The sequence below is a fragment of the Strongylocentrotus purpuratus genome, unplaced genomic scaffold, assembly GCF_000002235.5.
Source record: "Strongylocentrotus purpuratus isolate Spur 01 unplaced genomic scaffold, Spur_5.0 spur5_scaffold_13, whole genome shotgun sequence".
Taxonomy (NCBI): domain Eukaryota; kingdom Metazoa; phylum Echinodermata; class Echinoidea; order Camarodonta; family Strongylocentrotidae; genus Strongylocentrotus; species Strongylocentrotus purpuratus.
Window position 1 is genome coordinate 11,889,649 of NW_022145598.1, and position 72,089 is coordinate 11,961,737.

At 36.5% G+C, this 72,089-nt stretch overlaps 4 protein-coding genes and 1 long non-coding RNA gene across 5 annotated transcripts in view; 3 read left to right on the forward strand and 2 right to left on the reverse strand.

The window, feature by feature from the left end:
- Positions 1–11,043: 11,043 nt before the first annotated feature.
- LOC105441144 lies at positions 11,044–12,911 on the reverse strand. Its single transcript, XM_030983517.1, has 3 exons — positions 12,083–12,911; positions 11,348–11,704; positions 11,044–11,090 (listed from the first exon to the last, which is right to left on the reverse strand). Exons 1-3 carry the CDS (start codon positions 12,576–12,578, stop codon positions 11,044–11,046), a joined length of 900 nt encoding a protein of 299 aa, XP_030839377.1. The 5' UTR covers positions 12,579–12,911.
- An 8,309-nt stretch (positions 12,912–21,220) lies between these two features.
- On the forward strand, positions 21,221–22,099 carry LOC115923312. Its single transcript, XR_004063846.1, has 2 exons — positions 21,221–21,373; positions 21,878–22,099. It is a non-coding gene; the product is annotated as an uncharacterized LOC115923312 (long non-coding RNA).
- Positions 22,100–44,842: 22,743 nt separating this feature from the next.
- Positions 44,843–56,882, reverse strand: LOC100891188 (retinol dehydrogenase 8-like). Its single transcript, XM_011676007.2, has 5 exons — positions 56,800–56,882; positions 54,706–54,979; positions 47,777–47,956; positions 47,335–47,428; positions 44,843–46,472 (listed from the first exon to the last, which is right to left on the reverse strand). Exons 2-5 carry the CDS (start codon positions 54,968–54,970, stop codon positions 46,151–46,153), a joined length of 861 nt encoding a protein of 286 aa, XP_011674309.1. The 5' UTR covers positions 54,971–54,979; positions 56,800–56,882; the 3' UTR covers positions 44,843–46,150.
- Positions 56,883–60,211: 3,329 nt separating this feature from the next.
- Positions 60,212–60,622, forward strand: LOC752481 (muscarinic acetylcholine receptor M1-like). The gene has a single exon (XM_001179251.2). The coding sequence runs from the start codon at positions 60,212–60,214 to the stop codon at positions 60,620–60,622; it is 411 nt and encodes a 136-aa protein (XP_001179251.2).
- A 3,211-nt stretch (positions 60,623–63,833) lies between these two features.
- The window catches only part of LOC100890744 (putative indole-3-acetic acid-amido synthetase GH3.10), a 9,961-nt gene continuing 1,705 nt past the window's right edge, over positions 63,834–72,089 (forward strand). The window contains exons 1-4 of the mRNA XM_003725909.3: positions 63,834–64,158; positions 67,869–68,912; positions 69,786–69,924; positions 70,578–70,742. Coding sequence (XP_003725957.2) covers positions 64,038–64,158; positions 67,869–68,912; positions 69,786–69,924; positions 70,578–70,742 — 1,469 coding nt within the window. The 5' untranslated portion in view covers positions 63,834–64,037. The remainder of the gene's footprint in view (positions 64,159–67,868; positions 68,913–69,785; positions 69,925–70,577; positions 70,743–72,089) is intronic.

Below are 72,089 nucleotides of genomic sequence, written 5' to 3' on the forward strand. Positions count from 1 at the left end.
TTTTCTCACTCTCCTTCTCTCTTTCTCTATCTCTCTATCTCTCTATTTCTCTGATATTACTTCCTAAATAAAAGGGTGACATGTGAATGCATTTTTGAATAATGTTATAGAATTTAACTTTTTTTTAACTAAATCAGATTTAATTGTACAAAATCCTGTTTGACTTTTTAACGATTCCCAAGATGATACACATTATATCGAATATTACAATGGCAACCTTTTACCAATGTTTTTTATGCGAAACTTATCTAATTGTTATGCAATTCTACATGTACCTTTTACTAAATTGGCCCAAATACAAAATGTTCTGCATTTTACCTACAATGTATAATTTGTATAATTTGTTTAAATCTATGGAGCATCTATTTGACTTTATAATTCCTGGATTTGGTTTCTGTTGTTGTCTCTGTTTCTGTTATTGAAGAAAACACCATAACCATACCTTACCCATCTGGCTATGCATTTTCCAACCAAAACATTTAATTATTTTGAATATCAAAAATGCATTACTATTCATTATATTGATTCGTGTGCAACGGTTACAAAATTGGGCAGCCCGATTGATATTTCAGGTTTCTAGGGACCATCCATCCCAGCCTCTCTTGAGATCATTACACTGGCTTCCATTGAAACAAAGAATAATTTTTAAATTACTCTTGTTTGTATTCAAAATATTCAATAATCAAGCTCCACAATATTTACATTCCTGTTAGAATTTGTATACACCTGCCAGGGCATTGAGGTCAGCCAGTGATCCTCTCCGTCTCACATATTCAGTTACCCGCACATTAGCCGGTGATAGAACATTTACTGTATCTGCTTCAAAATGTTGGAATGATTTACCACTTAGAATCAGGCAGTCTCCATCAGTTCTTACCTTCAGAAAGGCCTTAAAAACACATCTTCTTTGCAATTTGTAGTTGTAAGACTTTTTTTTTCTAATTATATGTATTTAAGTAATTTTTATTTTCATTCACTGTAAGTGCTTTGGGCCTTATGGGAAAAGCGCGGTATAAGTAATAGTAATAATAATAGTAATTGTATAAGTTTAATATATAATTTTATTGCAAATATGGTAATACAATTTGAATTTCTGTATATGTACCAAGCGATTTGCCAAGGTCATGCATAATGTTTTACGTGTAATTTTTACTTTGTCACTGATGTATACTTTGTAAAAGAAACTGCAATTCGGCTCTCGGGCCGCGAATGTTTTTTAATGAAATAAACCATTTTAAATAAATAAATAAAAAAATCAAATCAAAATAATTGACGTTATATATATATTTAGCTATAAACCTTCAAAATCCTCACTAAACAGCTAATCTATCGATCTTCATATCAATGAATATACACATACACGTATATTTTGATATAAGTAATACATACTTCTTCAAGTCGAAAAAAAATGTTATCATGTTTTCTCTCATTATTGTATTTAAATACAGTACTTGAGTACAATAATGTGAGATGAAATCTCGTGAGAAGCGGGTAATGAATAATAATAATAATAATAATAATAATAATAATAATGGTGGAGTCTTGTATAGAGATAATATCTGGCACATTGCCACTCCTTCTGCTTTACTCTTATTACTTGTGGTTGGGTAAGAGGTTCTTCAAGGTGAATTCCCTTCAACGTTGTTAATGGCGTTATTTTCATTAACCTAATAAGGAATTAGTTACAGAAAACACTTCATGTTTTGTTCGATACTGAAAATATATATGCCACTTTATCTATGCCACGCCTACTTTGTGAGATAGAGTTTCAATGTTGGTAATAATATAACTAATTATCTTCAACAACAAAAAATATCAATGCTAACAAGATACTTTCGATGCATACAATGTTGGTATTGTTAGGTTTCTAAGAGAGAGTTTGTGTTTGGACGGTCGATGAATCCACTTTTAATACTATTGTATTAAATAGAAGTGTCATTTCCTTGTCAAGCAAGGTGAAGTCTTCACATATCTAGATAGAAGAGGGCAGATTACATTTACCGGTTGCCATTTAATATTTTGTTAACAAACGAGATTCATGTACTATGAGGTTCTAGCTTCCAGCATTTTGGATATCTTTTGTTTACAGCGTTGAAATATTTTGGAACCTGGCTCTGCCGCGGAACTTAAGGCATGACGAAACGTGATTTTCATGATCATTAAATAAATGTTTTTAGACTAACTAATACGAGACCCATCACCACGACGAGTAACAGTTGATCATGACTGAGATTCTTATCGAGGTCACCGTTATATAACGATTCTCACTTCAAATGATCATTGACATCTGGCGGTACGGATCACGCGATGTGAAAAATCTATTCATTTGACATTACATCGGGAATCTAACGCACGAAATTAAAGTGATACTACGCCACCATAGCGACAAAACATGACAGGAAAAAGACATTTCGATGATGCGTCGAGGTGAGGTTTTATTACAACATTTTCAGAACAACAAAAGAAATTCCGTTCTTCAAATCGGACCAATCCTAAGCACGCACTTTACATCAGAACCTGCTTCAAAACGTCATTCTCGTCAAACACCATCGAGTTCACGAACTAAGTCATTGAATACAGACAGTGATTAAACAGTCATTGACATACTTTACCGTCTTTAACAAATCAAAGCTATACTATCAGCTACTAGTTTGACGCCGCGAGAGTAATTTTTTTAATTATTGTTCCGTAACGATGAAAGCGCATCTAATATTGCCTTCTGAGATTTAGATTTTTCATCAATATTCGAAACCTTGGCTCTAAGATGGTACTCGTAAGATCGCAGGTGTTTTGGGGTGTATTTGTTACTGCGTTTTTCGTACTTTTGTGTGTGGATGCATGCAGAGCGGAAGGTGATACAATACAAATGCTAGCTAACATCGGAGATGATATCACTTTAAGCTGCTCTCGACCGGATGGTGGTCATGCTAACTACATATCGTGGTATAGAAATGGAACATTACTTGCCAACTGGGACGGTTTTGTTATCAATGATCCTCGTTTTACACAAGGTAGTAATACCTACGATGGCCGTGCTGATTCTAACAATATATACATTTCTAACATTAGAATGAATGATTCGGCTACCTTCGAATGTATTGGGTTTTATAATGATACCTTTCAGTCGTATCAAGTACGTGTTATCAGATGTTCTAATTGCATTACAGCAAACCCTTCAGATACAAATATAATTGAAGTGATTTGTACCCTGGATAATTATTGGACAAGCGAAATGCTTCATGAATATGTCATGTTAACCGGGAATACACATGCATATCGGAGGGTTAAAATTCAAGGAAACACCTTTTTTTTTTCGATTTATGTGAGAGAACTAAACAGGCTTCATTCAGAATTCCGTCTCCTTATTGAGACCGAATTGTGGATCACATGCATGTTATCAACTCAGCGCACGCCACCCTCCTCTTCTACGACTACGCTTCGAACGACTTCTTTCAAACAAACGACGCAAAATAGACCATCATCAACATCATATGCAGCTTCTAAAAATGTGCCCGTCGGTAGATCTACCACAGTTTCTCAAACAACACATCACACACCAACAAACAAGACTGCGAACTCCGACAAAAGAACGACTACGCTACCAACGACTTCTTTGAAACAAACGACGCAAAATACACCATCAACATTATCATATACAACTTTTAAAACATTGCCCGTCGGTAGCCCTACATCAATTTCTACAACAATACATCACACACCAACAAACAAGACTGCGAACTCTGACAAAAGAACGACTACGCTACCAACGACTTCTTTGAAACAAACGACGCAAAATAGACCTTCGACATTACAATATACAGCTTCAAAGAGATTGCCCGTCGGGAGACTTACATCACCGAATACCAACTCCGACAAAAACAAGAGAGATGGCAACTTAACCATGATTGTCGCCATTCTTGGTTCTGCTTTAATTCTGATATTGATTGTTATCATTATCGTTTTGCGACGTAAGCAACTGAGTGATCCAGAGTATCGTACTTCCATTCAGGAATTGAGGGAATCCAACTTAGATCACCGAAGGGCAGATCATCCAGGAAATGGTGAAATGGCTGATGATATTGTTTACGATTCTGCAGACAAGATTGAAGAAAGTTCCATCACACGAATAAAAGGTCCGCTGGACAACGCACTCTATACCATGCCGGACAAGAGGGCAGCCATCAATCGTGAGCCAAATTCAACATCAAAAGTTACTGATAGATCTTCCAATTTGGATCATCTCTATGGCAACAGCGTCATCATCACTCAACACGAGCAGAGCAGGGATGCCTTTCAGCAGGGAGACCAGTATGAGAATGTCAAGATGTCAGGATCAGGAGATGATGCAAAGGAGATTCCGCTCTATGACATGCCAGATAAAGGACTCATGAGGAATACCTTGAGGGCCACTCCCGAAGCAAGACAGACATTAACCTTGCCTAAGGAATTGAGGGGAACCAGCTTGGATCAGCGAAGGGCAGATCATCCAGACAATGATGAAATGGTTGATGATAGCTCCATCCCACGGATCGAAGGTCCGCTGGACAACGCGCTCTATACCATGCCGGACAAAAGGGCGGCCATCAGTCATAAGCCGAATTCATCATCAAAAGATTCATCTTCAGATTCGGATCATCTTTATTGCAACAGTGTCTTCGCCACTCAACATTGGCAGAACAGGGTTATCCTTCAGCAGGGAGACCAGTATAAGAATGTCAAGATGCCAGGATCAGGGGGTGATGCAGAGGAGATTCCACTCTATGACATGCCAGATAAAGGACTCATGAGGAATACCTTGAAGGCCACTCCAAAAGCACGACAGACATCAACCTTGCCTAAGGATGATGTAGTCAGTGTGGATGCGTTGTATGCCAAGGTTGATAAGACAAAGAAAAAATAAACGAATAAGTAAATGTTTTTTTTAAGATTTTGTTTAAAATTCGAATCTACAAATGGTTCAAAGATACTTTCCTTAAAAGTCTATTTCATCAAATCGATATCTTAGAAAAATTTGAAAAACTAAAGATAATGTCCCTATTGCAGCTACTTTCGAAAAATTGAAGAAAAAAAAAACTCGATTTCAATTTCTTTGTATGAAAGTCACCTGTTAAAACGAGCAAATGATACAAAGACGTATTACGTAAACTGAACATGTTTTGTTATGGGATATAACAAATAAGGTATTGAATTTGCCCCTGAGTTGACTTTTCCAAAATAGTTGCGATCGTGTTTAGTATGTGTTTTCACCTAAAGGCAAGTAAACTATTTCCAAATCTATACTGAAGTTATCATGATTCCATTAGGTAAACAAAAGACCCAAATTTGATTACTAAAGAAGGCACTAATTGTCTGATTATTGACTTCATATTTTGTAGAATGAAAATCTTTCATCCAATATGATGGGGGGGGGGAGAATGAGTTCGGAAAAGGTGTTGAAATCTTGTAACACTATCGTTAGAGTTTTAAGCATATTTTTAAATACTAAAAATTCTCACTTACACCCTAAAGAAGACGGTGGTGTAAAATCGTGCATGACTCATTGCTTGTATTAACACCTTAAAGTTATCTGCTGATGTGACAGCATATTTTAATGGCTCTAAATAATACCATCGTTTGGAGTGTGCAAAAAAAGACTGTTTTCTTAAGTCTTTTTGTGATATGATTTGGTAATTCTAAAGAAAACTTGAACTCAACTATTTATTGAAGTAAGACGGAGAAAAAGATACCATTTTTATTTGAATGCTAATTGCATTTCTTTTTGTAAAGGTGTTATCATGAGCCGATGTCTTAGAATGCCGTGCACTTAAGTTTCTGTTAAAAAAAAAAGGTGTAATCATTTTATTTCTATATTTCTACAAAGTAAATTGACGTGGATTGCCTGTGCTTACTTTTAAAGTCATAGTCATTGATTGATCGCTGGTGAAGTTAGATTTATTTACATGATTGTAGAGACTTGCAAGAGTTGAACTAAAGGGTAATTTCATTAGCTTATCGTTTGCCTACATACACTTTGTTAAAATGATGTTAGATTTCATCCAAATGGTCGCTCGATTAAAATGGTGATGCGCGTGGCTATTGGGACTACTTTCTGTAGATTTGTTCGAGAAAAAAGAGATGACTTGAATATAATTTTTACTCTTATAATCTAGAAGAAAGAAAAAAAAATTCACCGACCGTAATATCAACATAACAATAATATCAATAACTTCTAACAATAATTACGTTAGGACGTAAGATAAGAAGTTATCTTCTCTATCATGTCTATGGTTGTATAGGTGTTCATATTTTCACGCTGTTGTTTATATGGTACATCCTTTGCCTATTACTGTTGACTTCGCAAGAACGTTCTTAAAATTGATATCCAATGAGATTTTTTGCTTTCGAAACAGAATAATATGTATTTGTACGAAGAGCAATAGATTACGTCCTAATTCGTCTTTCACAAGATAAAAATAATGGTTTATATGAGAAACGCAGAATGTTTTAGTATTATTTTTTAAAGAAAATATTATGTTTACTATCTTAAAGTTACTGTCACCGAATACAGGTATTCTTTTAATTATCAACATTTTTACCATGCTTTTTCATCACGTGATCATTTTTTTAACAAGCTATTACTCAGTCTTTTGATCATTAAGATGTTTCAAGTTGTAATAATGATTGTAAACATGTGTGCACTAACTAAAATTTGATTGGTTATTTTGGTTCTTTTGACAGAAACGGAACAAAACCGTCTTTATCCGGATTTTCTAAATCCGTCTATAATCATGACATTTGAAACGATAACCCATTTGTATGGCTTTACGTATTTTGCGACCTTGGATATATGAGGCAAGGGAGAAAATATTCGAGAAGGCATCTATGATTCCTTAGTTCTTATGGGAATCATGAGAATTAGGTTTATGTGCGTATTAGGTTTTTACAGACGTGTATCAATCAGATATGATTATTTACGTCTGGGGACCGAGCTTTAAACGACACCATCCGAAAGACGTGACTCAGTTTCGAACCTGCGTCCTCGGCTGAATCAGTTTCGAACTTCCATTGTTAGCTTGATTACAGGTGCACGTCACAAGGCCTACTTTATTAAAGTAGGGTCTACTTTTATTAGATACTTCATAACAGAAAAGTGAAACTACATAGTTTACAAATATACAATGACACTCGAGGATCTAGCTAATACTATTCGCATCGAAGGAACATCAACTAATGATGTTCCTGAGTTTGCTGAGTTTGCCGATTGTCTCATTTTCGCTCGCGTGAACATTGCCAGCACAAAACACTGACCTTTACCTCCTGGACGGATCATCGCCCATTCCCATTCACTATACGTTACGAACTAAAAGGCTGTATTGTCTGACATGAATATTCATGTTTTTGCTAAACTCGGCAAAATGTTTGCTTTTACTAAATGGACAAAATACGGTGGGGGGTTTGATGAAATGGACATAATGAACATAGCAGAAGTGATAATTGATAATTCATGCTTCTTATCCTTCGTGTGCTTGACCTATAATCTTACAATCACTTGGCAGACTGAGTCCAAAGTTCGACTTGTTTCACATGTGTATTATAGGCAATGGCGAGCTTGCAACCTATTTTGAAAAATTACGGTGGGTGAACTTTCAAAAGTCAATGAGACATGAGGGCTCCAGTGAAAGAGCTAGTGATAACGTATGTCGGGGTGGATATGCTTTTTGTTTAAACAAAAAATGAATTTTAAACGATTAACAAAAAAAAGTCCATAGGCTAACATGTATGGCTGCTGACTCTAACGATAAGGGGCGTTGTGAAATGAGACTAAACGGAACTATATGTGAGTCTTTAAATATTTGTTTTATATTCCTTCCATCTGTATCATTCCTTGTACAATTCTGTTATCAAATGTACCATATTCTCACATTCACATCACAATCAGAAAAGAAATAAAAGAAAAGTGCACGGCTCAAATGATTACTTTGAAAGATGTAAATATGTTTAGCTGGCGCTTAGCCGCCTAAACAGGTACTGCATTAGTGTAGTTCAGTTATCGAACGGCGTAAATTGCATGGCTTGAGCGCCGGGACACCGCGGGAGTTGGCCGTGCGGAGGCATTTGAAATCACGTACGCTCGCTAAATTTTGTGACGTCAGCAATATAAAATTAAGTATTCAAATGTACAGAATAAGTCACAAAAAAGTTTACACCTAGAAAAGTGCTAATTATTTTAAAAATTATCTATAAAAAGTACATTATTATACATCTTATGAAAGAGTGTTTTATCCCAAAGTGGTATGTGTTTACGCTTGAATGAACAAGAGGCATTGTTTGCGAGAGTGGAAAAATTGACTTGCACCAAAGTTGCTTATCTGATGATTAAATAAAACAATTGGGATTTGGTATTAAATCGTTTTCTTGCAGATCCAAATAACATTCCTAACGAAATTAATCATGCCACACATATCAAATATCGAATAACAAATATCAACGAACATTTGTGCGCGTGTATGTGTGTGCGTGTGAGACTTTACTTCTGCAAAAAGCATATGCGATGCATTTCGTTTGGTACATTCAATTAATACTCTCACCCCGCTTATCCCAACATAATATACATGCTGTGGGCATCACTTTGGCGCAAGTCGATTTTTGCACTCTCGCAAACAATGCCACCTGTTCATCTAAGCGTGAACGCATACCACATAAAACTGATACTAAATGTTGTGGGATAAAACACTCTTTCATAAGATGTATACTAATTTACTGTTCAAAGCTGATTTTTACAATAATTAACAATTTTCTAGGTGTAAACTTTTTTTGACTCATACGGTAGTCGGCAGGAAACGTCTTTTATAGTAAAAACTATTCATTTTCTTGTTGTGTACACTACTACTAATAATAATACGAATCTTACGATAAGGTATATAATATCACATGTATCTTCAACATAATATGTGTTTGTTATATGTGTTGATAAAAAACGTGTATTTGCATTTCTAGTCAGATGAATGATATAATAATAATAATAATAATAGCAACATTTATAATGCGCACATATCCACCCCAAGAGATGCTCAAGGCGCCTAACAAGGTAAGTACATTGAACGAAAATAATATGACATAATTAAATAAAATTCAACAACGTTAATTACATCAGATTGTGAAATACACTACGTCTTAAATAAGGAATTCAGACATTAGATAGGTTTTCAATTGTTTTTGGAACACATTTTGATTCGCTGACATTTTGATTGAATGGGGTAGGGAGTTCCATAACCGGGGTGCAGCAGCTGTAAAAGCTCTGTCTCCCCAACTCCTCTTTGTTCTTAATTGTGTTAAATTTGTTGAATTAGAGGAACGAAGACCTGCACGAGAACTTAAAGAGATATTAAGAAGAGAGGAAATATATTCAGGAACTGATCCATTTAGTGAACGGTAGGTGAGTAGTAGAATTTTATATTTGATACGCTGTTCTATTGGAAGCCAGTGAAGGTTCTTGAGTATTTGAGTAGTATGGGTCGAACGTTTAGATTTAGTGACAAGGCGGGCAGCTGCGTTTTGAACCTTTTGTAGTCTGTGAATTTGGTATTTAGGAAGTCCATAAAGGAGAGAGTTACAGTTATCGAGATGAGATGTTACAAAAGCATGAATCAATTGTTGAGTGGTTTGGGGGGTTAAAAATTTCCTTATAGCGCGAAGATTACGAAGATGATAATTGGCAGCTTTCACACATTTTGAAATATGTGCATCAAGAGACATGCTTGTATCGAAAATGACACCAAGATTTCTTGCCTTATCTGAAGGAGCAATGTGCACAGAACCAACACATATATGAGTTATAACAATCTTGGAAAGTTGTTGTCTGGAGCCTAACAAGAGAAATTCTGTTTTATCGTCATTTAGTTTGAGATAGCAATCATTCATCCATTTTCGTACATCATGAATACAACTTTCAAGATCTTCAACACGTTTTTCTACCTGTTCCTGAATAGGAAAACACGAAAAATATAATTGTAGATCGTCTGCATACATATGATAGCTTATATTGTGTTTACTGATTATCTCATGAAGTGGTAAGGTATATACATTAAACAGATGGGGACCTAAAACAGATCCTTGGGGCACAGAAAACAGAAGATTAACAACCGATGAAGTTGTATCATGAAGGTTAACCGCTTGAGATCGATTTGAAAGGTAGGAACGAAACCAATGAAGACATGTTCCACCAATGCCAATCTTTTTTAGTCTGTCGATTAAGATATTGTGGTCAACAGTATCGAAGGCGCAGCTGAGATCTAACAGAACTAATGCAGTAACTTTCCCCTTATCCATATTTATTAAAATGTCATTTTGTACTTTCAATAGTGCCGTCTCCACACTGTGGTTTTCCTTGTAGGCCGATTGAAAGGGGTTTTGAAGGTTTTGGTCATTTATGCTGGACTGAAGACGCGTAGATACTATACGTTCAATTACCTTACCAAGATACTTTAAGTTTGCAACGGGACGATAATTTTAAGCTCTTGTTTATCAAGGCTTGGTTTCTTTAGGTGAGGTTTAATGAGTGCATGTTGCAGACAATCAGGAAAGATGCCAGAACGTAGAGATGAATTTACAATCTTTGTGATGTATGGGGTGAATTCATTAGAAAAATCTTTGATCAAACAGGTTGGAATAGGATCTAGTTCACATGTAGATGGTGGAGAATTCATGATGACTTTTCGAACCTCACTAGTTGTGGCTGGTAAAAAGTCAGACAAATAGGGAATGGCACTTTCTGACACTGACTGATAACCTGTACTATCACGAGCGTCAAGAATTCGACGAATATTGCTAACTTTATTCATAAAGAAATCAGAAAAACGATTTGCTAAGTCTTGATCAGACACATTACTAGGAAGAATTTGATCTTTCTTTCTATTCAAGAGTTTATTTATAATTTGAAACAACCGCTTCTGATCGCCACTGCAGTCTGCTACAGCAGATGTGTAGTGATGTTTTTGCGCCTGGTGAGCGAGATGAGATACTATTTGTCTCTGCTTAATAAATAGAGACCGATCGGATTCAGTTTTAGTGGTTCTCCAGCGACGCTCCAGTCTCCGTCTGAGGCACTTTGCCTCTCGGATATCATCAGTCATCCAAGGACACTTAGGTTTGACAACTATAGTTCTTGTTTTTCTGGGAGCTAGTTGATCCAATAAGGCATTTAGAGAATAATCGTAATTAATACACATAGATGTAACATCATAATCTAAGTCAGGAACAGATAAAGCTACATGGAGACCTTTACAGAACCTTTGTCTATCCAAAGACTTTAAATTCCGGGTTGAGAAACTTTGTCGAATAGGTTTAGGTTTTTCCAATGTAATGTTACACATGATAGCAAAATGATCTGAGAGACCAGGTTGCACTAGTACATTTGATATAACATTTTCATGTTCACGTGTGATCAATAAGTCAAGTGTATGTCCGTGGTCGTGGGTCGGTTCACGGACATGCTGTTTCATCCCATATGTCGATAGTAGGTTCAGAAACTGTCTGGCCTTTGAATCATCCTGGACGTCAACCCATATATTATAGTCACCCACGAGTAAGATCTCTGATGGGTGGAGAAGATAACTGTCCAACATTTCACCAAACTCCTCCATGAAGACACTGAAGGGTAGATGACGCCCATGATCATCAGATTCAGGTCGATATACTACGACTAAACTGATTGAGCGAGAGTTTCCTGAAATTGTAACATGAAGCGATTCAAATGATCTGAATAGAGTTACAAGACTAGTAGTGAGTGAGAGCGAAGATTTGTATAACAGTCCAACCCCTCCTCCGGCCTTCCCTTGACGGGGCCGGTGTTCAAAGTTATATCCGGCAGGAGTAATTTTTCCTATGACAACATCATCACCATCTTTAAGCCAGGTTTCAGTTACTGCTACAATATCTAAGTCATTTTCAGTGACAAAATCATAGAAATCAGTTGTCTTATTCCTTATTGATCGCATATTAAAAGTGCATACTTTGGTAAAACTTTCAATCGGAGGTATAGAGATTAAGTTTGCTCGTTGAATGCATATTGACCTATCAATACCTGAAAAGTATGAATGAATACCTGGTTGAATGCAGATCGGGATAGTAGATGATGATGATGATCTTGACACTTTTGATTGTCGGAGACAGTTTCTTCTGCGGTTGCCGCGCCTACCTCTCCTTGTCTTTCTTCGTTGAATTCCGAAAGAATGGATGACATCACGAACGTCGGACGACAGTCGAAGCTTTGCATATCTCCACTGTAACAGATCCTCTGGAGAGTAGTGAATTCTACGCTGAAGGGGAGGGTCACGATGAATGCAAAAAGATGGTACAGTGCCATCTTGATCCTGATCTGGTCCGGGGTTGGGATGTACATCACCCGCATGTAGTAGCTCTAGTTGAAAAGATGCTGTACTATTGGGGTTGTATGGAATCCTCCTTTTAAGATAGTGTTTTCTGGTGAAGTTTTCATTAATAGAGAGTTTAATGAAAGATTGCTCACTGCAGTACACATTCCTATCCAAATTAGCATACAGGCAGAGTGTGAACAAAAGTCCAAGTTGAAACGGTCCCATTGTGCTTGCTAGTGAATCCAGTGATTCATGTTCGTCCAGGCATACAATACATAATAGGCATACATTACATAATAGAGTACCAGGGTACTTTTACTTACATAGAGATGTACAGTGAAAATGGCTTCTTAGGTACTACTACACATGAATCCAGAAAAAATGTTGTCATCAAAATATGGTGTGAAATCACCTAACTACCGAATGCAATTCGACTAGTGGTATCCAGAAGACATATATAAATTACTGGTAACAACACAAATTGATATAACAAAGTAAATACAGACAAATAAGAAATCTTTTGGAGAGCAAGCAAAAAGCATGTGCAACATGCTTATGCGCTCATTTCAATAATGTAAACGTATAATAAAACCATTATTATCCTTGCGCAATTTGTAGATAAAAACCCAAAGAAAATGATTAAAGTTGCAAATAAATAAGTATAATGCAAGAAATTACGTTGTTTTTGTACTTCTCAATATGGGGAAGGAATTTGGTGATAGCACTTGCCCTCACAGTCCCCATTTGGTACGAGTACATCACCTCCCCCACCCGGAGTGGAGATGGTGCACATTGTGTGCGTGACTGTACCACATGATCGTGGTAAAAATACTCTGTAGAGTGCTAAAAAGATTGAGATTATTATTAATTGTAGTAGTAGTAGTAGTAGTAGTAGTAGTAGTTATTAGTGCCGCTCCTATGGCAACAAATATTATTATTAGCAAATTTTGCTCTCGGTAATTTCCATTGAATGTGGTTGGGTAAGAGGTTCTTGAAAGTGACCTCCCTTTTACATTGTCAATGGCGTTTTTAATTTACCTAATAAGGAATTATTTACAGAAAACACTTCATGTTCTGTGCGATACTGAACATATTTATGCCACACCTACTTTCTGAGAGAAAGTTTCAATGTTGGTAATAACATAACTAATCATCTTTCAAAACACACAATGCTGACAAAATACTTTTGATGCATACAATTTGGGTTTTGTTAGGCTTCTAAGAGATGGTTTTTGTTTTGACGGTCGATTGATCCACTTGTAGTATTATTGTATTGAATACAAATGTCATTTCCTTGTCAAGCAAGGTAAAGTCTCAACATATCTAGATTGATGAGGGCAGATTACATTCACCGGTTGCCATTCAATCTTTTATTAACAAACGAGATACAGGCGCAATGAGATTCTTGATACAAGCATTTTGGGTATCTTTTTTTCAGCATTGAGATCTTTGGGAACCAGGCTCTGCCGCGGAACTTCAGGCATGATGTAACGTGATCGTCATGATCATTAAAGAATGTTTTTAGACTAACAACTACGAGACTCATCACCAGTTGATCACAGTTGATCACGACTTTAATAGATCACAACTACGAGACTCATCACCAGATGATCACAGTTGATCACGACTTTAATAGATTCTTATCGAGGTCATCCTTAGAAATAGATTCGGCATTAAAATATCTGGTCATTGATATCTGAAGGACTGGTACGGATCAAGTAATGTGACAAATGTATTCATTGTACAACATATCGGGAGCCTAACATATGATATCAAAGTAATACTACGCCACGATAGTGAAAAAACATGATGGGAAAATATATTTCGATGATGTGTCGTGGTCAGGTTTTATGACAACATTGTTAGAAAAACAAAAGAAGTTCCCATTTTCAAATAGGTCCTATCATACGCACGCGCTTTTCATCACAACCTGCTTCAAAACGTTATTTTTCGTCATACAGCATCGAGTTCAGGAATAACGTCACTGAATGCAGACAATAATCAAACAGTCATTGTTATACTTCACCGTCTTTAAGAAAGCAAAGCAATACTAGCAGTTATTAATCTTAAATCGTACGTTGTTCCGTAACGATGAAAGCTTATCTAATACTATCTTCTAATATTTGGATTTGTCATCAATATTCGTAAACTTGGCTTAAGATGGTATTAATGCGATCGCAGGTGTGTTGGGGGTGTATTTGTTGTACTTTTGTGTGTGGATCTTGCATGCGGAGGGGAAGGTGATATCATACTAAAACTAGCTAACATCGGAGTTGATATCGCCCTACGCTGCTTTCGACCTGATGGTGTTTATGATAACTTCAAGTTGTGGTATAGAAATGGAATATTAATTGCCAACTGGGAAGGTGTCTTCATCAATGATCCTCGTTATATACAAGGTGTAACCTATGATGGTCGTGCTGATTCTAACAATTTAGTCATTTCTAATATATAGATATATATATATATATACAGATATAGTGAGTCGGCTACCTTCCAATGTTTTGGCTTTCATAATGATACCCTTCAGACGTATGACGTACGTGTCATTACATGTTTTAATTGCATTAAAGCAAGCCATTCAAATCCAGATAAAGTGAGAATGGTTTGTACTCTGGATAATTATTGGACAACACAGACGCTTTCTCGAAATATCACTTTGAACGGAAACATATATCAGAGGGCATTATTTTAAGGAAACACCTTTTCTTTTCCGATTTATGTGAGTGAATTCAACAGGCTTTATTCAGAATTCCGTCTGCAGATTGACACCGAATCGAGGATCACGTGCATGCCTCCAATTCAGCCCACAACACCATTCTCTCCTACGACTGCGCTACCAACGACCTCTTCGAAACAAACGACGCTAAATAGACCATCAACATTTCCATAATCAGCTTCAAGAAAATTTCCCGTCGGTAGACCTACATCAATTTCTACAACAAAACATCAAACGCCAAAAAAAAAAAATTCCAACTCCGACAAAAATTGGAGAGATGGCAATATAACCGTCATTGTCGTAATTCTTGGTTCTGCTTTCATTCTGATTTTGATAGTTATCATTACCTTTGTGAGACGTAAGCAAACGAACGATCGAAAGGAAAATAAACACATTGGCAAAGCGACGATTAAAAAGGAACAACCAGAAGTTAGTTACGAATCAGTTGAAGATGGATCTCCGAATGGTCTAGAGTATGCTACTTCCATTAAAGAATTGAGGGGAACCAGCTTGGATCAACGAAGTGCAGATCATGAAGATACAAGGGGGCATCCTGACGTTTATTACGAATCGGTTGGAGATGGATCTCAGAATGGTCCAGAGTATGCTACTTCCATTAAGGAAATAAGGGGAAACAGCTTGGATCAACGAAGTGCAGATCATGAACATAATAAGGAGCACCCTGAAGTTTGTTAATACGAATCGGTTAAAAATGAATCTCTGAAGGGTCAAGAATATGCTACCTCTATTATGGAACCGAGGTAAACCAACAGTGAGTCAAGATCAACATAAAAGCTGGCTATTGATCAATCTACCAATTCAGTTCATCTCTATGGCAACAGCGTCATCATCACTCAACATGAGCAGAGCAGGGATGCCTTTCAGCAGGGAGACCAGTATAAGAATGTCAAGATGCCAGGATCAGGGGGTGATGCAGAGGAGATTCCGCTCTATGAAATGCCAGATAAAGGACTCATCAGGAATACCTTGAAGGCCACTTCAAAAACAGGACAGACATCAACCTTGTCTAAGGATGATGTAGTCAGTGTAGATGCGTTGTATGCCAAGGTTGATAGGACAAAGAAAAAATAAACTATTAACAATTTTTTCCCCACTTATTTTGTTCATAATTCAAATATACGAATAGTTTAAAAGTCATGTAATTTGCTTTAAATTTTTAATTCATCAAATCGATTTCTTTAAAAAAAAACATTGGGCAGAAAAATGACTTAATGTTGTTTGGTGAAAAATGCACTAATCGTCTGAATATTGACGTCATATTTTGTATAATGAAAATCTTTAATCCAACATGATGGGGGGGGGGGGGGGGAGAATGAGTTCGGAAAATGTGTTGAAATCTTCTTACACCATCGTTAGAGTTTTAAGCATAATTTTGAATCGTAAAGGTTCTCACTTACACCCTAAAGGAGATGGTGGTGTAAAATTGTGCTTGACTCCTTGCGTGCACTAACACCTTAAAGTTATCTGCTGATGGGACACGTTAAAAATGTTTTAATGGCTCTAGATAATACCATCGTTTTGAGTGTACAACAAGTAAGACTGTTCTTTACGGTGATATCAATTGTTGATTCTATAGAAAAATCGTGCTCAACTATTTACTAAAGTAAGAAAGAGAAAAAAAGTACCATTTTTATTTGAATGCAAATTACATTTCTTTTTGCAAAGTGTTATCATGAGCCGATGTCTTGGAATGCCGTGCACTTACATTTCTGTAACAAAGGTGATATGAGATGAAATGTTATTTCCATACGTTTCTGCAAGGTAGAAGGAAGTGGATTGCCTCTGCTTACTTTTAAAGTCTTACCGTGTGAGTCAACACAAATGTTTTCACCTAGAAAATTGCTAAATATTCTGTAAATCATCTATGAACAGTAAATTATTATACATCTTATGAAACAGATTTTTTTTATCCCGAATCTTTTAGTATCATTTTTGTGTGTGATATGTGTCCAGGTTTGGATGAACAGGAGAAATTTTTTTGCGAGACGTACAGACGTCCAACTCCTGGATGAAAATTGTTTTGTTGAGAGCGTCCCCTACGGCAGCTTCCAGATCAGTTTTCTCCGATATTGCTATGACTGTAGCGATGACGATGTTTCGGTGTCGAGAGCGAGACGTTTAACTGTGGCTAAACCGATACCCGATGAGCAGCCGGTCATCAGCCCTATTTGAGGAGACATGTCTTAAACTGGATTTCGTGAAATGACAAGGGGAAACAAAATCAAATTGTTTGTTTTTTATTTCAGTCAACGAATTGGGTTATTCAAAAACAAAAATCATTGTATTAGAAATCGCATTCTTTTTTTGGTATACATAAGTTTTCCGTAATGAAGTCTTTTATTACGAGGACTTAAAAGTAAGAATTCTTGACATTGTTTATGCTGTAGTGACAGAACGTTTTTAACAGGCTTCTCGATCTGAAACCGCGGAATATAGACTACCCAGGATTCTCCGCAACCAACAGTCTCTCAATATCATTTAATTCATAAGCCTATCATGTAATGTCAGAACATGTTCAACTGGCTAAACCGTGGAATATATAAACTAGCGAGAATTCTACGCAACCAAAGACTTCTAAAAGAACTCATTTATTGTCCATTTAATTGTGAATGGAAAATCATATTATAACGTTTGTGTATTAAAGGTAGAAGCGCGGATACTTATTATTATGTCTATTAGATACACAGCGTCCAGTACATGCTGCGGCCAATGGGTTGCCACATGCACATACAGTATGAAATTTCATTATTAACCGTATTTGGTATTGTTTATGTACGGTAATATATAATGTACCTACCTGTTATGATGGAGGGTTTCCTTTTTACTGATCAATCCTACAATTTCTTCCACGTTCAAATAAATAGGTATTACATTACCGTACAGGCCGAATGAACGCAAATACCATTCATCGCGTAGGCTACATGCAATTGACCGGTCTCCGTTAAACAGGTTTTATACATTGATAATGAATAAACATCATACCGTACCCTTATTTTTGACAACAATGCTACCCAAAGCCTTGACCGCTATCGGTCAAAGGGGTGTGTGTCTTGGGGCACTAAATAGGGCATTAAAAAAGTAAGGCATTCGGATTGCAGGCCTTTCCTGGCCGGTTCCTAGTTCACAATAGACCAGTTCACGGTAAGCAAATGGCTGCATTGACCCCGAATATCCACAGATCTTCAAAACATAAAGAGGTCCCACTTTATAGTACATTTTGAAATAATCAATCCTACAGCGATGGAGGTGCTACACAGGCGCGTACACAAGGGGGGGGGGGGGGTGTTTAGGGGGTTAACCCCCCCCCCTTTGACATTTTTTGTGAGTAAACCCCCCTCAATTCCTTAACCCCCCCCCCCCCCCGTTTTGAATTTTTTTAAATTTATTTTTGTTATTAAAAAAAAAATATATATATATATATATATTCCCATGGCTTTCAAAAGTAAAAGTGCTTACCTTGACCATGTACATTCAAAATGGCTGCCGTTTCGGTGACAAACATCTAACAACTTCTTATCCATGGGTTTGGGGGAAATTTCAAGGTTATGGCAACTACTTTTGATTTTAAAAGTTGCTTAGTTAAATTTGTTATGTCAGAAAACATATTATTAGACACTAAAATCATTAGAATCGGACGATGTTAACTGTGTTGGTGAATTTCTAAAGTGCATCATGTCCTTTTCGACCATAGCGCCCTCCTTTAAGGTCGGAGGTATAAAAACCTATACATTTTTGGAATCCTTATGACCAGACGAGTAATTTGATGTGTGATTTAATAAGGTTCACTGTGTTGGTGAATTTGACCACCAGTCAAAAGTGTGTTGACCTTTCAACGTTTTTGACCATAGCGCCCTCATTTAAGGTCGGAGGTATAGCAAACTATACATTTTTGGAATCCTCATGACCAGACGAGTAATTTGATATGAATATTGACACGATTGGAACTATTTGAATTTTTATCCCTGTGTGACCTTTGTTGACCCCTCACGAAAATGCCCGGGATTTTCAAGGGGGCAGCCCAAGTCAAAATTGTTCGGTATTCATCAGGGAACACAAAAACACTTTCAAACCTTTGTTCCCAGAGATTGGTCACGGGACCTACAGGCTGGTCTCCTACTAACTTAGGTCTGTTTCGCGAACGCTATAGCGCGCTGACTGTTAGACGCAAAGACGTTTAAATATAATTACTAGACGGAAAGCAGCACGCGCGGAAACCATGCAGACGAATGGGATTAGGCTCCGCCTCTTTTGGATCATTTGAAGACAAAATAAGCACCCGTGGCGGCTTTCTGATTGGATAAGAGCCTCATGAATATGTATTTTATCGATAGTATCGTTTAAGAAACCGGATAATATATTTGACCTCATTGCGTCACTTTAATTATGCAGATTTATGCACGACGCTATACACTCGCACAAACTGAGAAAAGTTAGTTCATTGAGAATGGGTGAGTAATTGATTGAAATATGAGTAGATTAAGTGAATTTAGTCATCAATTTTGAAAAAGCTGCAATAGTCTTCGTGATCTACGGTAATTTTGTTACATTTTGAGACAGTTCTCAACAGATTTTTTGGGAAAAGACTAGGAAAATATTGCTCTTGAAATTGCACTTTGGTTTTCATCGTCATGAAGTAGTTTGACTGCGGTTTGCCGTCATTTCACACTATAGTACTCCAGTTAGGGCCCCGGGTTCCGGCAGGCCCATCCCGGGGAATTTCGGTGCTCATCTTCATCAAGATCAAACTTTCTAATCAGGTTTTATTTCAGATTTGATCGTCATCATGAATCTAAATCACCAATCATCACCAATAAATCGTTACACCTTAAAATAATCTATGAAGCATGATTTTTTTGATAATCCAAGTGGATTAATTCTTGTTGAAATCTTTAGTAGATGTTGACTCCGTTCGCTCAGTTGCATCATCGGTACGCGGTGCGTGTCAACGTTATTTTGACCAAAATTATCTGTGACCATTGATAATCAAACAACTCCAAATCCTATTTCGTTTAGATGTAGATTTATACCTGGAAGTTATTAATAAAAATATTTAAAAAAAAACAACACTAGGATTTGTTTATTTAATATTTAGATTTTGTGTGGGTCCAGCGTGCTTGTCAAGTTGTCATTATTTCTAGATCTAGACCTCTAGACCCCTAATTACTTTTAATATAGATCTAACTGTTAGGTCTATTAGAGATTTTGTTTTTCTTCTCCAAATTGTGCAGTTCATGTTGATAAATCTATTTTTTGTGTAAGAGAAGACCCCTAGTCCACAATTATGTTTACTTATGTAGGGTAGTCCACCTCTTATTCTTGTTTTAATAAACCAATTCTACTTAAGACTACTTTAAAATATTCATGGGCCATACAAAGCACTGTTTGAGGCACAAATTATATCTTCCATTTAGTTTTACTTTGTACTGTGGTCCATTAATTTAAATAGGAATGTTGATTTCCAAACAATATTAAATTTGTGGCCAACCATGACATCAAAACTAGTTTATATGCTAGATCTATTTTATTTTGTTATGGAGTAAGGGACGCCTTGATTGTCATATTGATTTTTTTCTTTTTGTTCCAACAGATTGAAACTGATGAAGAGCTGGAAGGAGTTAACTGATGAGTGGACATTACAACATTTCGTATATTTGCAAGATGAAGCAGAAAGTGCCATGCGCAGGTAACATTTTCAGGATATTTAGCACACAAATATTAAACGACCACCTATTAATTCACTAAAAAGGAAATGGAACTAAGTTTATGTCATGATGTTGCAAGCATACATAGTGGACTGGAGGGTATATTTTATTCTAGTTCTGCACTTAGCACACAAATAATGATATCTTTCCTTTCTTTGTCTACAAAGGGAATTTGTCCTTATTTGCAGGAAGTCCTGTGTGTAGAAGAACAATGTCTAATGCACATTAAAAGCACTACATGGTCATACATGTAGGGTATACACAGGACCCCTCATTACTTTTTTTTGTAAGTGGTCCTTTCACTTCTTGAGCAATGAAGATGAAGAACACAAAATGAGATTAATGGAAGTCTGTTTAAAGAATGTATTATGGTTGATATGTATCTATTATTATCACTTTTTAATTGAAGTACCTACATTGTCTTCTCTTATGTAGGATGATGCTTCTCTACAGTGGATGATGAAGACATGCTGGTTACAAACCCAGGAGAGGAACAAAAAACCAGATATTGACCGGATCACATCTAGAGATGCGGGCCTACTATACACTTCATGCGAGCAAGTGTGCTAATATACAATGTAGGTACCCCCAATAAACTATTGTAGAACACATATCATACAGAAAGTTATAGATCTGACAAAGATATTTTTCATTGTCCATTACTTGTAAAAGAATACTTGACTGAATATCACAATTGTGATTTAGATTTAAAATAAAATGTTGATATAGATGAAATATAAGTCTACATTACGTATAACATTCTCTGGTCCAAGATGTAGGGTCATTTTGTATCCCATACTTAACCAAGTATTATTCAATTATGAGCAAAAGTTCACAATACAAGTAAATTGTACATGTATTACTTATTTCGTACCTTGTCAGATCCAAGCTCCAGCAGGCCTATCTAAGATGTGGTCAGTAAACTAGTCTTGTTGGAAAAAATAGTTTAGGTTTGCCCACTAGAACCCCAAGTGAATTTCAGTCCTTCGTCATTTTGTCAGAGCAGGTATCAGGGTGTATGTTATTAGTCATCGTTGATTTTCTTATACACTGTTTCTTATTTTCATTTTTCCATTCAACAGATTTGGGTTATCATTACAGCCCTTTCTTCTGAAAACTAGGCTACAACTGTATTGATGAATGCAGGAGACATCTACATGGGACTACGTCTTAAGGATGCCACCCTCATATAATGAAAGAGGACAGTAGAGATGGGTTTAAATTTGAATATTTACATGATATTTATTTATTATTTGTATTATTATGTTTGTACAATACCACATTCAATAAAGCTAATGAATTTATCATCTTGTCAACTTTCAAATAATTACAAAAAACTAATCATCAATGAATAAACATTTTAACAATGTCAACCATCTTATAGGAGGGACTGGGCAGAAATATTTTCCTTGAAATTTGAGTGATAAAGATCTATTAATCTATACCAAAGATTGAATTAATCAATAATATTTTAATTATAATTATACATGCTGAAATTCATTTACCTCTATGGACTTCTGTATTTTAGAGGATTTGCAGAGTATTACATTATTGCAGTATAATGCTGCTTAAAGTATTGTATGTAAGAAGGTTTGAAAGCCAACCCTCTAAATGCATTAAATATAGAAAGACATAGACAGACTGCCATTTCATCATTGCCTTTCGTATCCAAACTACTAATTTTAATAGAATCATGTTTTGATACTTCTTAACTTAAGAAAACAGGGGGGGGGGGGGGTTGCAATCCTCTTCCTGGTGCTGTATCTACATGGACCATGTACATAATGTAACTGGTTGCAAAAGTATAAACAATATTATATTTATCATATGTTTATATTAAAAGGATTTAGAAAGTAAAAACGTTTTGAATTATAGCATTTATGTTGCTAGAAGTAATAATATATTAGGGAAAGGGATGGTGTCCCAGTGAAATTAACAGTATACCAATGTAAGATTATTAAAAAAAAAATTATTCTTTAAGATAAAAATTATGCAGGACATGGGCTTCCTAACTAAAACCCTGGTACCACTTCTGGGTTGTTGTTGTTTTTTCCTTTGGGGCTGGGGGGGGGGGGGTGGCAGGCAAGCCAGCCAATTCAAAATTTCCAGTGTTAAATTCAATTGTCTTTAAAAAAAGAAATCATTTATGTCAAGATGAAATTAAACAATGTTTCACTTTCCTTTCTTTCAAGTTGGAACATTTGAATAAAATGATTAACATACTTTCCGATCTCTCTGGTCTCTACGTTAAAAATGTTCAAAGCTCCTGCAAAGGCTGCAAAAAGGAAAAGTGAAGAGAATCCAAGTGAAATGTGGAGGATAATGGAGTGAATATAGAATGGTTGATAGCGAGTGCATGCAAATGAGTGGTAATAACAAGTACGACTGAAAGTGAGACAGAAAGGAATTGCAACAGGTTGTTCAGTAAAGAGAACACAACACAACGATATTTTTCGAAAGATGGAGAAAGAGGGAGAAAGAGAGAGAAAGGGAATTTTTAAGGTCATGATGAGAGTGGATGGGGAAAATCCATCCACTGTGCCACATAATTTGTTTGTCTAAAATAAGGCAACTTAATACATCGGCATATTTAAAATGTATAATCATAGCCAGAGAATGTGTTGAAAATGGATGGTTATTATCATTTTTTAGTCAATAAAGAGATTTTCAGAAAAATCTAATGCTGGAATATTAAGAAGTATAGGTGTAATGATGTAATTAGTTGGCGTAAATATTCATAAATGAATGATACATGTCATTAAAACTCAAACAACACAACAACGAGTGGAACTTTAAGGTCCACTTCCCAGATGCATCCTGGGTACACCAGCTGTTTTACTGGTGATCGATAATACACGTTCGAGCGCGTATTTCAGCTAACGGTGATCGCATCAGAATAATCCATGCTGATTCGCTGAATCACTTGCGTTGCTAGCGCGCAGCGTGATGAATAAATTACCCATAATTACGTACAGTAGATTATTTGACCTCTCTAATTACGCTGATACGTGTATTGTCTTTTACCATGTAGTGAACATCATTCCAGTACACTTTTCGCGGGAAGCATCCTACAGAATGCATAATTCATAAGGCTCATGAATTATGCAAGGGGGGCTTATTTTGGCTTCTAATGGATCCGGACAAAATGGCGGAGCTTGGGGGGCCTGGTTAGACGAGTCCATTCGTCTACTAACAATTGTCCAAAAGAAGTCGTAGATGGCGTTAACCAGTATTTGCAATGCTACACCCCCTAATTTAAGAAGGATCTGTTTCTTCTGCCAACTTTAACAAAAGTAAACATCATATTCAAGGATCCTTACCTGACATTGAATGAGCGTAACGAAACCGCCAGACTCTGAAAGAAACCCTCGAGCGCAAATTTAGTGGAGCAGTACATATCCAAATACGGGTAACCTATGGAAGTAGGAAAAAACAATAATCAGGAAGGTTCTGGAAAAATTGGGTATGGGTATACAGACGAGTTCTAAATTCTAAAATCGAAAAACCTCGATATAAATTGTGTAAATCACAAGCTGCGAGCTGGACGATAGATCATTTATTCGAGAACAAAGGCTAGAATTGTAAAGATGAAAAAGTTGGGAGGTATTTCAGACCTAATTTTCCACCTGTGCTTGAGATAGTGATGATCTTTCCAGCTTTCCTCTGTTTTATCCGAGGTAGAACAGCTTGAGTCAGTCTTATGGCCCCGAATACATTCACACTGAAAATGGTCTCGATCTGTTCCCGCGGGACTCGTTCAGGAATGTCAGCAACACCGATCCCGGCCACATTGACAAAAAAAGGAAAGGGTGAATAAGAAAGAAGTATTAGAGGAAGGAGTAGAAGAGGAAAGAAGAGAAGAAGATGTAGAAAAGTAGGCGGAAGAGGAGAATACATATTTGATGAAAGAGAAAAAGAAGAAGAAAAAAACGAAAATACAATGATGAAGAAGAAGAAGAAGGAAAGGAAAGAAAGAAAAGGTATATACAAAATAAGAAGACAGCAATGCCGAAGTATTAGAGGAAGGAGGAGAAAAGGAAAGAGAAGAAGAAGATGTAAAGAAGTAGGCGGAAGAGGAGGAGCAATATTTGATGAAAGAGAAAAAGATGATTAAGAAGAAGGAAAGGAACAGAAGAAAATAAACAGATTAGATGAAGCAAAATGAATAGTATTTTAGGATAGTTATGACAAATGGAGAATAGGAAAGAAGGAGAAGAAAAAGAAGAAGAGGACGAACAACGGGGAAATAAGGGAGGGTGAAATAAAAATAAAATAAAGAGGGATAGAAGAGTAGACAAAAACGTATATAGTAGAAAACGAATTATATGTAAACCTATTTAAAGGGGATATTCAACTACCGATCGCCTTTGACTTTTGCCATATATTATGATTTCTCCACTCCCCTATCTAATGACAGACAGTGTTGACTTGCTAAATACGGTAAATACATTTATATAGGTATTGGATAAGCATGTCTGTTCTCTTATTCTGGTACCGTCTACAGGTAGTCTAAATAGATTGGCCCAAACTACCTCAAGATTACATAATTTTCGGAAGTGCCCCTCCCCCCTTAAATAAAAAATATATATATATTCATTGTTCTCTCTTACAAAACCCATGATACGCTCCTGACGGGCAGTATGACAGACTGACATTACCCCCCCAAAAGTGCACTCACTTTGGATGTCAATTTTCCCATGCGTTTTGAGTGTTCCATCCACTACAGCTGCGATGTCATCGTCCTTTGTGACGTCCAACTTTGTGACGATGAAAATTGTTTTGTTGAGAGCGTCCCCTACGGCAGCTTCCAGATCAATTTTCTCCGATATCGCTATGATTGTAGCGATGACGATGTATCGCTGTTCGGCGTCGAGAGCGAGAAGTTTAGCTGTGGCTAAACCGATACCAGATGAGCAACCGGTCATCAACACTATTTGATGAGACATATTTTCAACTGGATTTCGTAAAATGACAAGGGGACAAAAATCAAATTATTTGTTTTGTATTTCAGTCATGGAATTGGGTTACTAAAAAACAAATCATTGTTTTAGATGTTGCATTCCATTTTTGGTACACACAATTTTTCCGTAATGAAGTCTTTCACTACGAGGCATATTAAAGTAAGAATTCTTTACATTGTTTATGTTGTAGTGACAAACTGACAGCACATTTTCAACAGGCTTCTCAATCTGAAACCGCGGAATATAGACTTCCCAGAATTATCTGCAACGAACAGTCTCTCAATATCCTTTAATGCATAAACCATTTGTCAGAACATGTTCAACTGGCTAAACCGTGGAATATATAAACCAGGCGCGGATCCAGGGGGGGGGGGGGGCGAGCGTGCCTTGCCCCCCCCCCCCCCCGCAAAAAAGAGGGAGAGAAGGAAAAGAAGGGAAAGAGGAGAGAAAGGGAAAAAAGGAAGAGGAAGAAGAAAAGAAAAGAGGGAAGAAGGAGATCGGGGAGGGGGGAAGGACTTGCCTCCCCCTTCCCCCCCCCCCCAATAAAAAAAAGAGAAGGAAGGAAAGGGAAAGAAAAAAGATAAAGAGGAGATAAAGGGAAGGACAAAATAGGAAGAAGAAAATAAAGAAGGGGGATATCAGTTGCAATTTTCCCGCCAACAAGTTGTGAATCGAGGGGGGGGGGGGGGGGCAAAAGACCCTAGCCTCCCCCCCCCCCCCCCCCCCGTCCCCGCTAAAAAAGAGAGGAGGAAGGAAAACGAAAAGAGGAGAGCTAAAAGGGAACAAAAAAGAGGAAGAAAAAAAGAAAAGGGAGAAACGAAGTTGCGGTTAATCCCGTCAACAATGTGTGGAGCGGGTTGGGGACCAAAATGACCGTGCCCCTCCCCCCCCCCCCCCCCCCCCCCAGCAAACCTAAAAGAGAGATAAGGAAGGGAAGGGAAACTGAAAAAGGAGAGAAAGGGAAAGGAAAAAAAAAAGAGAATGAAGAAAGGTAAGGGATATCAGTTGCAATTTTCCCGCCAACAAGGTGTAGATCGGGGGGGGGGGGGGGGGGGGTTGGAGAAATAGAATTCAAACGTGGTTTATTTATAATTCCATATGGTGGTTAACAAATAATGCTGAAATGATATAATTCTCCTCACTTCATGCGTTTGTTGGAAAATGACAAATTCCTAAATTTACAGCCAGGCAAGAAAATGCTTCTTGAGATGCCTACATATCCACGTTCAAATAAATATGTAGTAAATTACTGTACAGGCCGAATGAACGCAAATACCATTCATCGCGTAGGCTGCATGCAATTGACCGGTCTCCGTTAAACAGGTATTACCCATTGATAACGAATAAACATCATACCGTACCCTTATTTTCGACAACAATGCTAAGCAAAACCTTGACCGTTATCGGTCTGTGTGTGTTGAATAGTTCAAACAGGATAATAGGGGCAATAGGGCAGGGCATTCAAATAGTAGGGCATTCGGATTTCCGCCCTTCTTGGCCTGTTCCTAGTTCAGACCAGTTCACGGTTAGCATATGGCTGCAATGACCCCGAATATCCACAGATCTTCAAAACATATTAAGAGGTCCCACTTTGTACATTTTGAAATAATCACTCCTACCGCGATAGAGGTGCTATATAAGTAGCCTTTGTTTTTCCCTTTTCAAAGTATACTTCCACTTCCAGTTGTGTATCATGGAGTGCACTGCTTGTGCAAAAATGAATAATGATTACATAACTTTCATTAGCACGCATCTCCGTGTATTTCACAATTCGTTCTGCAATGACCTTTATCTGCTAATGCTTAGATTGCAACCGTGATGTAACTCAAATATTGTGTGATTTATTGAACTCGTACATTTAGCACAAAACAAATATGTTTTTAACAATTACGAAAGAAATCATCTAGCGGACAGTGTGGGGCTCCATCTTCGGCGAGCAGCAAATACGGGAAGATTGCGTTAGTATTCAGTCAGATTTCGAATCACCCCTATCATCATCGCCCTTCCTCTTCTCTCTCTCTCTCTCCCTCTCTCTCTCCCTCCCTTTAATTCAAATGGTGAGGTCAGATTTGAAGGAGATGATATATTTTCATTTCTTTTCAATTCTCTTAATTAATATCATCAAATATTTGGCGTTTATAATACATATAAAAGGTATATATTATATACCTTTCAAAGCCTCACTAAACAGCTACTCGATCGATCTTCATATCAATGAATATACACATATATCTTGATATAAGTAGTAAGCCTACAAACTACTTCAAGTTGAAGAAATGTTGTCATATTTTCTCTCATTATCGTATTTAAAAACAGTATTTAAATACGATGATGAGAGAAAATATGATAATATTTTGTTTTGTTCTGTCTATAATATAAAGAACAAGTTACAACTCACTCAAAATGAAATCTCGTGTGTAGCGGATGTGATTAATTAACAACAGAACAAATGATAATGAATAGTACTAGTAATAATGGTGGAGTCTTGTATAGAAATAATATATGGCACATTGCCACTCCAAATGCTTTACTCCTATTACTTGTGGTTGTGTAAGAGGTTCTTCAAGGTGAGTTCCCTTCAACGTTGTTAATGGCGTTATTTTCATTGACCTAATGAGGAAATAATTACAGAAAAAACACTTCATGTTTTATTCGATAATGAAAATATATATGCCACTTTATCTATGCCACGCCTACTTTCTGAGATAAAGTTTCAATGTTGGTAATAATATAACTAATCATCTTCAAAAATATATATTACAATGCTGACAGGATACTTTCTATGCATACAATTTTGGTTTCGTGAGGTTTCTAAGAGATAGTTTGTGTTTGGACACTCGATTGATCTACTTTTAATACTAATGTATTAAATAAAAGTGTCATTTCCTTGTCAAGCAAGGTGAAGTTTTAACATATCTAGATTTGATGAGGGCAGATAACATTTACCGGTTGCCATTTAATCTTTTATTAACAAACGAGATACATGCACGAAGAGATTTAGGCTACCACCATTTTTGGGTGTCTTATTTTTTCAGCGTTGAAATATTTTATAACCTGGCTTTGCAGCGGAACTTTAGGCATGACAACACGTGATTTTAAAGACATTTTGTTAGACTTACAAGTAGGAGACTCATCACAGTGACTATAGTAAGCGTTGATCATGACTGAGATTCGTATCGAGGTCATCCTTAGAAATAGATTCAACATTAAAATGTCTGATCTTTGAAATCTGGAGGTACGGATCAAGCAACGTGACAAATTTATTCATTTTACAACATATCGGGAACCTAACGTACGAATTTCAAGTGATACTACGCCACTATAGTGTCAAAACATGATGGGAAGTAGATGTTTCGATGAGTGGCGTGATGAGGTTTTATGACATTTTTAGAAGAACAAAAAAAAGTTACCTTCTTCATATCGGTCCAATCCTACGCACGAGCTTTTCACCACAGCCTGCTTCAAAACGTTATTTTCGTTGTACACCATCACGTTAAGGAACTACGCCATTAAAAGCAGACAATGGTCAAACAATGATTGTGTTAATTCACCGTCTTTAAGCAATCACGGCAATACTATCAGTTACTACTTTGACGCCGCGAGGGGAAAGCGCATCTCATATTATCTTCTGAGATTTCGATTTTTCATCAATATTCGTAAACTTGGCTTTAGGATGGTGTCCATGAGTTCGCAGAGATTTTGGTGTGTTTCTGTTCCTGCGTTTGTCGTACTCTTTTGTGTGGATCTTGCATGCAGAGCGGAAGGTGATATAATACTCAAACTAGCTAACGTCGGAGATGATATCACCCTAGGCTGCTCTTTACCTGACGGTTATGATAATTTCAAGTGGTGGTATAGAAACGGAATATTACTTGCCAACTGGAAAGGTGTCTTCATCAATGATTCTCGTTTTAAACAAGGTAATAAAACTGACGATGGCCGTGCTGATTCCAACAATATCTACATTTCTAACGTCAGATATAGTGATTCGGCTACCTTCCAATGTTTTGCCTATCATAATGAAACCCTTCAGTCGTATGACTTACGTGTAATTAGATGTTATAATTGCATTACAGAAAGCCATGCAAATCCAGATTTAGTGACAATGATTTGTCCTCTGAATAACTATTGGACGGAAAAGGCGTTTTCTAGAAATATCACTTTGAACGGGAACATGCATGTATATCGGACGGCTTTATTTCAAGGAGACACCCTTTCTTTTTCGATTCATGTGAGTGAATTAAATAAGTTTCATTCAGAATTCTATCTGCAAGTTGAGACCGAACCGAGGATGATTACATGCATGCTATCAACTAAGCCCACGACACCCTCCTCTCCTACGACTACGCTACCAACGACTTCTTTGAAACAAATGACGCAAAAAAGACCATCAATATTATCATATACATCTTCAACAAAAGTGCCTGTCGCTAGACCTACATCAATTTTTACAACAAAACATCACACACCAACAAACAAGACTGCGAACTCCGACAAAAGAACGACTACGCTACCAACGACTTCTTTGAAACAAACGACGCAAGATAGACCTTCGACATTATCATATACAGCTTCAAAGAGATTGCCCGTCGGGAGGTCTACATCAATTTCTACACCAAAACATCACACACCAACAAACAAGGATGCAATCTTCGACAAAAGGACGCCTACGCTACCAACGACTTCTTTGAAACAAACGACGCCAAATAGACCATCAACATTATCATATACACCTTTAAAAAAATTGCCCGTCGGTAGACCTACATCACCGAATGCCAACTCCGACAAAAACAAGAGAGATGGCAATATAACCATGATTGTCGTCATTCTTGGTTCTGTTTTCATTCTCATATTGATTGTTATCATTATCGTTTTGCGATGTAAGCGACTGAGTGATCCAGAGTATCCTACTTCCATTAAGGAGTTAAGGGAATCCAGCTTGGATCAACGAAGAACAGATCATCCAGGAAATGGTGAAATAGTTGATGATATTCTGTACGATTCTGCAGACAATATTGATGATAGCTCCATCTCACGAATCGAAGGTCCACTGGACAACGCGCTCTATACCATGCCGGACAAAAGGGCAGCCATCAGTCGAGAGCCAAAATCAACATCTAAAGTTACTGATAGATCTTCCAATTCGGATCATCTCTATGGCAACAGTGTCATCATCACTCAACATTTGCAAAACAGGGGTATCCTTCAGCAAGGGGACCATGTCAGGATGACAGGATCAGGAGATGATGCAGAGGAGATTCCGCTTTATGACATGCCAGATAAAGGACTCATGAGGAATGCCTTAAAGGCCACTCCAGAGGCAGGACAGACATCTACCTTGCCTAAGAATGGTGTAGCCAGTGTAGAAGCGTTATATGCAGAGGTTGATAAGACAAAGAACAAATAAACAAATTACAAAACAAAAAACAAAAATCAATAATTTTGTTTAAAATTCGAATCTACCGATGGTTCAAATGTACTTTGCTTTCTAATTCCATTTTATCAAATCGATTTCTTAATATACTGTGACAAGCAAAGGTTAGTAACCCGGTGGCGACTACGTTCGAAAAATCATAGAAACACGATTTCAATTTCCTTGTAAGTTGCCTGTTGAACCGTGCGAATATTACAAAGAAGTGTTACGTATAGTGAACAGGATTTCTATTGGATATATAAATAAGGTATTGAATTTGCCCCAGAGTGGATTTTTCGAAAGTGGTTGCGATCGTGCTTAGTGTGTTTTATCACCTAAACGCAAGTAACCGATTTCAGGAATTATACTGAAACTATATAAGTTAGCAGAAGCATATGACTCGAGTTTGATTACTGAGGAAGGCAATAATCGTCTTGATATTGACGTCATATTTTGTAGAATGAAAATGAAAAAGTCCAACATGATTGGGGGGGGGGGGGTGGGTGGGCTCGAAAAAAGATGTTGAAATCTTGTAACACTATCGTTAGAGTTTTTAAGCATGTTTTGTTAATGGTAAAATTTCTAAATTACACCTTAAAGGAGATGTTAGCGTAAAATCGTGATTGTACTATTAAACACCGTATAGGTATAGTCTGCTGATGTAACAAGTTCAGAATGTTTTAATGGCTCTAGACGATACCATCATTTTGAGTGTAGAAGAAGTACAACTGTTTTCTTAAGTCTTTACGGTGATATAAATTGTTGTTTCTTAAAAAAATCGAACTCAACTATCTATTACAGTAAGAAAGGGAATTATTAAAGATAAAACTTATTTCAAGTCTAATTATCATTTCTTTTTGTAAAGCCTTATCATGAATTATGATTAACATTTCTGAACTCTAATTAAATTTATTTTTGTAAAGTCTTATCACGAGCCAATGTTTTAGAATGCTATGCACTTATAGTTTCTGTTTTAAAAAAAAGGTGTAATCAGATGAAATTTTATTTCTATATTCCTGCAAGATAATTTAAAATGGATTGCCCAATTGTAGAGACTTGCAAGAAATGAACTAAAGGGTAATTTCAGTAGCCTATCGTTTGCCTACAGAAATCTTGTTAGAATAATGTTATATGTTATCCAAATGTGCGCTCGATTCAAAATGTAATGCAAAGGGCAATTGAAACTGCTTTATGTAGATTTGTTCGAGAAAAAAAGATGACTAAAATAGAATTTGTACTTTTATAATCTAGAAGAAAAAAATATTTTGTTTATCACCTACCTTAATATCAACTTAAAAATAAAATTAATAGGATCTTAGATTGATTACGTTAGGACTTCAACTAAGAAGCTATCTTATCTATCATGGCTATGGTTGTATAGGTGTTCATATAAGACGCTGTTGTATATATGGTACATACTTTGCCTTACTTTTAACTTCGCAAGAACGTTCTCAATATTCATTTCCAATGGCATTTTTGGCTTTCGAAACAGAATAATATGTATTTGTACGCAAAGCAATCGATAACGCAATAAGTCGTCATTCACAAGATAAAAATAATAGTTTGTATATCAGAAACGCAGACATGAAAAAGAGAGAGAAAAAAAAGATGTTTACTCTCTTAAAGTTACTGTCACCAAATACTGGTACTCTTTTAATTATTAACATGCTTGCCATGCTTTGTCATATCATGCGTTTTTTTAACACGCTATTACTCAGTCTTTGGATCATAAAGATGTTTCAAATTTTTTAAAGGTATCACAACGTTTTGGTATGGGGTCATGAATTTGGTTTTTGTTAACATATTGGAAGCATAATTATGCGTTCCTACAATATCCATTGATCGTTGTCCCGGTTGAAATCGAGTCTAAAGTTATGAAATTATAAATAATAAACTCTTTATGTTGTATAGCTTGCTCCAAAGGTCAAGATATTAATTTAGCTATGAAACAATGTTTCTTGACTAAAATCGACCGATCAGCTATTCCCGTTTGGAAATTATATATCACAACTACATATTCTGAGATTTTCATGGTCGCAGCTACCATTGTACGGATGTAGGCGTTATTTGAAATTTATCAACATTTACCGGGAGCACCGGTAAATATTTATATTCAATTTTTCTGTTTTGAAGTATCTAATAAAGGTGAACCGTACTTTAATAAACCTAATTCTTATGATTCCCATAAGCAAACAGGACTAAGGCGATGCCTTCTCTAATATTTTCCCCTTACCTCATATATCCAAGGTCACAAAATACGTAAAACAATACATAAGCGAGTTCGTAATTATGATTTGCGCATGGGCAGATAAAGGTCATTCGTATCCAAATTGTAAAACCATTGAGACGAATACTCGGATCGTGCCCATGAAAGTTATGTAATCAGTATTGATTTATGCACCAACAGTTCATTTATCTGATACACAGGTGGAAGTATTCTTCTCAAAAGGCAAACAAAAGGTATTCATGAAGCACCTCCATCACTTTGGCAGTGATTATTCTAAAATGCACAGGTGGGAAGTATCCATCGTGTCTAAGATCTGTGGATATTTTGGGGTCAAGCGGTCCAGAGCTATTTACGAACTCGCTTATTGGGTTATCGTTTCAAATGTTATGATTATAGACCGATTTAGAAAGTCCGGAATGAGACGGATGTCTTCCGTTTCTGGCGAAAGAACCAAATTTACCGATCATTTTTTTTTTTTTACTTAAGGCTCACATGTTTACAATTATTAAAGGTAATACAAAGCTTTGGGAAATTTCGAAAATTGGGTGGATAGTGAATCTTTACAATTTTGATATGTTTGGGTGCCCCTGTGGATGTATTATAAGCACTAAAAAAAATAGCCTCTAAAACACTTATATTTTCGAGAAAAATTGAATATAAATATTTATCGGTGTTCCCGGTAAATTTTGATAAATTTCAAATAGCGCCTATAGCCGTACAATGGTAGCTGCGACCATGAAAATCTCAGAATATGTAGTTGTGATATATAATTTCCAAACGGGAATAGCTGATCGGTCGATTTTAGTCAAGAAACATTGTTTCATAGTGTGTGTGTGTGTGTGTGTGTGTATTTGGTTTTTACAGACGTGTATCAATCAGATATGATTATTTACGTCTGGGGACCGACCTTTAACGTCACCATCCGAAAGACGTGACTCAGTTTCGAACCTGCGTCCTCGGCTGAATCAGTTTGTAACTTCCACTGTAAGCTGGATTACAGGCGCACGCCACAACGCCTAGTTTAATTAATATCATAGCTTAATTAATATCTTGGCCTTGAGAGGGAGCTATACAACATTAAGAGTTTATTATTCACAATCTCATAACTTAGACTCGATTTCAACCGCGACAACCCGCGTTCACTGAATATTGTAGGATCATATATGCTTCCAATATGTTAATTTGAACCAAATTAATGACCCCATACCAAAACTTTGTATTACCTTTAAAGGGGCACGTTCCCGCCAGTGTAGTTATCGCTGCTCTATTCATCGCCATCTTGGTTCCGAAGATCGACTTCTCATTTGCATACAGCTGTCAATCAAAGTACGCGCGGCCTGGCCTGCCTTCGCCAAGCCAGCTGATCGTTCCCGATAGTGACGTCACGAAAGTGGGTGGAAACAGCAGCCGAATCTTAGAGCCGAACTGCGATTGGTATGACTTCGGCACATGTATGCGATAATCGGCATTATGCGGGTACGTATTTTGAACGCCCTCTGGAATACGGGGAACATGCCCCTTTAAGACAAGAAATAAAAGAAAATTGCATGGCGCTCAAATGAAACTTTAGAGGATGTGAATATGTTAAGCTAGCGCTAAGCTACTGACCTATACATTTACCGCATTAGTTTATTGTAGTTATCGCACAGCGTAAATTGCATGGCTTGAGCGCCGTGACACCGCGGGAGTTGCCAGTGCAGAGGCATTTGAAATCACGTACGCTCACTGAATTTTTCCAGTTGGGGGGGGGGGCGGAAAAACGAATAGTTCACCTGTTCCCTAGGGAAAAAGTGAACTTTTCGTGACGTCAGCAATTCAAAATTAACTTTTCCGATGTAGTCGGCAGGAAACGTCTTTTATAGTAAAACTATTAACGTTCTCGTCGTGTACACTCCTAATGCAACAATCTTACGATAAGGGATATAATATCACATGTATCGGCAACATAATATGTGTCTGTCATTTGTGTTGATAAAACTAATTATAGTCAGATGAATGATATTTTAATAAAGTAAGCGTATAATAAAACCATTATTATCCTTGCGCAATTTCTTAATAAAATCCCAAAGAAAATTATTGAAGTTGCAAATAAGTAAGTATAAAGCACGAAAGTACGTTGTTTTCTGTACTTCTCAAAATGGAGAAGGATTTGGTGTAGATAAATACACTGGGGAACAAGAGATTGCACTTGCCTTCACAGTCACCATTTGGTACGAGCACATCCCCTCACCTACTCGGAGTGGAGATGGTGCACACTGTGTGCGTGACCGTATCACATGATCGGGGTAAAACGTAATCTGTAGAGTGCTAAAAAGATTGAGATACATTATTATTATTAATTGTATTAGATGTAGTAGTAGTAGTAGTGGTAGTAGTAGTAGTAGTAGTAGTAGTAGTAATAGAAGTAGTAGAAGTTTTAGTAATTACTGCCGCTCCTATGGCAAAAAATATTATTATAAGCAAATTTTGCTCTCAGTATTTTCCATTGTACGTGGTTGGGTGAAAGAATCTTTAAAGTGACCTCTCTTCTACGTTGTTAATGGCGCTATTTTCATTTACCTAATAAGGAAATACTTACAGAAAAACACTTCATGTTCTGTGCGATACTGAACAAATAGCATTGCCACACCTACTTTCTGAGAGAAAGTTTCAATGATGGTCATAATTTAACTAATCATACTAAGTAAGTCTTTCTATGCACACAATTTCGGTTTCGTTGGGTTTCTAAGAGATAGTTTGTGTTTCGACAGACGTTGGATCCACTTTTGATACTATTGTATTGGATACAAGTGTCATTTCCTTGTCAAGCAAGGTAAAGTCTTCACATATCTACATTGAAGAGGGCATAACACACTCACCGGTTGCCATTTAATCTTTTATTAACAAACTATGCACTATTAAATTCTTGCTACCAGCATTTTGGGTATTTTTTCAGCGTTAAAATCTTTGGGAACCTGGCTCTGCCACAGAACTTCAGGCAAGACGATACGTGATTTTCATGATCATTAAAGAATGTTTTTAGACTAACAAATACGACACTTATCACGAAGACGAGTAGCATTTGAACGTGATGGAGATTCGTATCGAAGTCACCGTTAGATTTTCACATCTAAATCTCTAATCATTGACATCTGGAGGTACGGATCAAGCGATGTGACAAATGTATTCATTTGACAATATACCGGGAACCTAACGCACGCAATTATTGTGATACTACGCCACAATATCAACACAACTTGAAGGAAAAGACAGTTCGATGATGTGTCTTAATGAGATTTTATGACATAACTTTCAGATGAACAAAAGAAGTTCTCTTGTTCAAATCCTACGCATGCGCTTTTCATCAGAACCTACTTCAAACGTTATTTTCGTCATACACCATCGAGTACAGGAGCTACGTCATTGAATACAGACAATGGTCAAACAGTCGTTTTCATACTTCGCCGTTTTCAAGCAATCAAAGCAATACTATCAGCTACTAGTTTGACGCCGCGAGAGGATAACTTCTCTTTATTGTTCCGAAGCAGTGAAAGCGCATCTAGTATTGTCTTCTAAGATTTGGATTGTTCATCAACATTCGTAAACTTGGCTTTAAGATGGTATTCATGCCATCGCATGTGTTTCGGGGTGTTTTTGTTTCTGCCTTTGTCATACTTTTTGTGTAGATCTTACATGCACAGTGAAAGGTGATGTAATACTAAGCCTAGCTAACATCGGAGGTACTATCGCCCTAAGTTGCTCTCGACCTGATGGTCTTTATGATAACTACATATCGTGGTATAGAAATACACCCACAAATGGTATAACGCCCACAAATGTAATAACACTTTACCCACAAATGTAATAATTTTGGATCACCCACAAATGTAATAATGACTTTACCCACAAACGTAATAAATTTGAAGGGATATTTTGTCGAATTTGTTCAAAACTAAAACCCTGTAATAAAGCATTTTACTCCAGACCTGGTTATTTAACCAATTTAAAAAATCTTCGAAACTAAGACCCCATAATCCTTTTCCTATGGAATAACATGAGAATCGAGCGTAGTCTTTCCTCCAGACCCGGTAATTCAAAAGTAAAAAAAAAAAAATTAAAACAAACTTTTAAACTAAGACCTCACCATCTTCCAAACTAAGACCCGGTAATAAAGCATAGGTTTAGAGCGTAGTCTTTACTTCAGACTCGGTTATTTCAAAACTTTTTAAAAATCTTCAAAACTAAGACCCCATCATCTTATTCCTGTGGAAGAACGTTGTTGTGTTGTTGTTTTAATTTATAGGCGTTTTTCATTCAGAAGTGAATATTTACATGAGTATTTAGCGTATTTAGCGTAGTCTTTCCTCCAGACCCGGTTATTCAAAAGATTATAAAAAAATTTTAAAAAAAACCTTTTAAACTAAGACCCCTCCATCTTTCAAATTAAGACCCGGTAATAAAGCATGGGATTAGAGCGTAGTCTTAACTTCAGACTCGGTTATTTGAAGAAAAAAATCTTGAAACTAAGACCTCACCATCTCATTCCTGTGGAATAACATGGGTATAGAGCGTAGTCTTTCCTCCAGACCCGGTTATTTCAAAAGAAATAGAAATTTAAACAAATCTTCGAAACTAACACCCACCATCTTATTCCCTTTTTTTTACATTTAAATATAAATTACATTATTACATATGTGGATACAACAAGTCACACATAAATGATTGGTCGGCTGTCACACGAACTGACGAATCAGTCAAAATGGTCCATAGAGGAGGGACCGATTCGATGGTTCGTTGACCGTCGACGATTTTTTAATCATGTAAATATTCTAACGCCCACAAATATCCTGGAATTCAATGTTCGTAGACAAAAAAGTAATCGAATAAGTGACCTTAAATGTATTTAAATATTGACGCTGATTGTTTTATGCATGTGATTATGAAATATGTTCACGATATGTATATATATACATATATATATATATATATATATATATATATTTATATATGTGTGTACGCTATTAGTGACATTGAAACGTTGGATTGCGATGTTATATTTTCATGAGTGCGTGAATGAATTACCTTTCTTCTTGTGATGAACGTATCAATTACTTACGGTATACTGAAGACTACCAATTGGTACGCGGTAAACGAAATTTATTCAAAGGCAAATACAAACAAAACACATTTATATTACAGTTTTCCCTACTTCTGAAACTCTCAAGCAGCTATATAAACAAGAACAAGTCTGAAATGATAATAGGTTAACAAGCAAATAACAACGCATACTTTCATATAACAAACCATAAATAGCTGTATAACGAGATCACGTAAAACGTATTTGCATGTTTTAAATGAACGATTGCAGAACCCTTTGACTGATAAAATATCTATATACTCTCTCAATCAATGTGAGTAAATTGCAGAGGTTATGGTTTTATGATGGATACATAGATTTTGTAAGATAGAAAGTATTTTATTCCAAACGAATGAAGAGGTTGTTTCATTAATATACAGACGACAACAGAACCAAAATAATTATTACGTATAAAAAGGTGGAGTAACTCACATGTCTTTTACAAACAAACAAGGTTATAATTTGGGCAATATTGAACGTGATAACATCAACTGAACTTGATATAAAACGCAAACAACCTAACACGTGACAATTCTTCTAAGCTAGGAAAAACAAGAGAACAAGATGCCGAAATACTAAATTTACCTGGCTTTCTGTAACTTAGTATTCGTCCATATAAAACTACTTAACACGTACAACTCCAAAAGGAATAAGATGGTGGGTCTTAGGGTTGAAGATTTGTTTAAATTTCTATTTCTTTTGAATTAACCGGGTCTGGAGGAAAGACTACGCTCTATACCCATGTTATTCCACAGGAATGAGATGGTGAGGTCTTAGTTTGAAGATTAACAAACAAAAAAAACTGACTCTGAAGTAAAGACTACGCTCTAATCGCATGCTTTGTTACCGGGTCTTAATTTGGAAGATGGAGGGGTCTTAGTTTAATTTTTTTTTCTTTTTTCTTTTTTGAAACTTATGTGGGTAAAGTGGTTATAAAATGGTTATTGCATTTGTGGGTGAAATTATTACATTTGTGGGTAAAGTGTTATTTTGTGGGTGTTATTACATTTGTGGGCGTTATTACATTTGTGGGTGTAACAGGGGGGGGGGGTAAGAGGACACTTTTTTTTGGGGGGGGGGTCTCGAAATTTTAAAATTCGACATTTTGCTCCCTTGTAATAATTATTTTTAAAAAAAATCCAAAAAGGGGGGTGGAGGGTGGTTTTTTTTTTTTTTTTTTTTTTTTTTTTTTTTGGGGGGGGGGGGGCGTTTACACACATTCAAATACCAAAGGGGGGGGTAACCCCCGATCCTCCCCCCCCCCCCCCCTGTGTACGCGCCTGACTACGCTATCAACGATTTCGTTGAAACAAACGACGCAAAATAGACCATCAACATTATTATATACAGCTTCAAAGAGATTGCCCGTCGGGAGACCTACATCAATTTCCACAACAAAACATCAAACAACAACAAAACAGAATGCCAACCCCGACAAAAACGCGGGAGATGGCAATATAACCATGATTGTCGTCATTCTTGGTTCTGCTTTCATTCTGATATTGATTGTTATCATAATTTTTCTGCGACGTAAGCAAACGAAAGATCGAAACGAAAATAAACACATTGGCAAAGCGACGATTAATCAAGAACAGCCAGAAGTTTGTTACGAATCAGTTGAAGATGGATCTCAGAATGGTCCAGATTATGCTACTTCCATCAAGGAATTGAGGGAAACCAGCTTGGACCAACGAAGTGCAGATCATGCAGATACAAAGGAGCGTCCTGAAGTTTATTACGAATCGGTTGCAGATGGATCTCGGAATGGTACAGGGTATGCTACCTCTGTTAAGGGATTGAAGGAAGACAGCTTGGATCAACAAAGTGCAGATCATCCAGATAAAAAGGAGCGTTCTGAAGTATATTACGAATCGGTTGCAGATGGATCTCGGAAGTGTCCAGAATATGCTACCTCCATTAAGGAACTGAGGGAAACCAGCTTGGACCAACGGAGTGCAGATCATCCAGATGAAAAGGAGCGTCCTGAAGTTTATTACGAATCGGTTGACGATGGATCTCGGAAGTGTCCAGAGTATGCTACTTCCGTTAAGGAATTGAGGAAAACCAGCTTGTATCAACGAAGGGAAGAGCATGCAGATAAAAAGGAGCACCTGGAAGTTTGTTACGAATTGGTTGAAGATGGATCTCGGAATGATCCAGAGTATGCTACTTCCGTTAAGGAATTGAGGAAAACCAGCTTGTATCAACGAAGGAAAGAGCATGCAGATAAAAAGGAGCACCTGGAAGTTTGTTACGAATCAGTTAAAGATGGATCTCGGAATGTTCCGGAGTATGCTACTTCCATTACAGAATTGAGGGAAACCAGCTTGGATCAACTAAGTGCAGATCATCTAGATAAAAAGGAGCATCTTGCAGTTTGTTACGAGTCGGTTGCAGATGGATCTCATATGTAAACATAAAACTAGTGTTAGTTACGAGCTGTTTTTTCTATTATGTCTATGGTTGCATAAGTGTGCTTAGTTTAGATTTCGCTTCTCAATATTTATACTAGATGACGATTTATCTTTCGAAACAATATAATCTGTATTAATTTTGTACGTAAAGCTATTTAGTACGCGTTAAGTTGTGATTTACAAGATAAAAATAATGATTGGTTGGCTCAAACACCCAGCAATTACCCCGAAAAACTCAGTCTGCGCAAATTCGATTTGAATTCTGGTGTGCTTTATCCTTTAGAAGTCGTAGTATCAATTCAATCTGTATAAAATAAAGAACAATAATACAGACAGACATTTAGCACATGTAAATGAATACTTGTGTATTGCACTTAAATTTCTGTGCTTGTGTTTTCATTTATACCTAGTAAGAATAAACTAAGTCTGTAAATTATTTCTATAATGTATGCTCACTTATCTGCATAATCTATTACACTGTATAATTACTTGAGTGCTTGCATGATGTGTCCTTTCACATACTAATATACCTGTCATAATACATGACTAATGAAATCAATCTCTATAGCTACATACTTTATCGTCGTAAAAATAATCTTCCGTATTAAACGAATAAGGATTTACTTTTAACACACATGCTATATTTGTTCTCTGCAATTTTAACCGGATTAGAATAACTGCTTTCTTTCCTAAGCATCAGTTAACCACACTTGTTCAATACTTGACAACCAAAGAGACAGAACTAAGTACCAAGACCTTCTATAGTATATACAAGCAGGGTATCTAAATCACCTTTGCTTATTGAACTAACTCATGTTTATAATTATATATTCAATCCCAAAACTCAACCTCTGCTCGTAATATTTAAACAAGCAAAACTAGAACTAATTATTTTCCCATTCATAAAAATAACTAGACTCAACTTGACCTCAGAAAAGTACTCATAAATTGCCTATCAAGAGAACAATCGTTACATCTAACGCTTTTACTAGTATTTAAACACGGCATTTATGACTGTTTTATCTAAATCACCATGACATTGCTTTTCCTTGTCATGTTAAACCATTAGTTCAACGTGTTACACACGCCCACTTTCGATAACAAATGTACAATATGACACGTCATCCATGCGTGTTAACTCACATTAATCTATACCGTTCAATTAATCATTTAACTAATGTAAATTAAATTGGCTAAATTTCATCTTATATTTATACTTTTAGCAAACTCACTTCTTTTGCAGGAACTCTGGTTTAACGGGAAAATGTTCGTCGTAACAGGCACGTTGCATCTTAAACCAATTTCTAATGGCAAATAGAAATACACGAGGGTTTCTAATCGGACAACCGTTCCCGAATGTTGTTAATATGACACACGCTAAATCATGCTAAAATTGGTATTAAGCGCTATATACAAATTAAATATTATTATTATTATTATTATTATTATTATTATTAACATTAATAATGGTTTCTTCGAAAATACAAAGAAAACATTAAGTACGGTATCTCACAAGTACATTTCAATGAAGTGAACATATATTAATCATGATACTTGTAACTGTTGAACATAAATGAAAGAGGTATAACTTTTTTCATTCAATGATACAATGATTTCATATCAGAAACGCAGAATTTGTATTAAAATATAATTATATGTATACTGTATAATCTCTAAAAGTATCTGTCACCAGTAATGCTGGCACTTTTTAAATTGTTAACCTTAAGTTTTTACCATGCATGGTCATTACGTAATTTTTCTAACGAGCTCTTTTAATCATAAAATGTTTCAATTTGTAAACATTATGTGTAAACATGTGCACTATGTAAAAAATAATAGGTTAATTTGGTTCTTTCGTCAGGAACGGGAGAAATTCATCTTAATCTGGATTTTCTATATCGTTTTAAAATCATGACATTTGAAACGATAAAAGCAGTTTGATGATGTAACGTATTTTCTAACCTTGGACACACGAGGCAATGGATGGAATATTAAAGAAGGCATCTATAAATCCTCCTGTCTCCTTTAATGATAATAATAAGAAGTACGTTTATTAGAGTAGAGCCTACCATATAATATATTTCAACAACAAAAACTACATTGTACTACATGTGTTTTCAACATGGTATCTGTCTATTATATTTGTTGATAAAAAGATTGTATTGATTTCTACTCAGATGAATGATATTCCAATAATGTAAACGTATACATTTGTTTGTTTATCCCGGTGCAACATGTAGATTAACATTCAAAGTAAATTAATAAAGTTGCAAATAAATGTATGTTACAGGGTTCCGACTACAAGCAGAATTCTGCATCTTAGGGATTATAACCATAATATTGTATATTATCATCGTGAATTGTGTCATAAAGGTTGAATTAAAGCATAAAGCACACAATTTATTTTGTTTTCTGTACTTATCACTATGGAGAAAGGAAAATAAGAATTTGTTTAATGAATTTGGGAACACGTCCTAGTACTTACCATATGCCCTGATCGAATGTGGTAGAAGTACACCCCCCCCCCCCCGAGGGGAGATGGTGCACATTGTGTGCGTGACTTTATCACATGACCAAGGTAATAATAATCTGTAAAGTACTTAATAAACCGAGTCATAGTATTATTATCATTATAAGTATTAGTACATGTAGTAGCAGCAGTATAGGCGTTGTGGCGTGCGCCTGTAATCCAGCTAACAGTGGAAGTTATAAACTGATTCAGCCGAGAACGTAGGTTCGAAACTGAGTCACGTCTTTCGGATGGTGACGTTAACAATCGGTCCCTAGATGTAAATAATCATACCTGATTGATACATGTCTGTAAAAACCCAAATACACACACACAGTATTAGAGGTAGTAGGAGTATCAGCAGCAGCAGCATCAGTAAAAGTAGTAGTAGTATACAAATAATACACAGCAGTAAGAGCTTTGGTAAGAATTACCCACACATGGTACCTTTGGAGCTGGCTAACACGCCCGAGGCCATAGCCGAGGGTGTTTGGACTGTTTTGAATGTACCGAGTGCGGGTAATTTTTCTAATGCCCGAACAAAATGATGTGTATTATTTGTTTTATAATATTAACTTTTTTCATTTGTTTATAAAATGATGTATTATAATATAATTTTACTAATGACCGGTAATTACCATTGGATAATAACCGGTCATTATCCAAATTACGCGTTAGTCAAAATTAATGCCGCGTCACGTGTACGCTCTCAACCAATCATGTGATTAGGATCCACGTCATCATCTTATGATAATAATTAATGTGGATCTTGTGACAAAGAATATTATTAAACATAAAACAAATTTTGCTCTCGGTATTATTCATTTATATCGTTCAGTGTAGGTTATTCAATGTAAGCTAACTTCAACGTTGTTAACGACTTCATTTTCATTTACTGAACACGGAAATACCTACAGGAATACACAACATGTTCTGTACGAAACTGAAAATATCTTTGCCACGTCTAATTTCTAAGAAGAAAGTGTCTAACCAATCATCTTCCAAGATACAAACTAGATTAATGACCAGATAATTTCTATATGTATACAATTTTGGTTTCGTTAGGCTGCAAAATGATTGTCTGTGTTTGGACAATAACAGATGCTCCTCCCATTCCCCCTCCCCCCTCCCCCTCCCCCCGAATATTTGCCGGCTGGCTGATTCGCCATTAAAAAAAAATCACGAACTTGTCCCCCCACCCCCCCCCCCCCAAAAAAAAAAAAAAAAGAGAGAGAGAAAAAATAATAATGATGATGATAATAATAATAATGATAATAATAATAATAATAATAATAATGATGATAATAATAATAATAATAATAACAATAATAATAATAATTATGATAATAATAAAATAAACATAAAAATAAATGATGAATAAATAAATAAAAAAATGAAAACAGAAAATAGTGATACAAACTCACTTGTCTATCTTTATTTATCTATACCAAGTGTGTCCCTTACAAAATAGGTAGTCATGATTTGAGGGCTGTGCTTCTTTTAAATCATAATTATAACCTCTCAATCTCTCAAACTTGCATACAAAATTCCGCCATCATATAATAAAATAGATAGGACCTGAAACGTACACATTTCTAACATGCATGAAAAAGATTAAACGACTAGCTGTCTAATACAAATCTTAAAAGATTACATAAGATGAAAAGAGACGATCGGAGATTAAAGAAAACTTTCATCAAGAAGAAAAATTAATACAGAGAGCACGCACCAGGTTAAAGTTAAAGTTACAGACTACAATTAAAAAGCACAACCTCTCATTCCTACTGATGCTTATTATTATTATTCATAAAAAGCAAGCAAAGAAGTGTATCATGTATTATGCAATACTTTATCTCATTTTATAATCATGGCATTATATATACATGAGTAGCGTTGAGTAAACATCAAATGTTTTACATGATTTAAACTTTGGACATTGACGGATTTAAATCATTACTCTTCTTCGTGCCATTTTGTACTACCAGGCAGACAGAATGCGGTATCATGAAGTGATAAGAATTGTCTTGGTAAAAGTAACAAGCGCTGTATACACAGAGATATGTTTATGGGACTACACAAACAAGTGGTATAAGAAAATGCGGTGTTCATTTTTAAGCTTTTTTAGAATACTATTTAGAATACGAAGGCATCTTTTTTTTAAGAGCCATACTTTTTTTATGGAACATTTTTTCTCTCATGTTCGTCCACACTTGCATAATTACAATGAAAACGCTGACAAACTATTGTTCACCTCTCGCCAGAACTCAACCTTCTCTTTAATTGTAAAGTTTAAAATCATAATGTTGATGTATACGAGATGCATTTCGTAATAAATCACTCCAATAAAGATTTAAAGAGATCGTTTACAAATGTAAAATCTGAGAAGCAAGGCCTTACGTGTTATCAGTGGCTGTGATATGGTGTTATATTAAAGCCCTAAAACAATTGCGCTTCAAAATGATCAAGAAGTGCCTCAAAAAAGTAAAAACCTTTGAGTGACCGGTTTTACCATACTCGTTTTTCCTAATAGACTATAGTGTTGAGAAAACCCTTTGGCAAAAGCAAAATTTGATTTCGATTTTCAATCATAAATATCTTGATAATCAGTCATGGGGTTCCTGACTGATCTCAAGGTTTGTAATTACCATTGCAGCATGAGCTAATTCAAGGATTCGTTTAAATGATCTAAGACAAAGTTACCGGATCCATTTAAACTTAATTTCCAATAGACTTCCTCAAGATGCCGATGACGGTCTCGCCGGTAATGTTGGCTGCCACGGCTGGGACTGCATCACGAACTTCAACGGGTAGAAGATGTCTGAGAACGGGCTCGTCGACGTCCAGACACCGTGTCTTTATCGCGTCGGCGACCGCGTCGGGCGTGACACCCGGCGCTGCCTTTACGTGGTCATTCAGATGACGGAGTTGACGACGATCGATGTCGTATACGGTGTCGTCTTGGGCTCCTGAGACAAGTCCGACGTGGAATTGGTCAACGAAGCCGGTGCTTACTTTACCGGGCTCTACCAGACAAACCCTAGAACAAAAGGTAAATCCTTGGAAGTTAAAGAAGAATGAAAAGTTGTAGGAAATTCGGACTACAATTATTATGAAGAAAAAAAGACGAATTCATGACAATCACTACTCCATCATAAGTTTATGACATCGTTCTTTTACAACCCACCAATTATTTAAATATTTCATTGATAATATAAATTGTCAATTTTTTCAAAGAATAATGATTTCTCATAACTTAGCGTTCACAACACATGCTAGTACCTTCAAACTTTAATATTGAGATTAATTTTGAAATATCACAAACCAAAATATTCATAATCTGTTATTTGTTATGCATATCATATTACAAATCATATTTTTAATGATTTCTACAGGAGAAAAGTGTTAACTATGTAATATTCTGAAATGGACTAGTCAATCTGCCTAGTGATTTTCTTAGTTTTTCAAATCATTGAACAATCTTGACTTGTTATGACTTCTTCTACTTCCATCAAAATTTGTATTGAATTTGAATTTTCCTCTTCTGCTAAGAAAGTAATCCTTACAGTTCTCCGCCTCTCTACACAGAAACGTGTTTGCCACACGAGCAGTTCTGCACAAAACAACGGGTACCAATTGACAGAAGGATTAAAGGTGCGCAATAAAATGGCTTTGCAACATTACCAATTTCCAATCTTGATTTGCTCCATGACGATCTTTTAAAACCGGTTCACATTAAGCTTGCTCATGAAACACTTAAAACCTTTGTTATACATGGAATATTTATATAATAGTGCATTCATTACAAATTCATTGCATACCCTTTTTTAAAGCTATCACTTCAGAAATGAAACCTTTCTTCCCAGTATTATTAATCTGTGAATAAATTACACAACCCTCACCTGATATTAAATGAACGTAACGCTGCCGCTAGACCCTCGAAATATCCCTCAACTGCAAATTTAGTAGAGCAGTAGACCTCCGCATATGGCGAAGCTAAAACAGGTAGAGAGGGGTCAAAATCAATACGATCTGAACCGTAAGGTTGCTGTTGTTGTTCTGATTGTTTGTTGGTTTCAATAAATTTTCTTATGATATACACATTCACATGCCTATACAGTACATTGCAATTTGATTAAATGAACTTCACATTCTCAGGTTAGGTCCACGTGGCAAAAATACGTTATCTGGTAAACACTTTGATAGAAATTACAACAACATCAACAACAAAATGTTGAATTTAAATGTAAGATAGAGAGAGAGAGAGAGAGAGAGAGAGAGAGAAGGGAGAATTGTATACAGAGTGTGTGTTAAAATTCATAAAGCAAATGGAGTTTACTTTACCCATTTTTCCCCATGCACTCGAAACTATTATTATTTTTCCAGTTTTCGTCGTTTTCATAAGAGGTAAAACGGCTTGAGTGAGTCGTATTACCCCGAAAACATTCACGTTGAAGATCTGCTCCATACGTTCCCGCGTGACGTATTCGGGAATTCCGGACATAACTATCCCAGCTACGTTTACTGAAAATTAAACAAAAATTATGGGGGACTACTGTCCTCACTTAAAGTTCATTGATAACCCATCCCCCAAAAGATATGTTGGGAAACAGTAATTGGAAACAGTTCTAGATTAATCAAATAGTAAGAATCAACTATTGACGATGTGATCTGGTGTGATTTTTGGTTTCTTTTTCTTCATGACAGAGTGGAGAAATTGTAATAGGATTACTTTTCATATCATATCGCTCGTACGCTATACAGTACACTATAATGACTTCAAAGGTTGATGTTGTGATCTCTTAATCTTTCTCAAGAGAGAAAGAGAAACAGTTTTGTTTTCTCATGTCATATTGTGTCGCAGGTCTAGAAATATGATCTCTTTAATCCCCTTTTTTTTTTTCCAGAAGTTATGGATAAAAATAGTTTTACTTTCTCATATGCTACTAATACGAATGCAAAGTTGATGCTGTGATTATTTTGGTATTCTGACGAAATGAAGAAACAGTCTTACCTTCTTGTATTATACAGTACCATCAATTTGTTTTTTGTAATGATATGATCTCTTTATTTTTTCAGAGGAAATGTTGAAATAGAGATTGGAGAAACAGTTTTGCCTTCTCCTATCGTATTATCCTACAAGTGATGTTATCTTTTTAATCTCCTATTTTTTGTTTTTTCCAGAAGAAATGGATAAACAGTTTTTACTTTCTCTTATTATATTATGCTATTTAACAATGCAAAGTTGATGATGTGATTTTGTTAGTCTTCTGAGGAATTTCTGAAGAAATTGAGAAGCAGTCTTACCTACTCATATTATATTATGCTACCAGTTAAATGATGCAATCTCCTTCTCTTCTAAGAAGAAATGTTGAAGTGTAGGAAAAGTTGTGATTTCTCATATCGTATTGTACTACAAATTTGATGATGTGATCTCTTTAATCTCTTAATCTTTTGGGGCTTGTTTTTTCCAGAAAAAATGGATAAATGGTTATACCTTCTCATATTATACTATGCTATTTAACAATGCAAAGTTGATGATGGGATTCTCTTAGCCTTCTGAAGAAATTGTGAAGCAGTGTTACCTTCTCATATTATATTGTGCTAAAAGTTTATTTTGATGATGTGATTTCTTTGGAGTTTTTTTTTCAGAAGGAAATGTTGTAACGGTTATATTTTCTCGTATTAGGCTACTTAATAATGCAAGTGGGTGAAACGATTCTTTCATGTCTCTAAGAGAAATGTAAAAACAGTCTTACTTTCTTATACTGTAGAGTTTAGATGATATGGTTCAGTGTAATCCCTTAATTCAACATGCATATCCTATATATTTGTATGCGTGAGATAATGCCTCAGCTGATTTTTTTTCTCTCTATTTATACATGAATGTTCAAGGTAGGGAGCTGACCACCATGCACTGTTTTGTTTAAAGTCAATCCTTTTACATGTATATATTGCTGATAACATTTAAGAGATAGTATTTCATTATACTCAAATGTTTATAATTTCAACTCTAATATTTTGGGGTATGGCAAATACCTCATGTTCTGTTCGAATGCCTCTATACATGTATGCCCAAGACATTTGGTCAGAAACAATTGTTTGTATTCTTATTTTATTAAATTGCCCCGTAGCATTTTTCTGTTTTCATGTACCTCAAATGACTGTATTTATTCAACAACATTTGTACCTCAGTAAGTGTTATTCAGAGATGGGTGGATTTATCGATGGCGGATGATATTAGTCCCAATAGTCATGTCCAAATGTAAGATGTGAATATTATCTTCCAGCTGAGTTCAAGACAAAATTTCCGAACAAAGGTCAATCGCACATTTATTTGCATATGAATGCTCGCAGTCTTGCAAATAATTTCGACAAAGTACAGCTGCTCTTGGATTCTCTGTAATGTTTCTTTTCTGTTGTAGTTATCAGTGAAACATGGTTACATAGTAATTTACCTCCTTTGTACGACATTCCAAATTATTTCCTGATACGCTCTGATAGATGAGAGGGTAGAGGAGGAGGGGTTGTTTTCTATATCAACAATGCTTTATCTTTTAAACTTCGCTCTGACCTCTCTTTCCATCATAGGCGTGCTTAGTTGCTCTCTATTAAAACTATTACCTGTCTTCCTGGAAAAACACAATGTAATCTGTATCGTATATAGACCTCCAAATAATGACAAGTAAGTCTTTTTGGATGATTTCGATAACCTCCTTCACAAACTAAATCTAGAAAATACAAATGTATATTTCATGGCGGACTCCAACATTGACTTGCTCTGTGACAACGATATTAGTGCTGATTTAAATACACTGTTAAATGTTCATGCTATGTTTTCTAATATTACAAAACCAACAAGAATAGATATGAATAATAATACTCTGATTGATAATATATTTACCAATGTTTCTGATAATAACATTGAAGCAGGGCTCATTCTGAAATTTCAGATCGCCTGCTTCTTTCCAATTGTACTAAAAACTAAAACTAAAATGAAAATAGTTGAAGTTCGTAAATTAACAGAGGAAACGTGGAATGATGTCTTAAAATGCAATGTAATTGATTTTGCATATCAGAGGTTTTTAGAAACATTAACAAACTATTTGAATATAAATATTCCAAAAGTCCAAATTAAATCTCGCAGAAATTCACCCAAACATCTTTGGATTACCAGAGGAATTCTGAGATCTATCAACCAAAGAAATAAGTTACATGAAAAAAGCCTTTTTACCCCTTCAGATAGAAAGAAGCAGGAATATAGGCAATATAGAAATAAGCTAACACATATTATTCGTATATCAAAAAAGAATGTATTACACCAAACAGTTTGAACAGGCAAAGGATTCTTACTCCAAGTGGAAGATAATAAATGGTATTCCGAAAAGGAGGAATGTTTCTCATTCAACTGTGTTTAGACATGATGGTATTACTGTAATGGACCCACATGAAATTGCAAATTGTTTTAATAATTATTTTTCAAACATAGGTGCTGAACAGGCTTCGAAAATCAAAGGATGTAGCAATAGTTTTCGTGATTCTCTTTTTGATTCTTCTGTAAATAGTATTTTCTTTAACCCTACAAATCCAGTTGATGTAATAAAGATTGTTGCATCACTCAAGTCCATGCATTCAACTGGACAAGATAAGATGAATACACATTTGCTAAAAAAATTATAATTGTAAGTATAATTAAGCCCCTCGTTTACATAATCAACCTGTCATTGTTCTCTGGTAGTTTTCCTTCTATGATGAAAATTTCGAAAGTAATACCCATCTATAAGAAGGACGATACTAGTTCATTCAGTAATTATCGGCCTATCTCAATACTGTCATGTTTTTCTAGAATATTAGAACGACTCGTTTATGATAGACTATTTACATTTTTGACTGACAACAGTTTACTTAATAATGATCATTATGGATTCAGGAAATTTCATTCAACAGAATTTGCTATTATTAAATTATATGATAGGGTATCATCTGCCTTAGCCAAACACGAGCATGTTATAGGGGTTTTCATGGATTTTAGTAAGGCATTTGATACCCTAGATCATGACATACTTCTACACAAGCTCTACCATTACGGGATACGTGGTATACCTTTAAATTGGTTTCGTAGTTACCTTTCTTGTAGAAGTCAATATACAATATTTAATAATGCCAAATCGACCATGTCATCAGTTAGGTATGGTGTGCCCAAGGGCTCTATTTTAGGTCCGCTTCTTTTTTTGATTTAGGTTAATGATATTTCTAATGTCTCTTCCTTACTACAATATATATTATTTGCTGATGACGCTAATATTTTTTTGCTCTAATTCCAACCTATAGAGTCTTGTTCAAACACTAAATACTGAATTGCCAAAATTATCTAACTGATTTAAATGTAATATATTATCGTTGAATTTGGGTAAAACTAACTTCATTCACTTTAAAACTCGTGCTCATACTGAAGAAACTAATGTTTCATTAAAGATAGATAGCATCTCCATTCAACAAAAGAAAACAAACAAAATTCCCAGGCATTTATATTGATGAGTGCCTGTCTTGGCATGAACACGTACTTTCTCGAGTTTTGTCTCGTTATATTGGTGTTATTTACAAGTTAAAGCCTTTTGTTCCACCTAGTATTTTGTTCATTATTTACAATTCTTTCATTCATTCACGTATTTATTACTGTAACATTGTATGGGCTATTAATAGATTAAATACTGATGGTATCTTTAGATTGCAAAAGAGAGCCATGAGACTTTGTTGTGGCTCTGGGTACTTTGATCATACTGACCCATTATTTTTCAAATTAAGAACTCTGAAGGTTACTGATATTCATCTTATGCAAATTGCACTAGTGTTCATGTACCGACTGAATAAAAAAGAACTGCCTTTATCATTTTGTAACGATTTTACTCTAAATAGAGACATTCACAACTACCCAACCAGACATTCTTCTGATTTCCATTTGTTTACACCATGGAGCGCCTTAGCCCAAAGATCAATTAGATATGTAGGTCCTGACATTTGGAACCCTTTGCCACCTGAAATACGAGCTTGTAAAACCATTATGTTGTTTAAAAAGAAAATGAAGGCATTATTTCTCTTAAAATATAATTGTTAACTTTTGAGGTACAAGTATATTAGTGCTAGTTATGTCAAGAAGAGGTAATGTGTATTTTATTGTTTTTGCTTGTTATTCAAATACGTTAAGGGGCATTATTTTTGTATTTTGTTTTATGTTTGTAACGAATGTCTTATTTTAAGTATTGCTCTATTTTTACCTAATAATTATCAACTATGTTATTAAGGGACGTTGCGCTTCAAACATTTTTGTTTATGCATTGTTCCTACTATGTATTATATATCAATGTAACCCACTGTATTCTATTATCTGTAAACAGTTATATTACATGGTGAATAAAATAAAACAAACAAACAAACTATCCAGTTTCAAGCTTCAAGTTTTCAAGTTTGTTATTGTTCCACATTTTACAGAAAATATGGACATAAATAATCATAAAAAAACAAATTATACGATAAAATTGCAGTATAAATGAGCACATCTGAATGATTCTCAATTCCTATAATAGATTATTTAAATTTGAGCTTGCAAATCCCAAAGTGTATATTTATCTTACGTCAAACTATTCTCTCAATTCTGTAATACAATTCATTATTGATTTAGAATAATATTTGGGTCATAACTTGGACTTTCACGTATATAATTACATATTGATTAAAAGAAGTAAATCACGTTAAAACCTATCTTCATGGCATCAAATGAGGGTCAAACTCGATATCTCTAAGGACCGCTATTCATAAGGATGATAATAAGTGAGTTAGTAAATAGCTCTAGAACGCATGCCCCCAAAATATCCACAGATCTAATGGAGCTCTCACACTCTGCCGTGTAGGCCTACCGTCCACCTGCCGGGCTATTAAAAAAAAAAAAAAAAACAGAGTCTAGAACGTTGGGTTTTGAGCGAACTTGTCCCCGGCCGCAAAAAAAAAAAAAAAAATCATAAAATTAATCTTTTCACCGTTTCGTTGCCATCTTCTGACCGTTCTCACCGGGCGCATACCGGGTGTTGAACGTGCTTCTACCGTCTTCACCGCCCAGATTGACTTTTGTTGAAAATGTTGGCCGTTTCCATACCGGGCCCATACCGGGTCTCGAACGTGTGCACCGGGTTTGTAGCAGCCACCTACCAGTCACTTAGCGTCCCCTCACCGCTCGGAGCGTCCTGTGAGCGAGTCCCCGGACTGCTGACGTTCATGACACGTTCACAACCCGCTGACAACCCGTTGCATACGGTGGTTTTTTTTTGCCCGTTCATCACCGTTCTGTAACGGGTTATGAGCGTGTTGTGAACGTGTTCATACAGTGTGACCGTTTTCATAACGTATTCATACCGTCCTCATACCGTTCAACACCGTCCTCTTGCCGCTTACTTGCGGCCGGTGCCAGCCGGCCAAAGTTTTGAACATGCCCAAAACTTTCGCCGGGTCCCACCGGGTGTAAATAAGCGCCAACGCCCAATTAACGTGTTGCCCGCTTTGATAACGAACCACCGTGTGCCCTCGCCGTTCTCCACCGTCCGCAGACATTTTCGCGCACGGTGGCACACGGTAGGCCTACACGGCAGAGTGTGAGAGTCACTTTAGACACGATGGATATTTTCCACCTGTGCATTTAAGAATAATCACTGCCAAAGTGATGGAGGTGTTTCATGAATACCTTTTGTTTGCTTCTTGAGAAGAATACTTCCACCTGTGTATCAGATAAATGTACTGTTGGTGCATAAATGAATACTGATTACATAACTTTCATGAGCACTCCGAGTATTCGTCTCAATGGTTTTACAATTTGGGTACGAATGACCTTTATCTGCCCATGCGCAAATCCTAATTACGAACTCGCTTATTCATAAGGACCACTATCCATAACGCGCGACCACATGAATAGCGTTCCATATTACGAATAGCGGACCTTATAAAATTAATAGCGAGCAAATCTCTCAAATGTAGCCGTAGAGGGCAGGGATGGACAGAAGGAGAAAATGGGGAGATACAAAAGATCAACATATTTACTGCTTTTATGCAAGTTTTCCGAATTCAAGTTAAATTGCCTCGATTAGTGTGGAACCCCGTTAACTCCTTTATTTGGAAAAAAGTAAGAAAATGCCAGAGTAAAATAATGTTTAGTCACCACTCGGGACACAGAAAACGCTAATTGACGTTTCATTTAATATAAACCTGACAATCTCGGATATACTTACGGAGTACGTCGATTCTGCCATACTTTCTGAGGGTGCCATCCACTACCGTACCAATTTCCTCATCGTTCGTGACGTCCATCTTCTCGATGAAAACAGTTCTGTCAAGAGCGCCCTTAACGGCGGCCTCCAGGTCAGTCTTTGCCGACATCTCAATGACGGTAGCGATGACGATGTATCGCTGATCGGTGTCGAGAGCAAGAAGTTTGGCTGTAGCTAGACCTATACCCGATGAGCAGCCAGTCATCAGCACGATTTGAGGAGACATAGTCTGTAGCTGAATATTGAAATGAAGGAAGATAATCAGCAGGCCTAACAGTTCAATTGTCAACCCTTCACTTATTAATTTATCCTTCAGCCACCAATGGAGGGAACAATGTCCCGTATTCTCTAAAGCACCCCTCTAAATTATTAGGCCAGGTTTACGGGTGTAGAGTTCATAATCCAGGGTCCGCCGAAACGATGAAATTGCTCAGCACAAAATCATAAACATTGATGATTTTGAATCAAATAATGTGCCGAATGTGTTACTGACACAAACTAAACATAACTGTGAATAGGTCTTAGCATGGGCGTCAATCCTTACGTAATACCTATTGTTCAGGGGGGATGATCTATTCATTCACCCCCCCCCCCCTAACAATATGTATTACGTAAGGATTGACGTCCATGGGTCTCAAACAGTAAGGTGGAACATTTCAAAACAGTAAGTGAGCATTTCACGCAGATATTGGACGTACTGTACGTGCATGTATCAAACGAGTATGTTTGTCATGCGAAGATGTGTATCACGCAAGGTTTGCGTTTTTGTTCTTCTATATTAAAAAAAAAAAAAAATGTGTTGTCCTTGTTTATCAAAGCTTCGGGTTCAGAGGTTATTTGTATTAACGTCATAAAATCAATAATAAGGTCCATTGGTTATTTGCAGTCAAGTAATGGCTAGTTGATTAGGACAAACCAATTTTTTTCACTGTGTTAGTCAGCGTATTATGTTCGCGAGTTTCACAATGTACAATTTTAGATTCTAATTGTTTACTTATTCCCGAATTCTATTAACAGTACCATTCGGATCTATCCTTAGGGTGCAATATGGTATCATGAATAAGTATGACATGTTCACACGGTCACACTAATTTTGCACACACTGAAAGCCGTGTGGACCTGTCAAATTTAGAACATCAAGTAGGCCTATTGTGTCCTACAAGGACATGGTAAGCCCACAAGCAGAAACCTTGTTTTAGAAGCTCATGCAAATCTGTATTACTAGGGCTTCGAAGACCCCCATAGTATGATGGGAGCTTTTTCTCGCTAAGACATGCATTGAACTTGAACAAGACGTATCTTTTATTTTCATATTACCTAATACCCCCAAAGATTAAATGTAAAAGAAATCTCACCAAAGTTTGAGAGAAAACAGTAATACAATGTCTATATAGTCATGTACACGCTCTGTGGCATACAGAAAGACGAAATGCGACCATTTTCTCAAAATGATTGCATATACGCTTTATGACAGAGACAAAATTTGCCATATTTGTTCGTGTGTGTTTATATTTTTTTGTATTTTTGTATTTTCGATAAATGAAATCCTGTTTAGTGATTGGTCAACATAACATCATGTGACGTCATCCATGGTCTAGTGCAATATACACCGTGGATGATGACATAAATATTACTTTCCAAGGCACTGTGCATGCATTAAGCGAGCGTACGAGATTTCAAATGCCTCAAGCGGCCAACTCCCGCGGTGTCACGGCGCTCACGCTGTGCAATGTACGCTGATCCGCAGTAATTGCACTACACTACTGCAATACTTGTATAGAGCCTGCTTTCGGTCTTGAATGTGTGGATTCTAGAGACAGAAACTATTATTATTATTTTTATTATCATTGTTTTTTATGAAGGTTGGTTTGAAATATATAAAGCAAATATACCATGCACAATGTCAAGCCACTAGTGAAATTATTGGTTCCTCGGCGACAGTTCTGCCACCTCGATCCATAATTTCAACTAGAGCCTTCAGTGCCTGGTATATTTGTTTGATATATACAACCTATATTGGACCAACAATATATACCTATACACATCTATACTCACTTGTTCTGCATGAAGATATTACGATTTAAGAATACAGCGAATTGTAAGTTGGATCCCAAGACAAGCGTACGGAGCATAGAATGTCCCTCTTGTAAAATACTCAACTGCAACATATAGATTTGGCTTCAATAATGATGGACTTTAATATTGACCCTTTGAATTTTAATAATACGTAGTGTTTAGTCCTTTACTTCACAGTGGAGAGGGTGGAGAACGTGACAATCGCAAAACGATATTATTGAGTTGGCTTTGATAAAAGCTGGAAAAAAAGTTTTGAAAGTTTGAGCAATATCCGTTTAAAAATAGGAATGTTTTACATTTTTGAAGTGGTCATCGGTTAAACTTGAATTGGCAACATCTTTAAATTATAATTTCAAGAGTTAGACCGGACGCCCAGAGCAGTCGAAAAACATTGTAAGTCTACATCTTAATTACTACTTTTTGGAGCTCCCTGGAGTGAGGGTGACTTGAGTTCTGACGCCCCCCCCCCTCCCCCGCGCACGATTTCGGCGTCAGATTCAAATTTTCGGGAGCAAAAAGAAAAAACACCACCCCTTAGAAATCGTGGATCCGCGCCTGTCTCGATCGTTGCCGGTTGTTTCATTCACTTGCTGCGGATCGATGTGTTTCGATGGTCGGTGCGTCGTGTTGCGTGCGTTGGTTGTACAAGGTGGTCAATCATTATGGAATGCCCTACCCAGCAACATGAAATTTATGCGGTTCGTGACGGCTAAGTAATGTGGTTTGGAGCGGGGTATTTGGCAGGGATTTGTGCGTTGGGTTAGATTGCATTGCGGAAGTGGCCTTTTTGGCAGAACCAAAGTCCATTAAATGAAATCAGTAAATATATAAACTGATATAACTAAACTTAAATTTAAAGATGAAATCCTTGATGAGCCTGGCAACATTGTTCATATGTTTAATACCCAATTTTCCTAAATAGGGGATAACCTTACCAGTAACGTTTGTCCACATAATAATAATTTTCAGAGTTTCTTGACCCAGCCATTCCCACCTCTATATTATTTAGTACGAGAAATGAACACTTAATTATAGATATCATTTCAAATCTATATAGGCATACACATGTACATTGTATTAAGAAAAGTTCTGGCTACGGTGATGTTAATAACGTTAGCCTTAAATTCTGTTTATAACAGATCCCCTAGTTCATACATATTTAATATGTTGTTATTACATGTTTAAGTCGCTATCTCTGTGAAAATCGCCAAAATTATTCCTTTGTTGAAAAAAGGAGGTATTTTTTTATGTATTTATTTATTTCACTGAATCTTCAAAAAGCAACATTTGTGTTATTAAGTAAATCTATAGATTCATTGTCAATCATTGTCAATCAATATCGCCCGCTAAATGTACGTCTAATATAACTTTCCATCTAGGCGGGCATACCAGTAGCTACTAGCTAGGGGTTATTTGATCTCGGCACAGAAAACACGTTATGATTTATAAAAGAAACAATCACTAAAAGGAAATTGAAATGATATTTCTTCAGTTAAACTAATTCGTTTCTTAGAAAGCTGTATTTCCTTATTCACCTCTCGGGCAGTTTTTGAACAGCACTAACATTTATAACACTGTCTTCTCATCACGTTTGTAGAGCTGGCGGGCACCTGCTTGGAGGGAGTATTGACCGCGTCACAGGACACTTTTTTTTAGGCTCAAAATTTGAAAAAAATGACATTTTTCTTCGTTGGGGGGGGGGGGGGGAGGGTAAGGTCACCTTTTTTAGGTCGGCCATGGGCATATTTTTATTATTATTATTCTTTTATAAATAAAAAAAAAACCCAAAGGGGGGGGGGGTTAGGGGGGTTTAGGGGGTTTACACACATAAAAATACCAAAGTACGCGCCTGGGTACAATGGTCTGAAAATCAAGACTATTAGTTATTGGCTCTGTAAATCCTAAGTCGATTTGACATCTAATAGCCTTTATTTTATATTTGTTTATTGAGATTAACATCATCGAACATGTAGCTAAAAGCTGAAATTGTTCAATTTACGAGTTGAAAAGTACCTTGCAGGAATATACGTTAATAATACATTGAAATATGTTTAAAACTCGACAAGTATTATATGTATATACAAGATACAGGTTTCGTTGTTAATATAGAATTGAAATTGTTTTGAGTTAAACAGAAACTAGGAAATTACCATATTACTACAAATGAATCTTACTTCAAATAGGCCTAATACAGAGTGGAGAAAACTTTAATGTTTATTATACAATGATAATAAATTAAAAATGATAAAAATGAATGACGACAAACGTTATAGAGTAAGTAGGCTATTTCATATCAATAGATTATTATGTGCACATATAAAGATACTGCACATTGGAGAAGGAATCAACATAATAAAGCAATGACATCATTTTTTTTTGTCTTGTTCGTTGCTCGAATACATTCAAAGATTAAATGCGGATATATTCAAGAGACGTCGCGAATTCAATGGGCAGTCGAACAACACTGGTGGTTGTCGAGGAGTAATACTGGGTAGTCTGAAAGGAAGGGGAACTGTGAAGACGTAGAAACCGAAGGCGACAAGTGAAGATATCACTTCATAAGGGAGGGAGCAGATCTTGTAGCCATGAAGAGGTCAACTGACTAGTACGAGCAAAGAAATCCAGTCGCTGATCTTGTCGCTCCGACATAATTTATAACCCTCTTGTATTTCATCATTGTTTCATACATTTTTTTGGGCAAGGAATTCAGACACAAGGATAGAATCATGAACTTCAAAATCATAGGTGTCTTGTGCGGGAGAGATAGTGTTTGTGTGAAAGAGAGAAATAATGAGATATACATGTAATACGAGATATATGAACACGAGAGGAATAGAGGGGTGAGATAGGGAAAGAGAAAGCGGGGAGGGGGTTTTAACAGACTGAAGGAGACTGGTAGATTGTTGGAGAAACCTGTCTGTATAAATACTCAGTTGGGGCATCGGAGGGCGGGGACGCCAAAGGCATCCCTTCTTTTTCGCACCCTCTGACCTTGTGAATTAAGATGACCATTGAAATTGAAGATTTTCTGATATATAAGTAAGCATAAGGAATAATATATGTAATCGATTTTTGTTAGCTCTAACACCTTGTTCTGTACCATTCGGTACTTGTTTTTACTGTAGGTCTGTGGCCAGGCAGGGTTGGCATAATCAGTGGGAAATCGTCAGTAATCACCTGGTTCGACCAAGTCCAAAATGGAAGAAACAACGCAAACAACCGATCTTCTGAGTGATTCCACTACATGGATTTCATTTACTGAAATCATTCTCGATATCGTCCCGATCAGTCACTTATCTACCCATGTCGTCATTGTTTTGTCGGTCTTCATCGGGTCCTCATTCTTGTTACCATGGTCGGGAATCTGTTAGTGGTCGTTGCATTTGTTACGATGCCGAAACTGCGTACTTACAACAACTATTTCATATTGGCTCTGGCAATTGCGGACCTTTTGGTCGCAGTGGTTAACATGCCACTCTTCGCTATGGTCATCATTTTGGGACGCTGGCCGCTCGGGGTGATCTTTTGTGATATGTTCTCCTTCATGGACCATGCTTTCTCCCATGTCAGCATCATCCTCGTCGCCCTGATAAGCATCGACCGCTGCATCGCTGTGTCTTATCCTATCCGTCATCGTCTGACTTGGCGACGACGCTCTCGAGCGATCCTGATCATCGCCGTAGGCTACATCATTCCCGTCATCATCTGGCTCCCCTTGACGGGCCTTTGGCAAGTAATTCACGGTATCGATGAGCGACTTTTCCCGGATATCAAAGTTTCGTTGCTGGTTGTTTCGTCATAGTGCTTTTCGTGATGATTCCTATAATCATAACTACCACTTGCTGTGTCAGAATCTACTTCGGCATCCGCCGTTTCTACAAGGAACGAAGGAAGATGGAACTGGCGATCGCCGTTGAAGCATCAACAAATATGAACAAAGCAACGACATCGGCTCCTGTTTCTCCTCAAGCCGACAATGAGGCAAGCAATGAGAACGAAAAGAGCAAAGGAGGTGCGATGAGGGGAACAAAAGCAGCAATTACAGCAGAAAGGAACGGCAGTAACAACGCAACAGCACGAATCAGCAAAGAGAGCCCTAAAGGTAACACATTACTATAAACTTGAAATGAAGTATTCTTAGTTTTACTGATAATTACGATTTCCGAATGTTTACTAAATTTGTTCACTGAGTTATTTCAATGACCAATGCTCATGCAAACGTTACTCTTACAACTCTTTTAGATATGAAGAAAATGTCGAGATGTAAGCGGTAAAATATTTTCACAAAAAAACACTGTAGCACATTTTCCCCTCCCCCTCCCCCCGCCCCCAAAAAGAGAGAGAAACAATTTTTAAAGTTATAGATTGTTATAACTAACCAAATAATTATCTATATTGAAGTTGTCAAGGCATAAATAAAGGCGCGCAAAAAATGTAAATAATTAATCCTAGGTGCCTAACGATTTGTTTTGTCGGTTCTTTTTCTTCTTTATTTTGATTTGTTTTATTTTATTGTTGTAGTCAAAAGGTCTTGGTGTGTTTGCATTATTTTCATTCAACATTATGGTATGCATACAAGTCAGCCGTTTTTCATGGATATTTCATTGGAACACTGCTATATACTAGACAAATTAGTCTGTAGGGGGACTCTCGATTCTTATAGATTTCATGCGTTGGATCGTCTATTACTATTTACAATCTACATGTAGAATAAGGTGCACTCTTTGAAATACCAGGTAAAATTTCGCTGCGAGTGTAATTATGTATATCAAACAAAATGTGGGCATATTTGTTTTTACCCAATTTGGTATAGGTTTTCCCTGCCAATTTCGCCACTTTGCGAATCCAATTCATGTTGCGTTCATTTAACTTATCACAGTGGAGCCCTAACTTTTTATTCGATAGTTCAAAATTCATGATCGTTGCATTCAAAGTCGCATTTTAGTCAGTCGAATAAACACTTGTCTTATTCAAATTCTTGTTTTATACACGTTATTTTTCAAGCTTTCATTCAATTTAGTCCAATTTTTCAAAAGATGCTCTTGTTACAAAAATCAAGTGTGTATATTTTTATATATAATGATTACAGCTGTATATATGTCTGGAGTTTTACAAATATGCTTAGATTTTAAACGTATTATGAAGATAGTGCTTAGAGACTTTGGTGGATAGCGCTTTATAAGCACCGTTTTATTATTATTATTATCATTACAACAATTTAGATTTAGGTAATGAGCATATCAGTATAATTCAAGGATATTTATTGGTGCGTGTGTGTAGGGGCGGGAAGTCACGCACAAATCTACACTTTATTGGATAAAGTTTCTTTCATCACTATTTGAATAAGTTTAAAAAACAAAAAGAAAAGTACACCCTAATTTATTGGACGAAATGAAAATGATTATAGGAAATATCATTATCAGTACACGAAGGTTTAACCATTGATACATTTTCGTGCACCCCGTAAACTAATCAGGATACATTTCTACCCTCTAATGACGTCCATCATGATTTGAATAAACATGTTACTAAATTGACTGCCAATTCGCGAATGTTAATGTTCGAGATCAACTATTGGCAATTGCTGATGAATTTGAATGAATCTTGGCACACGCACTAGTCGGTATGAATTAGAATGATTAATGTGCGAAATCCCTTGTCCGATACTCTTAATTGAAGGACTGAAGTGCAATTTAAAATGACAATCTCAGCCGATAAATGGTGTTTGCGCTAGATTGAATAAATGCTTTAACAAATGGATCGAGAAAAAAATGCGAAATTGGCCGGGAAAACCTATATTTTGCCCAATTTGGAAGTAATTATTTTACGTTTGGACCCTATTTGGACAATATATTACTCAACTTATTTAAAGAAAAATTGGTAAAAGTTTACCCAGTATTTTTAAGAGTGTGTTTAACCCACATTTTGCCATCGATCTCGACCAGGAGCTTAGAAATATACATCTTAATACTGTTATAATAATAACTATAATTTTAGGGTCCTCACGGAGAGCAGTCTTAATACTTACGTATTTACGAAAGTAATGTAATTCACGCAACAAGGCCACAACCCTACCCTTAAAAGTGTTTGGAAGGACTCTGCCATTTTGTATGCCCCCCTCCCCTTCACCCCCGCGCTGTTCAACAAGTCAGGCTACGCCTGTGTGTGGAAACATTAGGTGAATACGACTCTTAAAGGTAATATATTCCATTTGCAGGCCAAACAAAATGAAAAGGTTAAATTCCAACGGCATTTGAAAGACAATACCAATTTAGAACTTCCCTAAAAAAAAAAAAAGGGGGGGGGGGGCTTGAAAATGTCTTTATGTGGGAAAATAAATTAGTTGTCTAATCTACTTAGGAGCTATAGAGCCAGGAAGTAAGAGTCTGATTTTTCTGACCGTTGTACCGAATGGTCGTACGTTTTATGCTACGCAAAGATTCAATCAGTTTAATTTTGGCCATTGCAAGAAGTGGTTTTGGCCGTTACAAGAAGTGGGTTATTGATGTAGACAAATGCTCATGTACCCTTTACAGCTCATTTTATGTTTGTTATTACCAAAGATGATAAAATCGTTTCAAAATGACAGTAAGTTCATTGGCTGCATGTATCTCTTTCAAAAAGTGTTTAAAATTAACTATAACAATCCCATTTTCATTCAAATTGTATTTAGAATGTTTTGATTTGAAACTGTCCCTTATTAGTTTGTCATGCATAAACATGGCGTCAATGCATAATTATTGTTCTCATACGATTGCAGATCTAGTTCTCTTCTTATTATTCTTCTCCCCCTTCCTTTTATTGGTCGGTAGGTTGATTTTTTTTTTGCATGCACTTTTTTGACGATGCTTCGTTGATATACAAGACGCAGCAAATACCACGTCATTCCCTGACTTAGCCCTGCGTCAATAAGGAGACGGTTCGTGTGCTGAAGGACGATAGAGACGATATAGACGATGAGCTTTTTGCGATTGATGACAGTGCCGTTTAAATCTATGCCGTTTTAATGACACACTGCAATTAAAACCTTGGCCGTCCTGTTTAAATAGGGATTGTATTGATAACTCCCTGGTTTGTCCATAGACTGTTAGACTAGTGCATTCCGTCTTCCGCAAACGGCCCTTGGCAGATCACATATACCAAAATCACAACAGCGTCATATCCGAGGAAATTTGCAAATCAAGTCATCCAGAACTGAGAAAGCTACGAGGATAAAGATGAAAAATCAAAATAGGATTATAGTGGCAGGGATTGGGAGTTTTACTCTGGGCATTGCACTCCTGTCTTTCTTGGTTTTTGGTGGACATCATTACCACTTCGTTGTTTACGTTACCCTAGGTGAGTCTATATTTACCTCTCTCTCTCTATCTCTCTCTTAAGTAAAACATTATGAATTTAGGAGACATTTATCGTTACAGAGGCAAAGGATAAACATTCCCTACATACACCGTTGTCCATAAAGTTGGAAGAGGTTTTTCTTACATCATCCTGAAGTGTTTTTAAAATTTGATTTATTCTTGATTTCTAGATGTCTAATTAACAAATATATTGTGAAAAAATTTTCATGAAAAGAGGTAGAACAGAATTTTGTAGACTGCACTGTATAGGGGGCATTCCCTTCATAATGAGCTAATGGCAAAAGCGTTTTCAACATCTACCAAATTGCGCAGCATTTTATGGTTTCGTGGACTTTCAGTTTATTGGGCGGTCTGTTTCGGGGACCATCGGCTTTATCACCTCCCCCACTCCCCCAACCGAAAATGATAAATAATAATAATAACAAATAATGAAATCAAATTATTTCATTCATTATTTGTTAATAAATGATTTTTAAAAGTTGTCAGATAGCACTCAAGACCAAAGGTCTCCCAGGCTGTCAGTGTTATACCTAAATTGTATAACAAATTAGCCTATATAATATAACAAATTATATTAAAAAATCACTATTTGAAACCGAATATACCGAAATCGCTTTTGAAACCGAATATACCTAAATCATATTTTCCGTCATAAGACCAAGACTTAACGTGTATACAAGATTGAATATCTGGAGAGAAAAAAACTTCATCTGGCAAACGTATGCAATATGTTTAATAATAATAATAATAATACATTTATAGACGGGGTCAATGTCGCTATTCATAAGGTCCGCTATTCATAAGGTCCGCTATTCATAAGGTCCGTTATTCATAAGGACCGCTATTCTATAGAGCGCAGAAACTATCAACCATTAAGTATACAAGAGCAAAGTATAACAGATCAATGCCAAAGCAAACAAAAGAAGCCATGAATTTATTTACACAAGCCAGATTAGACCGCTAGTAGCCTAACAGTGACCCGAACAAATCTGGAGAGTCATATCTTGAACTGGACTTTACCCATTTGACTTTGTTTATTTACCACAATATGTCGATCCCTGTTTTATTTCAGTGCGATCTCAGATTCATTGAGTTAAAATGACTCGAATTGATATGGAACAAATACTCATCCATCACTGCTTTAAAAGCTTGTACAAGAAGGCATCGTTGAACAATGTTAAATATGAGATGTATGACACTACGTGTTATCAGTGTCTGTGATATGGATGTAATATTAAAACCCTTAAAAAATGCGCTTTAAATTGATCAAGAAGTGCCTCCAAAAAAAAATTCTTTCAAAGACCGGTTTTACCATACTCGTTTTCCCCAATAGACTGTTATGAGAACCGTTAGGCAAAAACAAAATTTGGTTTCAATTTCAATTTCAATTTCAATTTATTTTCCATGTTTAAAAAAAGAACAAATATAGCAAAGTATTGACACATTGTATTAAAATAACAATATAAACATAAACATGGAAGGATACCCAATCATAAATATCTTGATAATCAGACATGCGATAGGCTTGTAAAATTCATTGGGTTCCTGACTTACCTAAAGGTTTATAATTATCATAGCAGCACGAGCTAAATCCAGGATTTTGTTTCAGAATCTGAGACAATGTTACCGAGTTACTTTAAAGATAAACTTTAGTACTGGTAATGCGATTGCATTGTGGAAGAAAAGGTGTGGAAAGGATCAGAAACAGTTGATCATGTAGCATGTAAGTATTGGTGTGCACTGCAAGGTTCTGGAGTCATCAAAATCATAATAAATTTGACCGAGTCTTAGTTGGTAAAGTAACAAGCACTCACATAGAAAGCTATATATGGGACAACACACATGGTGTCGGGGCTAGTACTACCTTGATTTCCTTGTCTTTCTATGCTCATTACTCAGCCAGTATACATTTTCTTCCAAAATTGTTTGGCACATGTCATTTATTTGTAATCTTGAACATTCAGTGTAAGTTTCGTTTGATTCTGTGAGAATTAATTTGTATTTTTTACTAGTACTGGAGTTTATCTTTAAGTAGAGGTATATCGTTTTTTCCGTTTATATTGACGTTGTTCAGATATAATCTTCAATTAATATTTTCTTTACAGCTATATCACTTAATAATAACTAATTAAAAAGATAATATATTTACATTCGTCACACTAAACCCAGGTTAATTGAACGGGTACCGATATGAATTAATTCCTATAGAAGCTTCTACGCCTCCATCAGGACAGCTAAATATAGGCTTTTAGACATAGGAAGGAAATTGCACTGTACACAAGAACCGAGTATTATTATTATTAGCATGCGCAACTTGTCCTCACCTAATTTGATAATAATGCTAGTGGTTTTATAAATGCATAAAACCGAGGTATTCAGCCTCTGGATATGCTACTTATATCAAATCAAGGTGCAACACATCATATATTGCTTTTAGATCGAGTGCGGGGGGGGGGGGGGGGGGGGGGGCTGAAGGCGAACAATCATTGACAAATTTATATTAACATATTGTGTTTCGTTTCCTTTTCTTTATCTTGATGAAAAAAGGCTGTAATAAGTATTTTACTAGTAATACAAATTCATTTTTATCTCTGTATTATATTTCGGAAGAGACATGTGGTATCGTAGTGTTGAATTTTGTCATTCTCGGGGGTGTTTCACAAATATCCTAAGTCGAACTTGACTCTAAGTTGGACTCAAACATTATGGAGAGCCATTTGTAGCCTTAAAATAAAATATATTCAAAAGCAACAATTTAAGACTTTTCATAAATTCCACATCAATAACATGAAATCTTCTTAATAATAGAAAATATAAACGATTTGAATCAACATTTTATGCCTTTTAATTTTTTATACTGCTTTAAAAGCTTGTACAAGAAGGCATCGTTGAACAATGTTAAATATGAGATGTATGACACTACGTGTTATCAGTGTTTGTGATATGGTGTAATATTAAAACCCTTAAAAAATGCGCTTTAAATTGATCAAGAAGTGCCTTTAAAAAAAAAACTTTCAAAGACCGGTTTAACCATACTCGTTTTCCCCAATAGACTGTTATGAAAACCGTTAGGCAAAAACAAAATTTGGTTTCAATTTCAATTTCAATTTCAATTTATTTACCATCTTTAAAAAAAGAAAAAATATAACAAAGTATTGACACATTGTATTAAAATAACAATATCAACATAAACATGGAAGGATACCCAATCATAAATATCTTGATAATCAGACATGCGATAGGCTTGTAAAATTCATTGGGTTCCTGACTTACCTAAAGGTTTATAATTATCATAGCAGCACGAGCTAAATCCAGGATTTTGTTTCAGAATCTGAGACAATGTTACCGGATCCCTTTAACAAAATCATCTACAGCACACTTGGCGCAGATAATAGGGGTAAACTAAGAAGAATATAAAGAAAAGGCCCGTCAAGGATGACCCCTCCAGCCCCCCCCCCCCCTAACACTAACACAAACACAAACGCACAGCCGATCTTGATAGTGATAACATATTGTAATAGGTGTTTTATGGCAACACAAATATTATGGATAAAAGGGGATACTTTCTTTTCTTATTTTTGTTAGTTCACTTGAAATACAAATACAAAAATAGTCGCCTGTACCATATCAATATTTTTGTTTATTAAATTGAATCTCTCTCTCTCTCTCTCACTCCTGTATTTGTTTTAGGGTGGGTAGTGACGGTGTTGATGGCGTCAAGTCTGGCCTTCCTCCACATTGGAAGTTTCGACTGCTGCCAATTCACGCCCGGTCACGTCCTCGTTCTAAAGTATATCATTGTATACTGGCTTGGTAAGTCAAAAACCCGAAAATACTGTGAATCTTTTGACTGCAGCACCAAAGACTGCAGCACGTACCAAGCTGATTTTCTTTTGAAGAAGATCCGAAGATGTGAAGACACCGTTTACGGTCAGGACTTCAACTTCAGAGGCATTTCCAGTGTTGAGGACTTCATCAAGAAACATCCCCTGACATCGTATGACCATTACCAGGAGTACATCAAGCGTGTAGCCGACGGTGAAGTTGGAGTGATGTCTTACACTAATCCCGCCTTCCTAGGTATGACGTCGGGAACGACTGGAAATGCGAAGCTATTTCCGGTCAGTAATGAAAACCTAGCGGACTTGAGCGGTAGTGCCGCTGCGGTAAGTACGGATTTACAGACGAGATTGGGCATTGAAGTAACGGGACCGCTCGTAGTGTCTTGCTGCCTGTTGACGGGTGTGCCAATCGGTAGGTCCGAAGGCGGCATTCCAAAGGGACCCGTAACCTCGTTCATGATGCCTGATAGCATCAAGGAGATTATCTTCTCAACTCCTTTGGTCGGCTACAAGATCATGGACGAGTCGACCGCCATGTATGTACACGCCCTTTTTGCGCTGCGTGATGAAAACCTGTCAGCTGTCTGGGCACCATTCGCATCATCTCTCTACATCTTCTTTCGTCTTCTGGAAGCCTCCTGGAAGAAGCTAGCCCAGGATATCCGTAGAGGTTCTGTCTCGGACGACATCCCGGCTCTTTCTGACAAAGATCGGAAAGAAATCAACGCCCGCTTGCTACCTATGCCTGAACGAGCCGACGAGCTGGAGATGCAGTTCAGGATCGGGTTTGACAACATCGTGTCAAGGTTGTGGCCCAGGATGCCTTCAATATCTGGGACTACATCGGGATCGATGCAGACTTACGTCAAGCGTCTCAAGAAGTACACTGGAGGTAAGGGTCTTATGTCCATGGTACATGGTGCGTCACTTCGCTGACTTAACCCGATGACTACTGAATTCTCTAATTCCCATAGGCTCAATACAGGGAACACTCGGTTCCAGTAGACAATGGGATAAGACTGCGTCTACGACTGCCACTGGCTGTTGAACCAAAATTGAAAGTAGAATTAAACAATTCAAAAAATACCTTTTTTTTATGAGCGCAGCGAATAAATCGACATGTCGCCTCCTGTGTAGTGGCTATTTTCGTGTCATGGTCTAGTGGATACGTTACCTGACTTAGTGAATCTTAGGGAATATCGTATTAAGTGTTCGATGTTTTTTATTATATTCATTATAATATTCGTAACACAATTTCATAATACGTTGTCAGATGTATAAAATGAATCAATCACACGAAAAAATGGCATATCATTACATAACCTTCAGTTTTACTCGGCCAAAAGTTACAGAACAATAGAAAAAGTCCTTAAAACGTTTGGATATCAAATTATTGCTATTGTCTTGTTTATCTTGTTATCCGTCGTTGTTATCATATTAGTTACATAGTGAGCTAAGTTTTTTTTAATTGTGCGACTTCATTCAAACTCAAGCTTTTTTCTTTTCGTCAGGCTGACGTTCCATGTTTACCCCTGTAAAAACATCATAGGTTACCATCCTTTTTTCCAACATTTTTGTTCTCTCGATGTTTTACACTTACTTTTCGTTCATTCCGTTATTGGTTTTTGAATGCCAAATCTTTAACTCTCTCACAAGATTTCTATAATGTAAATTATTTTAATTTTCATGTGTATTAAATTTTTATTTAAATTGAATTGCATTGCAATGAATTAAATGTCAACGTTGCCCCTTTTAACTTCTTAAGATCTTCAAATGTTATCCCGCTACTACATCTCAACTGAAGGATTGATTGGTTATGCAATCGGGTTTCCGGACGATGGACAAACAGAATACGTCTGTATACCAGATGGGCTCTTCTACGAGTTCATCCCAATATCTAATTGGTAAGTGTCCATTTCTTCTTTTATTTATTCAATTCGCATATCTGTTTTTAAAAACAATGGCCAATTCAATAAAAATCGGTTTACAAAGCGATCATATGCGTCTGTTGTGTTGTTTGATCACTTCACGTCATCACATAAAATAGTGCCGTGGTTTTAGCCGCGTCATATCTGAGCCATGCTGGCCAGGATTGTGTGGAAGGCCATCACAGCCGGGGCAGTTGACCCGACTTAAGCAACAAGCAAGTAAGCAAGTAAGCATATCTGAAAGAAGCCTATACACTGGCGAGTGCTTTGCTTATTTCAAGATTTTACTAGAAAGTGAACAATGTTCCTACCCTTGTACACAAGCAAACAAACATGTTGTGTAAATAGGAAAAAATGAAAAAAATATGATGTCCTCTTTCATGATACAACAAAAATATCAATGTTTTGCCTGTTATAAGGGGTTGAACTATTTAATATTCAAATTGACTGGGTGATGGTACCACAAATGTGTGTGCATTGTCACTGTCAACCATTACTGTCATTGTCTCCGGTTATGATTCCTTCTCTTTGTAAATTAAAACTAATAATTCCGGATCTACAATAAATACTTAATTTCATTTCATTTTCCACTTCAATTCCAATCAATGTTTGATCATAAAATCATGTAGTAACGAGAGCAGTCCAGCAACTGTGTTGATGGAAGATGTAAAGAAGGGGGAATGCTATGAAGTGGTCATCACCAACAAAGATGGCCTGTATCGCTACAGAATGGGAGACGTCATCCTCATCACTCGATTCTACAACAAAGCACCCGTCTTTCAATTCCAGTATAGGTACGAATCCTAGGTTTGTAGAAGTGCATGAGGGGATCGGGTGTCTTGAGCATTGAAGCCTCGGAGAAATTAGAAAGTTCCAATATTCAGGCAACCTTCACCTAAGATCGGGGCATAGAGGTGCTCAAATACTTACAGTAATTCTTATCATTTGTTTAGCGTATTCTTATGCCGACTTCGATGTTCTTGTTACAGTAAAGTATGAATAATGGTCACTCTAATTAACTTTGAGAAACTGGAACGTTAAATGCTTGCAAGAGGCTTCAGCCAACTCGCCCCCCCCCCGCCAATCCTTCGGGGCGAAAATGAGTTTGTTTGCCTACATGTATATAAGGACATACAATTTTATCGAGATTTAATGTCTTTGGATTTTGAAGAATGAAATGCTTATTTGACGAAAAATTCCCTCCTACCTTTCAATCACATCCAACTTCATCGCACATATTTACAATTCATTAGAATTTATTATGGAAAGAAGTACAGCAACACAACACAACAAAACAACAACATCTGCGATCAATACATTTTTCCTAAATATCATGGGAAATGATTTCGATTTGATGAAGGTACATGTTTAAGAAAGGTTAGAACTGGGGAATGTTTCACAAAGGCTAAGATCGAATTTGAGTTAGATTAAACTATGGCAGGCCGTTTATGCCACTGTTTGCTCTAACTATTATGATCTTTAGATAATATTTTTTCCTTCAATAATGAATAATCAACAAATGTAATTTTTTTAGATTTGTGATCATGATTTGTATGTCCTTTGAGAGACCAATTCCAGAAAATGGTGAGAGCAACAATGGCAAGAATAGTCTGCCATAGTAATTCCAACTTAAAGCTGATCTTAGTCTTTGCAGGGCCGTGATAGAGAAGAACTGAAATCAAGCCGCTCTCCTTTGACCCCATGCACCAAGCCGCCGAAAAGTTATGCGCTAATCTGCAACTGCTGACCAGGTGGTGAGATAAAAGAGCGCATGAATTTTAGGATTTAGAATTCCTACATCAGAAAATGGTATCACAGCAACTGTTCGCTGTCCCTTTCAATGATTTCCCATCCATTGTTAAATGTGTAAAGAGTAGAACAAAACACAAACTGTTGTAATTTCATCCTTTTTTAACTTCGAAAATACCAAAAAACACGCAAAAACACGCATTAGCAAACTTAATGTTATTAAAGATTGTAAATCATTGATCAAATAACGAGACATTATAACATGGAACTTCAAAGCCAAGTGGAATGTTACACATCCCGTTGTTACGCTTTAGAACTCACGAATGGGTTGAATAAATTACAAGAGTTTCGCCGGCTTGATTCCAGTCCTTCTCTATCAAGTCCCTGGTCTT

Coding starts and splice junctions, on each gene's coding strand:
- LOC105441144 (XM_030983517.1), bottom strand. CDS start 12,578: ATGGGACCGTTTCAACTTGGACTTTTGTTCACACTCTGCCTGTATGCT. Junction 11,705..12,082: donor CCCGATCTGCATTCAACCAG/GTATTCATTCAT, acceptor TTACAATTTCAG/GAAACTCTCGCTCAATCAGT. Junction 11,091..11,347: donor AGATCATTTTGCTATCATGT/GTAACATTACAT, acceptor GATATCCGAGAG/GCAAAGTGCCTCAGACGGAG.
- LOC100891188 (XM_011676007.2), bottom strand. CDS start 54,970: ATGTCTCCTCAAATCGTGCTGATGACTGGCTGCTCATCGGGTATAGGT. Junction 47,957..54,705: donor TGGCAGAATCGACGTACTCC/GTAAGTATATCC, acceptor TTTAATTTTCAG/TAAACGTAGCTGGGATAGTT. Junction 46,473..47,334: donor TTACGTTCATTTAATATCAG/GTGAGGGTTGTG, acceptor CTTTTGTTCTAG/GGTTTGTCTGGTAGAGCCCG.
- LOC752481 (XM_001179251.2), top strand. CDS start 60,212: ATGCCGAAACTGCGTACTTACAACAACTATTTCATATTGGCTCTGGCA.